This window comes from Hypomesus nipponensis, chromosome 22, assembly GCF_054491055.1.
Source record: "Hypomesus nipponensis isolate SF chromosome 22, ASM5449105v1, whole genome shotgun sequence".
Lineage (NCBI taxonomy): Eukaryota > Metazoa > Chordata > Actinopteri > Osmeriformes > Osmeridae > Hypomesus > Hypomesus nipponensis.
In genome coordinates, this window is record NC_140382.1 from 4,392,588 (window position 1) to 4,453,535 (window position 60,948).

Here is a 60,948-nt window from a genome sequence, read left to right on the forward strand (position 1 = left end):
CTCTCTCTCTTGACTCTCTGATCCAACTGAATAAGTATGGTTCTCCTTTAATAATTGGTGATGCCAGTTGAGCCATCTGATCTGCATTAGGAAGGAAGGAAGGAAGGAAGGAAGGAAGGAAAGAAGGAAGGAAGGAAGGAAGGAAGGGAGGAAGGGAGGAAGGTAAGGCCATTTTGTGTTCCCTCTGTACCATGCATTCCTACTTCCACTGCAAGACTAGCAAAACTGGGTGGTGTTCAGCTACCAGAGGGCTCATTTGGATAACGACTGATAGGTACAGCCCCCAATGGCCCCCACATATTTGTCACATTCTGATGGGCTAAGTGTTGTGGAGAGCTATGAGAAAGGCGCACCGCAATGATTTAGTGCCGTTGGAGTCCATTGCCATTTTAAGAGCTTATTTGTCAGCAGAACAATCAATATTTATTTCATAATGAGAACCATTTATGACGTGGGGGGGGGGGGGGTAAAGTGTTGTAGCCTTTGTCTGATTCTGGAGCTTCGTCAATGTGTTTTACCGAGGTAGATAACTGTAGACATATACACAGTCAAATACTGTACATGTTATAGCTCTACTGGTGATTTTGATCTGTTTCAAATGACCACCATCAATGTAAATACTGTTAAGAGATCATTTATATGAACTTTAATATTATTCTATAAGGAAAAACTTAATTTTGAGTTATGCTGGCCAAGTCAACGGCTGGTTCCACTGTGGGGAATATTAAACAAATCACTGTAGCAATTCAAATAATCGAATGGAACACTGATCTTAGCAAATTAATTTTCCAGTAAAAGTGTTTTGTTGTAAAATAAATATAAAGTGTGCAATTTTTTATTTCTCCATGTCTTGTCATAGTAACAAAGCAAATAAGTAACACAAACTTTGAACGAGGCAGCATGCTTGTGCTATTTAAAACTACATATCCCATGCCACTCTCTGAATCCAGCAAAGCTCCTACTGAGTTTATTGAGGGAATGATGAATTCCAGTGACCCCATGTCATATCCTGCTCTGGATCAGAAAACAGGTCAGTTGAATAAAAGTGCTTCCTTGAAAGGCAAAGTCTACATAATGTACACACACACACACACACACACACACACACACCATGCAACCCTCCCATACAGAGACGGATAGCATCGATGCAGACCGTTTGCTATAACCTTTTGAAATGAAAGAACAAAGGATAAAGACATCTTTCCAAATAGAGCTGCTTTGAAGCCAGACGCTCTTCTCCATACAAGCACTGTGCAGGGCCCGCTCCATCGCTTCATCGGGTCCACTGTCTGCAAAGTTGAAGCGGGAGAGATAAGAGATGATGTGCTTACCCTTCTCTCACTTCCTGCTCTCGGGTGTCCTTATCTCCCTGTCGCAGGGACACAATACGTCCCTAATCTGCACAAGTCCACCTTTAATAGTCAAGTAATACACCTCCGTCCTTTGTTCTTTTGCTCTCTCACGCTCTCTTTCCTTCACTCTCTAACCCACCTTCACCAATACTGATTATTAACCCCTTGAAAACCTGCAGAACTGTACTTTGCTTTCTTTATGACTGGCTTGATTCCAAAATAATAATAATGATGATGATGGCATTTACAATTCTTGCCAATCTTGTTCTGTAGCGAGAGAAACAATATTTCTCTCACCAGACTATTTTGAGCTGCTTTCATTCATGTTTTCCTGACTCTGCAAGTTCTCTGGAAGCGATGTTTCAAAACAAGAGCTGGAGCTAAATTAAAGCAGATCACTCTGCTGATCCTCGTGAGTTTGCTGCTGTGAGAGTGGATGCCTTGTAGACCTTTGGTAGCCTGGGAGGCTTTTATTTTGTAAATCAGAGGAATGCTAAAAGAAGTTACCGTCCTGTGACGGCAACAGAAGCTCAACAAAAACTTGAAATTTAGGCTGACGCAAACCTGTCCGCTTCGCCTTGGAGGTGGGAATGTGACTCAGCATTTTGTGAACGGGAATGAATAGAACGATAAATCTCTCTTCGGCTCACCAATCAAGCCAACGGCGGGAAGACAAACGGCTTGAGCAGAAAAACGTTGTCGCTGTAGTCTTGATGTAGTCTTGATCCATCAAGGTCAAAGTCACTTCACTCCCCTGTCTGGCTTTATTTGTGTGCAAACTTATGTAAACGGTGTTAGCAGTTCCAGAGTCCATGAGTTAAAAGGGATTTAGGTGGCAATCGCCCCCCGGTGACCCCACGTTAGAAACAAGATGAAAATCAAGTGCCCTCTTGGATGCCCCAATGCAAGATTAAACATGATAAAGGGGGCCTCTAAGGTGGCTCAATGTGCAAGACAAAGGGATGCAGTGCCCTCCGGGTGCCCTTATGGGTGAGGAAATGCCCTTTCAGTGGAAAGGGTGCGGTTATGAAATGCCCTTTATGCCTCCACTTGATGACAGTGTCCCGAAGTTTGCCCTTTCCTGTAAGAAAATATGATGCAGTGCTGTATAAGGTACTCCTACTGGTGAGAAAACATGGTGTCAAATGATGTGCGCCACCTGTGAATAAAATGTGATATGGTGCAATATGGGTGCCCTTACAATAGGATCAATTGTATTTAATTGTATTAAATGTATTTTTTTGCTCTCTCTCTTCCAGGACCAGGATAGAGTCGTCCCAGACTCAGGTGTCCTCCTGCTCCCGGTGTCCTCTCTCCTTCACCGCCCAGATCTACCCTCACAAGCACATGAAGAGGTGCCACCATGACCTGTGCGTCTCTCTGCTGGGGAGTGGAGAGATCAGACCAGAGACTCTGTCCTCCTCTCGACCACGCCCCAACACCACTTCCTTCCTTCCTTCCCCCGGTCCCCACCCAGGGAAGCATGGACACGGAAAAGGCCAGACATCACCACTGCGACCAGTGTGGGAAGAGCTTCAGTTATCCAGGAGACTTCAAGAAACACCAGCGTGTTCACTCAGGACAGAAGCCGTACCACTGTGACCAGTGTGGGAAGAGCTTCAGTTGGTCAGGACATTTAAAGACACACTTTTGTTCTGCCAAGACTGGAGATCCTGAACTCTAGAGCTCACTTAAGAAGAATATAACATATATGAACATAGGAAATGTATGTATTTGTATTAGTTATTTAAAGTATAATTGTACATAAGATGTTTGATTTATACAAACAAATTATATTGTGTATAATTGTAAACATAAAATACAGGTTATGTGCGGTCGTTTCATTGTTTATTATATACATTTATATTTAGTCATTTAGCAGATGCTCTTATCCAGAGCGACTTACAGTAAGTACGGGGACATACCCCCGAGGCAAGTTGGGTGAAGTGTCTTGCCCAAGGACATAACGTCATTTCGCTCGACCGGGAATCGAACTGGCGACCTTCAGATTAAAGATCCGAGTCCCTCACCGCTCAGCCACCTGACTCCCTATATATAAAATTGTATAATAATTAATTCTGTATGACTTAAAATGTATTTTAGTATTAAACATTACATGTTATTTAAGTTTATGTTATGTAGACAATAATAAAACATATTGAATGCGACTGTCTGTTTATGTCTGATCTATACCGTGAGCATAATGTTGTTATCGTACGCCTCATTTCCATATTCATGTTGTGTTTATGTGACTGTGTTACATCAGGATGGGAGAAATGAGGATCAGAGAAGCACCATTAAAATATTCATGCTTTTGGGGATGAGGTAATTGGTGCTTTAGGCATGCCCTATGGTCTAGGCTAGAAAACCAAAATGTAAATTGCAACAAGTCCAGTTTATCCTGATGGATATGACAGACTGCAATATGGTGACGTTTTTTGAGTCATTGTAGAGCGGAGCCAAGTCTTGAGTCTGTGGAGGGCACTTAAACTTCTCTCTCAGGAGGAAGAAACAGGGACTACCAAAAGCAACCTGACTAGGGTGTCCACTTGCCCAAATAATCCATGTACCTCTACAGGCAATCCACAAATGATCCCTGCAGCTTCTGCACTGTTACTTAATGATTGGTTCAATCGGAACATAGAAAGCTGCGCTGAAAGTGACTCTCTGTTCAACTCTGAATATTTATCAATGACTAGAGCATCAACCTCTCCACTCAGAAGAGTCTTCCAATTCTTGCAAAGTCAGCAAACCATCCTGGTTAAACCGCACAGTGAACTGTGGATCTACAATGTGTACAATATCTAGGACTTAAAACAATTCCTCTCTGTAGTGTTCCTTTGCAGATTTAGGCTGATGTGCTTCAGCTCCTCCAGTGAAGCATTCTGTGGGTAGTCTACTCTGTGGAGTTGTAATGGGCTTAACACCTAAAGAACCATGGCCATTGCCTCTTCAAACAAAGTTTGGAAGCCTGCATGATTTCTTTTGACCATGAGTGAGGTCCTGACAACTTCAACAGCAGCCTGCATGCCAGCAAGTGTAGCAGTTCTCTTCTGAAAAGAGACGTTCAAGCGCATGAAGCACTGGTGAGGCAAGTTTTAGAACCAACACTGTTTTGCCTTTGCGAAACTGACCTAGCAAGCCATTAGCAGTAGATGCTGTGTTTGAGGCACCAGATGCCATCTCCTTCAACCTAGCGAGTACTGATCCATACTGTGTTAAAACCGCTGTGATGGCTTTGTTGCGAACTGTCCATCTTATAGGACAGAGCGGTTTTATAAGAGAAGATTATCTTTTATTTGTCCCACAGTGGGGAAATTACAGTTTGCAACAGCAGCAGGGTACAGAACAGTACTCAGAGTACAATTAAATATAGAAAATACTAAATACTGGTGGACCCGATCTAAGGATTCTCTGATTAAAACGGAGGCTAAGCAAGCTTTCTGTGCTATTAAATCAGTACAGTGGGCACCACAGTGAACGCAGTGCTAGCGGCTGCTCTTGTGTTATCAGTGCCTGTGCCCCAGAATGCTTCACGGATATATTAGCAACCCCATCATAAGTTTGACCTCGTAAACCATGGATTGGTCAATTTAATCTCAGCAGCACATCCTTAGCAACTTCAGCAATACTCTTTCTTGTTGTATCTGAGACACCGTACAAATCAATGAATTCTTCATGGGGAATCAGGTCTTTGTCAATATAACACAGCCATATGATTTCTTGTTCTTGCCCAGATATGTCTTGTGTTCCATCAATGATAATTGCATACTGACAAATGGATAGATTCCCAATTGTGTCAGCTATTCCACAAACAATGCAAACAAGTGGCTCATTGTGTACAGAGTTTCATTCAGGATCTCTGGACTAATGTTTTCTTTCTGGTGCTTCTGCAACCATTTGAAATTACATTTTTGTCTTTTCCAATTACTAAATGTATTTATAAAGACAGGCTCTGCTTTTGCTGCAAAGGCTGTGGGTTTTTCTTGATACACTTTCTTGTAATAGAAGCACAAAACCCGTTTTTTCCAATGCATCATAATGCAGCCAGGGAAATTCCTTGTACCACCTCTCTTGGAAATGTAAAACGGCATTTTGGGTGTCGCTGATATGGCTTTATCCTCTGACTTGAATCTTGAATGTCACTCAACTCTCTATCCCTGTTTCTTCCTCTGGCGTGCTCTGAACTTAAAGCAAAAAAGTCACAATCTTACTCAAAGCCATGAGACTACACTTACATCAAGCTTATAAAGGGGTAATCTTCTACATCTCTTACCTTTTGCTCCTGTCTCTTTCTTTCTTTGTCTGCCTGTCTCAACCATTTGATGATCCTGCATTATGTACAACACGAGCATTCAGATAACACCATAACCAGTAACTCCAAATAATATAGTTCAATATCAGAACTGGACTTGACAAAATAAAAAGGCAAAACATTTAATAAGGTAAAGTATACATCAACAAATTAAATAGGCCTAATTACTGTGCTCTGGTGATGTGAAACAACAACACCGGTTAATAGTCTTTAGTCTTTCTTAATTACTCAGAAATAAATGAAGCTCTTTCAAATGCAGGCTACTGTCTGGAACTTGTCATTTTTCATCAACGTCAATCTTCTTTCAAACTTATTTCTGATGCTTTATGTCTTTCGACATCGTCTTCGTCTTTTTGTGTACCTGGCAGCTACACAGGATGGAATGAATTGTTTTGTTTTTCAAAAGAGGTCTAACTGAGTGACTGTTTTCTTCATTGGGGGCACTTAAGGGGATTGGAATCAATAATGTATGCCAAAGAACAAGGCACATTGACTAATTTCACTGACACCGGCATCTCTTCCAGCTCCTTCCCCCCTAAACATCCAGAAAATCAGAGGTTTGAACAGATACATACATAAATAAATAGAACATCGCTTTGTCCTACATTGAAAACACTTGAACGATAATGTTTAATATTTCACACTTTGTAAAATGAACTCGCTACCTGCACTACAAACGATTCCCTCCACTGATGATTTTCTCTTTCACTCAGTATTTCTGCTCCTTCATCCCTCCCTCCCTCCTTCCAACCATCCCTCCCTTGACTGCTTGGTCAGCTTCCTGTTTTTCTGTGGAGGCCAAAACTGCCATTTCTCCAAATGAAGAGAACCCAGAAGGGCAGGATGGGAGGAGAAAAGAGCAGAGGAACAAGAGGATTAGGCAACAACAAAAAAACAGCACACCTGCAGAAGTATCGAAGTGTGCAGTTCTAAGAATGCTGATCTGGGCCTTTCTCTCCATTGTTTGTTTGCATTTGGTTTTCTTCTCTCTCTCTCTCTCTCTCTCTCTCTCTCTCTCTCTCTCTCTCTCTCTCTCTCTCTCCCTCTCCTCTCTCTCTCTCTCTCTCTCTCCTCTCCCTCTCCCTCTCTCTCTCTCTCTCTCGCCCTATTTTGCTAACCAGCCAGCCCCAGGTAAACAATTAAGTGTGGTTGAGGAGTAAAGGCGAGCTTCACAATCAGCACTTCCTTGGTGCTGATGCAGGGCTTTTGCAGTCGTCTGTGTGTGAGCATAGCCACAGGGAGGTGATCTACAATGCTGGACCCAAAATAGCCTTTGATCTCAGTACACACAACATCAGCCAATCAACAGCTTTGTGCGGCCAAATCAGCTTTCATACACTACTCCTCTGGGAGAGTATGATGTTGTTGTTTAGCAAGTGTAGCACAACTGATCTGACAAACACGGTCTGTCCTTTGAATCGTTTTCCTGCCTAAATCTAATCTCTGAGGCTTGAGTCTTACGGACGTGGCTCTGAATGTTCATTCGATTAGCATCCACGTTTTGTGAGAGTAGATATAACAAGAGCTGGATTGAGGAGGTATACGCTATGTATTACAGGCGTGTGTCAATGCCCAGGCTGTGCTTGCCCAGGATACATCTCTCTAGGTCTTATCTCTAAAACTGGGGGAAGAGTCATAGACCCGCCCCCTAACCATTTCCCTCATCATCATCCTCAGCCTCGGTTTTCCCATTCCTTGCTCTTCTTCCCTTCCTCCTGGACGACCACCATCCAAATTGCGTTCTTGGTTCCACTGCACCATGTGTCCTGTACTGGTCGATCCTCACCTCCACACTTCATCACATCTGAGTCCCCTCCCGGGAATCCACCTGGGTGCATTCCTCAGCATCCCCGCCCAGTCGCGCACACGCACTCGTGACCCTCGTTGACGATCACAACTGTTTATCACTCTCTGCCCTGGCTCCCCCTCGGCTCCTCATGGATTTTTTATCTGCGTTCATCTATTTGCCGACAGACACTCCCCGCCCCCCCCCCCCCCCCCCACACACACACACACGCGCACCTTCCTGTTACTCTGCATTTGGTGCACGGTGGTGGTGGACGTCAGCCGCCATCCATCGGTCTTGAGGCGCACGCTGTCGACAGGGCGGTAAATCCAGCTCCTACAGGCTGCAATTACAAAACCATGGGCTTGGAACTGCACATGCCGAATACTAACGCGTCTCGGTCGGATCGAGGGAGAGAGAGAGGAAGAGGGAGAAAGAAAAAAAGAGAGAGAGACAGTGAGTGAGAGATCCTGTCCTGAGGCACCTGGTTCAGGGACCTTGTAGAACCTTCTAAAGCACCAGTGTGTGGGGGAGTCTGTGTGCGCGCGTGTGTCGGGGGGACCTTTTGATTCTTAGAAAGCTTTGTGCTGTCAAGGACATCAGGCAAGAAGAGTACAAGACGATGGGTTCAGTATGACTGCTTCCCTATTTGCGTGAAAAAAAACCACACACAGTCCAGCCAAATGCCACGCTCAGTGACGCAGAGTGAGTCTAAATATACACATTTTATTAAGTCATTTCAAATTGTCCATACAAATCTATTGATATTTCTTAAGTAAGCAAAATCCTATTTACCCATTGCACAAGACATCCAACAGATTCACAAAATATACACAAATAGGCCTGTATGGACGGGATATGGTAAACAACATATATCCTTCCCCGTTGGGGAGATTGGATATTAACTGTAAAAACCTGACAAGACAAAAAAGACTGTCACATTATAAACCCATGACTGTTGAAGTCTCGCCGAGTTTGAAGTTCTCGTTCTACAGTATGCTGTCACCCCCTATCCTGAGTGAGGGATGAGAGGAGGAGAAGAAGGAGAGCGGGTCCATCCTTTCTCTACTCTCACCTGGTATCGCACGTCCACCCTTCCTCTCTGCTCTGAAAAAACATGAAGGCTGTTATGTCGTCCCCCGCCCCTCCGAAAAAATTGAATGAGTGAGAGAGAAATGATGAAAGGCCGAGGGGAATGAGAGTAGTTTGGTCCTTAGGCAACATAGTGGAACACTTCTTTTGTCTTACATACAGTATATTATTCTACCAGGTAACAGTCAATGCTAGTGCAAAGTGCAGTATCTCTTGCAAGTTGTCTCCCTGGAAACACCTGCAACCAGCTAGTGGCTCCTTCTTATTTTATCTTGCTGACCGAATAAGCCTTTAAACATTATGTTTACGTCATCTAATAATAGGAGGCCACATGGAAAAAGAACAAAGAAATGGATTAAAGGAAAGAAAAACGGTCCTATTCAATATTGACATTTAAAGTTACATTTAAAGGACATTTAAAGAATTCGTCATCGTCTTCAAGCGGAATTAAAAGCGTACGATTTAAGGAAAAGGAATTGTCCTTGAGGGAACGTTTTGGTCACGGTTTCTCTTCCGCCCGGGTACGTTTCCAGACAGCCCCACCTTAATTGGGTTTGGACTATGGAAAGACAGAAAGGGAAGGTGAACACAAAGTCCGGACGTCTGTTTTTGCGTCCCTTGTCTCCAAGAAACACAGTTGTTCTCACGGACACGGCTCCGGAAGAAAGCTGTGTTATGACGCTGTGTTTCCCTACGGGTGTGTGTATACGGAAAGGACGTGGCTCCTCCTGTGATGACCAGCTGTCGGCCGGCCCCATCTCTCTCTCTCTCTCCTCTGCCCTAGTCCACATTGTCCTCTAGTTAGGGGGAGGAGGAGGAATAGGGTTTGGGGTGGGGAGGGTGGTGGCGGCTGTGGTGGTGGGGGTGGTGAGGGGGGGCCGGGGTAGTCGTTGGGGCCCCTTCACCCCGTAGTCAGGTCCGAGTCGGGGGGGTCGAGGGTCTCGGCGATGTCCTCCAGCTCGTCCAGCAGCTCTGAGAACAAGGGTCTCCGGAAGGCGTCCATCTGGAGAGCAGGGATGGTGGGGAAGGACAGGGGTCGTTAACCGCGGAGAGCGGACAATTGAAACAGAGCACAGTCCGGCTATCATTCCCTGAGACTCTTAACTGTGGCTGCTTGCTTGGCCTCTAGGTTCCGGTACTTGTTATGTTATTTAGCTATTTTCACACACGTTCTCTTTGACACAATGGCGCCTGATACTATTGGCATGTACATCCTCTTTCGTTCTCGTTCTCTTTAGTTCTCTCCCTCCCTCGATCGTTTCTCTTTTTCTCTCACCCTCTTCTGCTCTCTCTCTTTCTTTCTCTTGAATCTCTCTCACAGGCTCCTGCTTTGCTTACCAAACAGCAGCTGGCTGACAGCTCCAGGATGCGTTGTGGACAGCCGTCAACCATCTCACTGAAGGCCTCAACATCCAGACCATAGTCCTGATAAGACACACGCACACGTGCATTCATCAAAAAAAATTGTGCGACAACAACACAGGATAGAGAACCGACCACTGTGTATAGACTGAAGTTAGAATCATGGCCGTCGCACTCAACACTCATTGTTTACTTTACTGTAATCACATCAATCTAGTGCACGTGTCGTTGAATCCTCAACGACCTTCGTCCGTGGAGTCCCCCGCCCCCCCCGCTCTGATGGTGTTCCCAGGGTTGTTGTGGGGGTGGGTGGGGGCTGAACGTCCCTGTCAACGCCGAGCCAATAACAGCAGTGTCAGCAGGTCTATTAGCCCCTCTAATGGACGAATTATGCGGAATTATGGTCAGTGTAACGTCTAAGCTGGGAAGAATGAGAATGAATGAAGTGCTCCACTCTGCTCCTCTCCCTTCGAAGGATAGCGTGGAGCTCACGAGGCAGGCGGCCCGGTGTCTGTGCTCGTTCAGCGAACTTCGAGAAACAGATCTAAGATCAGCTCCCTGTCTGTCGACACAACTGTAGCAAAGGAGGGCAGACTCCAGATCAGCACTTTGTGAGTGAGACTCGGGGCACGCGAGGGCCTTTGAGGCTCTGCTGGATCGATCCATTCTTCGACTGGTTGGTGTGTCTCACCTTTGTTCTGGGAAGAATCTCTGGATCCGCTGGGATTCGGCCCAGGATCTCACACAGCATGATCCCGAAGGAGAAAACATCCACCTGGAGGTGAGAAGCCAATCTTATCAACTTCATGTCAATGACTGTAAGAGTGGTGGATGGAATTACGGGGGGTTCATTCATTTCGATTCAGTAGGCTAATTACATTGACATTTCCACTAAGTTAATGAATAGATTAGATGGAAACTGCCATTGAACATCTTCTAGATGACCTCATGAAATGGATTGATGTTGGGTTAGGGTACCCACTACCTCCCATGACAGAATGTTTTAACTTGGGGGGGTTTCTGTGTTACTAGGGTTACTCCCCGACCCCCACACCCTCACCATCAACTCTGACCTCTGACACAGTTCAAAACACTGGCTGTGGGTTAGGGTCAGGGGTCAGGGCCGTTTACCTTGCGGTCGTACGGTTCACCTCGCAGCATTTCTGGGGCCATCCAAAAAGCAGAGCCAACCAGAGACATCTTCCTTTCAGGACTGTTGGCGGGAAGTTCGGTCACCACCTCTCTGGCGAGACCGAAGTCCGTCACCACCGCTTCCCGGCCTCGTAACGTCACCCGGATCAGGCAGTTCTACAGAGACAGAGAGAGAGAGAGAGAGAGAGAGAGGGAGAGAGAGAGGGACAGAGAGAGACAGAGAGAGACAGAGAGAGAGAGAGAGAGAGGGACAGAGAGAGACAGAGAGACAGAGAGAGAGAGAGAGAGAGAGAGAGAGAGAGAGAGAGAGGGGGGGGGGGAGGGAACAGAAATAGAAGACAGGTCTATTACATATAGTCATTTGTAGCACGGTTTTTATCAACACAGACATGACCGTACCTAACTAATATCCTCTGCTGCTTCGAGGCAGAGCAGCAACTTGTATCAATTGCTTGCAGTGCATCATACTCACCACAAGAGGTCAGTGCAACACATGTTAACTGTACTCGTGCATAAGTGGGTCTACGCATGCCTGTGAGTGTGTGGGCAGCACTATCCTGAAGGCAGCAACATTATTCCACATGGGGGTTCCACATTACTGCATATCCACGATAAATAATGTTGTGGACATGCACCTCTTTATATCTCTTCCAAACGCTGACAGGTGTTAATAGATACCAGGTGCTGCAGTTGAACATCTCAGCAAGGGTTTGAGACTTTCAGAATAACAGCAACTCTTCTAACACTCAATCCAAGAAAAAAACAAAACGTTTGGGATGGGTTTTGTTGACTGTGGTCATAGTGACCACAGTGACAAACAGCATAAACCCCTTCTATTACCAGAAAGTCTCATATAGCAATCGACACTGAAGCCTCCTCTCAGCAATGGGTCCCCCGGTCACTTAACTATTTAAGTGCAACCTTGAGGTTTACTTTTGGAGTGTGGTTCACTTAGTCCTCGTGTTGACTGGCTGTGACAGCAGAGTAGACCTTTGTCATGGATCCTTAAACCAGTTCCTGGAGAACTACCGTCGTCCAACCCTAATCTATGAAGAACTTCTTGTAATAATTGTCTGGTTAAATGAGGTTAGTTAGTCTGTAGCTCTCGGTGTACAGTTTAGGAGAGGCTTGGTTTAAGTTGACGCACGGAACTGGATGTACTGTACTTGTGTCTTGTATTTTGTGTGGTCTGCCTTGCAACCTAATGACACCAAATCACCACATTTTGGTACAGAGATTGGAACTGCAAATCAAAATCGAGTTAACATCCAAGTACAAACAGCCCAACAATAATAAATACACGCAAGTAAAACGGTACAATGTTAACAGACAATACAAACACTATCAGTAACGTTAAAAACATTGAACGGCAGAGCAAGATAAATGAAGACTAGTTTAAATAAGTGTATTTTAAGACATTTCTGCCAGTCTAATACTGCCTGGAAGGGTGTTCTAAAGCCTAGGGCCATATAGAGGTAGACTACTCCTTCACTTACTTTCAGATACTTTCAGAATCACTAAAACAGAGTCAATGGAGGGTTTTACCAGGCACATAAGGGTGTAAAATGCAAAGGTATCCAGCGTAGTGTAAGGAGTGCTGGGGTAACATGGTGTCTCTTTATTGTGCAAGTCAAAACCCTTGGCGACGCATTTGAAACGTCTTGTTGTTTAATACTTATTTTGGGAGAGACCAGGGAGGAGGCTATTGCCGTTGTCAAGTTGACCGCATAAGCTTTTCCTTGCCACTTGTCGGAGGAAAAGTCTGACCTTTTGCTACGTTTCTTAAATGAAAAAAGGCAATAAAAAAGTATTTTGTGGGGTTCAAAAGTCAGGTCATTATCTATGATAAGACCAAGGTTCTTGGCTTCCTTGGCACAGGCCAAGACGCTCAAAGATTTTTGATATTGCATTTCTTTGAGGTCTTGATTCAACCTTGAATTGTCAGTGTCCACATCTAGGCCTTCTCTATCTTGTCATCAGCTTGCTGTGCAACCTCTGTGAGTCAGCTGCACTGCTACAGTCGTGTGCTATCAACACAACTGTGAAAATGGACACTTTGCTTTCCAATGATGTTACGCAGTGGTGGCGTAATTGCACAAAAAGAACAAGAAATGACAAAGAAAAAATCCTTGAGGGAACCCCCACACGATACTGAGGCAGACAGAGAATCTTCTAGTCCAACAACAACATTTTTCCCAGTACGGTAAGATTTAACTCTCTCTAGTACTGTTCCAGAAAGACCCACGTGGTGGTTATGACGTGATGCAGTTATCTTTTCCAGACTCAGGTACACAGCATATGTTAAATACTCGATTGTCACAATCAAATAGTAGATCAACTCAATTGAAACGAGGTCCACTGGCTATCGAGTGGATCAAATCGTTGTTTTCTGCAGATGGATCTGTTCTTGGTCGTTCCTGGTTTGGTTGGGAGCAGGGCGTCTCCTGCTAGCGGCTGTAATGACAGAGTCTGAGAGCAGGCAGAGGATCCCTCCCTACGCTGCTCTGTGTATCCACAACATCATGACTCAGATGAGGCCCCAAACCACAGCGCAAGCTGTAATGGCCCCATGATGAGAGAGGGAGATTGTGTGTGCGTCGGGGTGTGTTTGTGTGCGAGCCAGGTTCTATAAACATTGCCTTGAATTGTCAGTGTGCACATCGAGGCCTTTTCGAAGCTCGTCATCGGCTTGTTGTCGAGCCAACCCGTGAATAACCTGACCAGCAGGTGGTGATCAGCCATAGTGATTCGTCCCTCTCGTGAACTATTAGAGGGACATTCTACACAAAACATCTGAGTTTAATTTGTGTTTTCTCCCCGTAAATGTAGTTGAGCACGTCTAACAGTAAAAGGCGGGTTCTGAAAGGCTCTAGCTGCAAAGAAGCTTCGCTGAGACAAACCCCCCACATTCAGAAAGAGAGAGGCCCCCGCCGTGACCTCAGTCAGTAGTAGTCAGTGGTATCTGAAACATGCTCCCTGGAATCTGCCTTTCTTGGCAAAAGTTTAGCTAAGCTAAGGGAGCGTGAATAAAGAGGCAATTATGTTTCGGAGAAGGTTTATTCTTTCATGAAGCTGTCGAGTTAGACAAACAGAGTCCGTAAAAAATACAAAGCCAGCGGCCTAGCATTTGAGTTGAACCAACAAAGAGAGGCACAGAGCAAGAGAGAGGGAGAGAAAGAAGGGATCTGAGAGGAAAAGAGATAACTTAAGTGATTAAGAGGACCCCTTGTTTTTGGTTGAAACAGTATTCCAGACCAGGTGTACACATTTCTCGGGCAGCTAGCTTTTGGGTCACATGATTTGCTGTTTTTCCAGAAAGTGGTCCAGTGCCATGAGATATCTGAAATATTTCCGAGATATCCGAGATATTTTGAAGGTCATGACTGGTTTCAAATATGAACGTGTTCTTAAAACCCCACACCATAATCTAGAACCCAGCTTCTTTCGAACATGGATATGGGTTCTGTACCTTGGAGTTGAGGTCTCTGTGATAGATGTTCTTGTAGTGGAGGTAGGTCATTCCTCTGCTGATGTCACAGGCCAGATCCACCTTCTCCCTCCAGCATAGAGGCACGTCCTCCTGGGCGAGCAGATCCTCCAAACATCCCCCACTCACATACTGGACACACACACACACACACACACGCATACAGCATGAGCGTTAAAAACACAACTGCAAGGCATCCTCCACACTAAAGAAGAACAAAGCAGAACGATTATCCTCTAGAGTTGTATGCTTATCGACATCATCGTAAACAAATTCACAATCTCACCTCCAGTATGGGATAGAGCTTATCTTCTCTCACACAGATGCCAAGATACCTTCAAGACACAAACAAGAGATAACGGCATTATTTTCTGCCGCTGTGTTGACAGATGATCCTCGACAGCGCTTTCGGCCAATGTCAAGTCTCCACCTGACGATGTTGGGGTGAGAGAGTTTCTGCAGCAGGCTGATCTCTCGGACGATGCTGTCCTGGTCCACGTCGTTCTTGTAGATCTTCACCACCGTCACCTTCCTGGTCGTGCTGTGCATTACCTGTCCGACAGGGAGCAACATTCTTGAGATTTGGATTGACAATGGCTAGACAGTGCTTGGCACAATGTCAGTTCACTTCCACCAGGGGTGTCCAAATCCGGTCCTCGAGGGCCGCTGTCCTGCATGTTTTAGATGTTTCCCTGCTCCAACACACCTGATTCAATGAAATGGGTTGTTATAACTACTATTCTCTAGAATCAGGTGAGCTGGATCAGGGAAACATCTAAAACATGCAGGACAGCGGCCTTCGAAGACCGGATCTGGACACCCCTGACTTACACTGTATCATTCTAGAACCTTCTGTCACAGCCGGTACTTTTCCTACTGTATGTAAACAATGGCATGTAGAAGGGCTCGGGCATGGTAAACTAGTTTGACTTCCTCGTAAAGTGCGTAATTACATATTTTCATACTGTACTGTGCAGCTAAGCTAGCTGTTGGGGAAACACACACGCAGACACAACACACAGACGGGCAGGGTTTTAATACGTTTTAACTAGAGGTGTTGACGACAACCTTCCTTTGGTCTCCGTGGCTCTCCATGGGGCACAACCTGCTCTCTGGTACAACATGTTCTTTCCTCTTCCCATGTGTGACTGGATATGTGTATGCGTGCTTTTGTTTGTTTAGGCATCATTTGGCACAGGGTCTGGGAACAGTCACACTGAATGAACACTATTATACTACAGCCCCAATCAAAGGGACCAGTTCTTCCTTCAATGATGCGTATCTGTATGCAAGCTCTACACTGGCATGCTCAACAATGGCAGGTGATTGCGTGCACAAACTGACACGACCTCAAGGTCAGAACACAGAAAGTAGAGTTGAGTTGGACGTAGAACGTAGTAGAACACGGTACAATGAGGAGAAATTAGGAGAGGAACGGAGAGGATAAGGAAAGGAGAGAGGAGGTCTTCAGTCTTGTCTCACTCATGGAGCATCAGGACAAGACAACCATTGAGCCTCTAACCACCATGTCCTCGGCGCTCTTCATGGACTGTGCGCCTCTAGACTTTGCCTCGTACCTTCCCCTCGTTTCTCAGGGGAACAGAAGCTTGGTCCTATTGTTCTGTAGGCACGCCAGCATGCAGCGGAGCACAGAGGCTAGCTAATTACAAGGGCATGTCTGGTCTGCCTTTAGGGCTGGTTATGTTGCCAGGTTTGACAGTCTGCTGTAAGTGAAACACAGCAGGAGCTGTCTGAGCAAGGTAATGATACTGTATTACCGGAAGGGTTTTGTCTGTCGGGATGTGTGTAAATGTTTAGCCCCGGCATTACAACCATCGGGCAACCCTGCAGTTCGGTTGAGGTGGATGGAACACCATGGTAGGTGTAATATGGTGTTTGAACTATAATCACTCCACAAAACGTAACAAACGTTTCTCTTTCTTTCATGTACACGACAATTACAGGCACAAACACGAGCGTAGACTACAACACACAGGTGAAGGGCCAACCTTGTACACTTTGGAGAAAAATCCACTGCCTATCAGCTCGGCACTGAAGTCTTCCCAGAACTCCAGTTTACGCACAGCGGTGCGTAGGTGCTGCCAGCGGTCCACCTGGCAGTAGGTGTCGGACGACTCCCCCAGGAAGGTGGGGCTGGCCGGCTCGGGGGTCTCCTCGACCTCGCACATCCTGGAGAGCTCGTCTGGAGGGAGGGGGCGGGGGAGGGGGGGGGGGGGCACACAGGGGTTACTGTTGCTGTAAGTCACCTCGCACAGATCCAAGTTAACCCAGTTCAGCGCCATCATCGTTCACCACTGCTTGTGTCAAGGTTTGCTCGACGATACGACGGGATGGATTAGCGTCTGTCATGGCTGCTGCTGCTTCCATCACACCTGCTCATAGCTAAACAACACTCTGTCGGCAAGCCCTCAGAGGGAGGTCATTCACACAGGACTGACTCCGTCATGTCTATCACACTGCTACACAGACAGCTGAGCTAAATATGCACCGAAAATGACTCGATGAAATGGGCAAGGCATGGAACAAGCTTGATAAAAACACTAGTGCAGGTTTAAAAAGACCAGGGAAACACTCAATGATAGCCTAATTAAAACAATCCATATTTTGTCCTCTTTTGATACTAATGTTGTCTTAGTTATTTGGCTAAAGATTAGCAGGACACATTCCTTCCTCTCAAGTTCACAAGTGCCCCTGTGTTTGGCTAAACTCTCTTTAGCAAACAAAGGTATGACAAGAATTTATATTTAGACAGCTTTTCAAAAGGACAGAATTTTTCAACACAGCTTAAATCAAATCTGTCATACATTTCAATTCTTCCACTTTTGTAAAGTATGTGGTAACGCCACATTGACATTGAGCGGAAGCCTTGAAGAACCTCAATTCCCAGAGGACCCCAAACCTGCCTTGAAAACCTGCTGTGCAAATAGTTTGACGAGAGACGTGACAGAGTTCCAGATATCTCTTTCTCTCAGCATAACAAAGACATTCCTGTCAATTCTTGTCAGGGTTGAAAAAAGTCGACTGAGTATTTTTTTTCATGTTCATTTCCTTTTCCAAAATCGCCTCATTTGTGTTGTTTACCTGACGTACAAGAAAAAAAAAAAAGTTTAAAAAAATGTTTTTCAAGCATGGAGCCAGAATGTCACGGTTGGGTTTGAACGTGGAATCTCGACGGTATCTTCGTAATAGGCCGTTGGGGTAAATGTGTTCTCTCGGCTGCCTTGGCTGGGTGTCTGTCTCTGTGTGGGTGACTGAGTGCATCCATGAGAGGTTGAACACAGAGGCACAGTGTGTTCACATAGTTCTCACCAGTCCCTGTATCTCACATCCATGCAATGTACAAAGCCCTGACCCTGGAGTCCTAGCCCGGCCCAAGCCCAGGCTTTGAAGAGAGACTCCAGAAGACACAAGCAAAGAGTGTGGAGATCGAAATCGAATGCGTTTATGTATACACATCTATATAAACTGTTAGTGTATATATATTGCGCTACTGTACAACTACAGATTAGATAGAGATAGAGAGACTGAAAGAGAGAGATAGAGCGAGAGATACATACAGTAGATAGTGTATATTTATAGGTTGTTTATGAGTTTATATATCCTCCTCTTCCCTCCTGTCTGGTCAGTTACACCTGCATTATTCGGGGGTTGACGTCAGGGCCAACGGAGAGCATTACACGCGCAGAATGTTCTATTTGGGTCGTCGATTGGGTTACACACGCGTGCAAAGCTCACCTTTTGCCTGCCAGCATGTAATACACACGCTCTAACATAGAGCACACTCAAACGTACAAACACACACTCAGTGCGGTGAGATCATAATTGTCATATGAGCTGATCATTATGCTCTGGGTCTGTTCGGATTTAGCGATGTGTTTACGTTTTTCCCCTTCTGTGAAGCCTTTTCTCCTGCCTTGATTAGCAAACAACGGCGTTCTCATCTGCTGGAACACTTGCACATTCCAGACTATTCATTTCATCATGGTGTCCACCATGGGAGTCATCTTAGTCTTTCTTGTCTCTCTTTGTGGGCAATGTGTGTGTGTGTTCCTTTCGTCTAGGAACTGTAGGCGTGATTATGCAATGTTTGCTACTCTGTTTGTGACTGTGTGTGTGTGTGTGTGTGTGGGGGGGGTTGTTTATTTGTTCCTCTGTATTACAGTCTGAGTACAAGGGAGAGGTTTCTACAAGTGCAGATTAACAAACCGACGTCACGGTGACATGTTGCATCGCGGCGACATCTCCTTCCCTCTGTCCACCCCACCTCGCCCCTCTCTCTCCGCCGTGGCCTTTTTCCCTGTGGCCATTCCATGTGGTGCCAGTGTTTGCCCAGTGATGGCCAACTGGGTCCTTAACTGGCCCTTTTACTAGCTCCATCCAATCTACCCTCGGCGGTTGTCATGCCACCTCTGTTTGCACATCCATCCATCCATCCATCATTTCGCCCTCTGGCCTCCCCCCCCCCCCCCCCCCCCCCCCCCCCCAACCCTAGACGTCAGCAGACACCCATCCCCTCGCACAGTCTCATTATCACCCCCCCCCACCCTCCTTTACACCAGAACACACACACCGAGACCACACACACACTCCTGTGTGTGGGGTGGAAGGGAGGAGTGCGTGTGGATCGCTTGTGTTGTTGCGGACAAACACAAGGGGAGGACGGAGGGCAGGAGGGGTGGGTGAGCGTTTGATTGCGCGCGTGTGTGCGCGCGTGTGCGTTACGTGATGCGATTGGAGGCAGTCAGGGGATTAAAAGGGGAGGAGTTAGGTAACTTTCATCTGATTCCTGACTAAATGAACACGTGGAGAAGGAACAGACAGGCACAGCTTCAGTAATGTACGTTCTGCAGGGATTGAGAGGAATTACAGAAAGAGAGAGAATGGAGGATGAAAGAGGAAGAGAGGGAGAGAATGACAGACAGATAGATAGACTGAGTGTTTCAAATCTCAATTTATTCTTAATTTAGGATATTCCCCCATTCACATCATCCAGACAGCTTTGTCTCAGTCTGGTTTATTAAAACACCAGCTGTCGTTTCTTGGCAGTCCGGTAAATCTGATTCAGTCCAATATCACTTCCTTAAATCATCTATGTTCTCTCTACCTTGCTGAGGTAATGATGATGGATATAACAACAATATCTAGGGGGTCAGTGAATTTATAAAGGTTATAGAATATGTCATGTACTGTAGATGGGATCATTATTTCTATATACTGTCCATAAAGATAAATATACGTAGGATATCACCTTATGTCACAACATCACTTTAGCTCACTCCATTGCTAAACCATCGCCGACAGGCAGTGCAGTTACGACTTTGGGACTTGAGTAGTTTACATGAGCATTTTGTCATTCACCTGTCATTCACAACTGAGAGACTCTTTGATGAAAAGCTAACCTCAACTCAGATGTTTCGGAGAAAAAAAAGGAGTCTTGCCGCACTTAACTCTGAAAGATTAGAACAGTTTCATGAATCATGGCACCATTTTTCCGTGTAGCTATCTGTATGCGTATGTGAGGCCAACACAAACCCCCTCACCCTTGCGTGGGTCTCAACATTTCACGAATGAAGGTATTGTTGCCATGGCACACACAAAACACAGACGCACACGTGCACGCACACAAACACACGTACGCACAGGCATTCAGATGCCCAAATACAAACACACACCTTTAACACTAGTCCCCATTCGAGGCATTCTCATTCTCTAGTACATGAGAAAAATGTGTGTGTGTGTGTGTGTGTGTGTGGGGGGGGGGGTAGTGTTTGTCAGGGTTGTTTGTGTTTGTCAGGGTTGCTTGTGGCTTCACATTGCGTCTGTTTCCGAGCAGGCAGAGACTGGCAGTGATTCTAGCTTCCTACTCAGATTCTCACCCACAGAGAGCTCCTCGAGCAGATCACCCCCCTCACCACGGCTGGATGGGTGTGGCTCTCGCTTGTGGGCGTGTACAGTGCCAGTCCAAAGGTTCCCATGGGAAAACGTGTGCACACTTTGGACTGGTACTGTACATTATTCGCGTGTGAATATGTGTGCATGTACAATGTTTTCCCAGGCGTGTGTGTGTGTGTGTGTGTGGGCGTGTGTCCGGCCTGCGCTGGCAAGATGCCTCGCCGTGAAAGCCTCGTCAACCGTAGCGGTGTGCAGCACGCAATAAATAAGGGTGTGTGTGTGTTTGATAGAAACATGCTAATTGAGTGTGTCTTACTGAACAGTGGGCTTATCTGTCCATCACTCTGTCAGGGGGGGGTTGCGCGACTTTGTCAAAGTGGAGATGACTGGGACAGGATGAGATGCCAAAGTTATGGGAGGTGGTGAATGGAGAATGTGGTCATAGAACCAGGGGTACGGTATGTACCCTCCACACTGTATCAATATACAGAGAGAGAGTGAGAGAGAGAGTAGATCTGTAGATAGATAAATAGACAGGCAGAGAGAGAGAGAGAGAGAGAGAGAGAGAGAGAGAGAGAGAGAGAGAGAGAGAGAGAGAGAGAGAGAGAGAGAGAGAGAGAGAGAGAGTAGATCTGTAGATAGATAAATAGACAGGCAGAGAGAGAGAGAGAGAGAGAGAGAGAGAGAGAGAGAGAGAGAGAGAGAGAGAGAGAGAGAGAGAGAGAGAGAGAGGGGTGAGGATGTGTATGTGGAGGAGAAAACAAAAGAGCCAGAGAAAAAGAGTTGTCAACACTGGGTACAAGCTGGGCTGAAGCTTTGTGGGTCATACAAAGGGCTGCCCACCCACAGCACAATTGCAGGCCACTCATGCACCAAATGGTCAGTCGATGATTTCATAACACCTCTTTATCCTCTTAGAGCGGACAAAGCGGAGGGTGAGAGGGGTTGGGAGGGGGGCGAGATCAGCCCTCTGTGAGTGATGTAATGATTATGGGGCTGAAGAAATATATGAATAAATCAAACATGAGGTTTCTGGCAGCTTAGCCAGTTTCGAAGCCTTGTCCGTGTCCTTCCATGTTCTGGAACTAAAAGGTCTAGAACCTTCCACATTCTAGAATAAGTGTAGAACCCCTCCATATTGTAGAACTAAGATTAAAACCCTCCATGTCCTAGGGATAAGTCGAGAACCATACATGTTCGACAGTCTGCAGTAGAACCATCTATTTACCAGAAATCAATCTTGAATCCTCCGTCGTCAAAAACTAAGAGGCTTTCCATGATTAAAGGCTTTTACAAACATTGAACGCAATCTTGTGTGTGGTAGCCGCCCTGCTACAGCTCGCCGCTACCACCAGAGTAGGAGGCAAAGCTGCCGTCGAGCGGACGCTGAAAATACCCGAGGTGACAGTGGTTGCTTCTTTTGGTGTGCAAAGCCCTTCAGAACAAAGTAGTCTAAAACCTCAAACAGTCAAGAACTGAGAAGCCTCCAATAGTCTATAACTAAGAAGTCATTCAGAGCCGAGAACTAAGAAGTCTAGAACCTTCCGTGTTGGTCTACAGACAAGAAGCCTCCCATAAAGGAAAGGTCCCAGTCCACCGAAGAACGGGTTCAGCCTGTGACTAAGCCGGCAGTTTTACATGTCAGTATCACTGACCATCAGACACTGCTTTGTCACTGAGAAGTGCAGAGCAGCAAACCAGAGCTCAGCCCGGGCCAGAGAGGAAACTCAGGCTTTCCAGGAAACTCAGGCTTTCCAGGAACGCCGCTCACACGGGTCATCAAGGCTCCCCGTGCCACAGGCCAGGCGGACTGGGATAAGCGGGTCTCCGCTGGCGTTAGCGGAGGTGCGGGTCAGTAAAAGGATCGGTTTCAGGCCATGCCAGGCCGGACCGAGCCAGGTTTTGCTGCAGCTGCTCGGATTCAATTATTCAGAGTGGAACCAGAGAGACCAGGCTCTCAGCAGCACCGGTGACATCGCTGGATCAGGTTGCTTCCTGTTACAAGAGCCCCGGCTTGGCCTCTCCGGGTCATAACCTGTCGCTTCCATGAGGTTTGCGTGCTTTTGTTTGTGTGTGTGTGTGCAGGCGTGGGTGTGCACGTGAGGGGGTGTTTGCATGTGTACGCGTGTGCGCACGCATGTGTGTGCGTGGAAGCGTGTTGGTCCGTATATGTCTTGGCAGGGATTTTGAAGGACTGTGTCTGTGCACATTAGAACAATATAGATCCCTCACAAGTCTCTTCTCCAACGGGAAGCTACAATATCCTAAAAGTCAATCCAAATCTGTATAAGACAAATCAAACAACAAGACTCACAAACAACTTCAAAGTCAGACACTATACCAGAGACACAACGGTAACACAACCCCCTCGCCCACACCCAAAAAGACAAACTCAAAGCATGAACTGGGTCCACTTTCTCGGAATCACCCTTTGCTTTCCTCTTAAACCGAGCAACAGGTTTAACATGACCGCCACGTGCAGCACCTCCTCATTATGCGCCAATCTGAGTTGTGAAGTTCTTTTCCACCTGGAAACTCGATCTGCTCCCGTGGTGGTCATGCACCTGTTTCGCTACAGACAAAGGGCTTACAGAACCAACTCCATGTTACATAATTAACTAACCAAGACTTCAGCCCTTACAGACCGGCAGTCATCGTGGACTGTTCAATGGGCTTCACTGAAAAGGTTTTGACCTACATACGATCTATTTATCTATCTACAGTATCTTATTCATCTACGTTTATTGTCTACTATCTATCTACAAAGTAAGGTGAGAGTATCGACTGCCCAAATCCAGTTGAATTAAAAGAGCTGCTCTCTCTTTGGTTCTCTCTCTCTCTCTCATTCTTGTTTACATTACTGCTCAATTGTCTATGTTCAGTGTTGAGCAGTCCGGTGCTTACCTAAATAACTGAACTTGGCTGATAATTACAGGTTCGGCTTTTGTGCCATGCAAAGGACAACAGAACTCCAAACCGCTTTCCTGCAGCCCCTTGGTCTCCGGTGGACTCCCGCACGGTTCCAAGAAATGTAAATTCCAAACAGTGAGTATCATCGCAAGGATGATGTTTCATTCCCATCCCTAGACCATTCTAAAGGTCGCCACCAGATCAAGATGCAGACATGGCAAACAATTGACCTGAATCCCCTTCCAACAGTCTACTACGTGTTAAGAAAAGGTCACTCTGACATACTGAAACAATTGGGTGCCCTGTAGGCTTCAAGTCATAGAGTATATAGACACCCCCGTGTTATGTTAACACTTGTGACATTTGCAGTGTGGTGTTTCAGATGGAGGAGAGAGGTAAGAGCCAGAGTTTAGGATCTATTGAGAAGTCTGGTGCAACCTTACAACGTGTAGCATGGATTTACTTGATACTTAGACTCTGCTGTGAGGCAAGGAGATCCAAAAAAAAAGACCCTGCTGTTTGAATCCACTTTTCCTGGGGCGAAGTGGTTAAAAACCATGGTAACACAGCAGAGCGTTTTTTCACACTGACCAGAGAAAGATACAGAGAGAGAGAGAGATAAAGAGAGAGAGACAGAAAGACAGAGAAAGAGGGATAGAGGGATGCATATGAAGTAGAAGTAGGTCTGGATTCAGGCACTTTCAGGCCAATGGCGTAGGTGGCAGAGGTTTTAAGTCAAGCATGTGGGCTGCGATCCTGATGACGACTGGTGCTGAGGAGTGAGAGAGAGAGAGAGAGAGAGAGAGAGAGAGAGAGAGAGAGAGAGATGGTGGTGAGAGGTGAGGGTGTGTGTGTGTGAGTGCCTGCAGCCCAGATTTCATCACCAGCTCACCAGGATGTGTGACAAGCAGGGGGTGACTGACAGCTGGAGGAGCAACCATATACCGTTCCACCGCTCCAAGCATGGAGGTGGAAGCCTAGATCCTTCTTCAGTACCTGACCCAGCTTGGAGGTGAGAACTCACCTCACGGATCTCCTGTCCACTCAGGGCCGGCTCAGAAGGCTCAATTTCCCTCACTTGACCTTAAATGGGTGAACGAGCTATGCCATGATGACCTACAGTCCACCTCGAGCACGACACACGAGCAACAGGTTTAACATGACCGCCACGTGCAGCACCTCCTCATTCTGCGTCAATCTGAGTTGTGAAGTTCTTTTCCACCTGGAAACTCGATCTACTCCCGTGGTGGTCATGCAACCCAGACACACGCCACACGCAGCCGCACACACGGTCCGTGACACGGCAGAATATTGTCAATAAACGTATCGAGGCAATGCACGCTACCTCAGGCATGGGGTCACACGAGGCCTGCATGCCAGGCTAGCATCGTGCCACACGGTGAAGGGCTAGCCAACGCAGCTAAGCCCTCCATGAATCAGCCCACTTGTTCTCCTTTTGTTTAGGCCTGACTGCCAACCCCACGCAGATGACCTACGCACATTCATTCAGCTCCACTGGTATAACGCGACGGTCAACCACAAACAAATGGGCAAAACGAGCCCACTTTGGAACATTCATATCGTATAAGAGTGAAACCAAGGTGTAGACAGTGAAAGCAAACACAGAAGGCTTCAGGGTCGTTTCCTGCATTTCTGCGGGTCCGACGGTGACGGACAAACGCGATAACATCTAACGAGGACACGGGGTTGCCGTGGTGACCTTGTCACTCCAGAGCCCAGGGAAATTAATATCGGGTTCCTTTCTCAGGCGGGGCGGGGGGGGGGGGGGGGGGGGGAATGAAAACAGACGAGTTTGCAAGAATCACATCATGTTCGTGTCTCAGGTTGAATGTGTGCTCTGACACTTATTGTGAAATGAGATGACTTGCATATTTCCTGTGATTCATAACGACTGTCAAACCTACTGCACCTGAATCCCCATCACATACATGCAGTACATACCGTTAAATCAAATAGGGTCCGTGTACTTTCCATGTATTTTAATAATGTACGCTCTAAATACATCAAGTCGTTCTACACCCTTTGCTTTTACAGTCGGGCTTTCGTTGTCCCGTGCTGGAAAGACACAACAGCATGTTCATTTGCAAGATAATAAGAACTGATTTACGACTCGTCCTCGCCCGTGTCCTCACTGGGGCGGCATAGTTCCTGTTCCTGGCCGGAGAGAACCAGGGCCGACAACTCACAGCGTTGCGGCAAACCCTCAAGCCTGGCCCTCACCCACCTACTGAGGCTGTTCGTCCACGGGCCTCTCCCGCCGCGCAAACCACAGACGTTTCCTTTCAGGACTGCTGGGTTCTCTGTCCTCCGCTAAGTTTAGCCCTTAGTCATTTGACAACCCCCATTTCTGCAGTCCAACACGGCCTGCCCCTTGAAATGCAAGGCCCCCATAGAAATATTATATAACACAGAAACAACCCTGGACTACTGTGCATGGAGCGGAGATGCAATCAAAGGTCCAGAGCTCTCACAGACGGGAGAGCGGAAAAGTAGGGAGGAAGAGTAGTGTAGGAGGTGGTGGGAGGTGATGTTTGAAGTTAAAGGGGACATGGGGAGAAAGATTTTTTTTTAAGTTATCAGGAGCGTTAAAGTGCAAAGAGTGTGTTACTTACTCCATCGATTCAGTAAGCTATTCATGTGCATCTTGAGGGGGTGGATGGGATGAGGAGGGGAGGAGGAGGGGGGGGCACAGTCCCAAGGTATGAGTGTAAACCTCAAGCAAGACCAGTAGTGGTTAGTATCTTTGTCCCCGAAGCTGGAGACCACACATAAAGAACACAATGATTACAAAGCATGAACACAGAGACGGACAATGAGACAACAATGGTGATTAAACCTGCATAGATGCATAACACCAGTAACATTCGCATACAGATAAACGTTAAACATTCAGTGAAAAGAACGACTAATCGTATTAGGTTCGCATAGCCTATAAAGTAAACCTTGCTTATAACACAAGAACACTGCATAGTATGATCAAAATCTATCCCACAAAATCTTACATGCGTTCTTCTATTTTGGGATGCGGCTCATGTTAAATTTGCCTTTACTAAGCCTAGTTTAGATTAATTAGAAAACAGTGAATAACTGTGAAGTAGCCTACAATTCAGATACCGTTTAAAATAATTCCTGCTGTGTCCTGGCACCGTCATTCGTAACACAGTAGGGTACAATACTCGTGCAAATAATGCCACAAATCCAACATTTACAAAACGATTTACCATTAACCAGTTGCTAGTAAACGTGATGTAGTCTACTTACTGCGTCGAAAAAGAAGAAGACGACAGTGAACTTCGTTGCAACTCCTCTGCTAGTATAAATGACAGGCGATTATGTCCCATTAGGTGTGCGGTGTGGCGGTGTAGACTTGTGAGCACTGAGCAGTGCGTGAACTATACCACATCTCCCGATGCCGATGAATTTGAGCCAGTAAATCAATTAGTCAGTCAGCCCCAACCTGTCACGCTCGGGATTCGTTTATGCGCGAATGTTGAACTAGGCTACTGCAAGTTTATGAGTGCGTGGTTTGTGTTGCCTCGGGAACTCCCAGAAGCGGTGGAAATAAGGATGTGCAGACACTGCTTCACTTTAACTTGTAAAAAAAGTAGGAACGATGACAGTGGCTACTTGTTGTGTGCCACTTATAAACTGAAAATTTTGCAGACAAATTATGATGCATGCTATTTATTTTCCTCTTCTTTTATCGCATTTATGTCTTTAACAAAATTAGAACTTTATATTGTTTTAAATCTTTAGAAAGATGAATCTCTTGACAACTGGCCTACAAACAACGGAAGGAATGGCAAAAAATAACCATGCAATTCGCCTGTCTTGATCATTTAAAGTTTTTTCATTTAGCGTTATGTGCTTTCAGAGTATCTCAGTAAAAGGGAGGTTGGAATCTGGGAGTATGGCGCCATCAGGTGGCTATACAGTGCAATTGTAATTGAACACTAAATAGTTTTGTTGGTCATACTGATATGTCGGTTACCTTACAGGATCATCATATATCCTCACATGCGTGATAAAATTGTCACAAGTCAAACAATCACAAATCCACAGCCGTGGTGCAGGAAGGCAACTGTTATTTATTCAAATAATGAACTGGATACAATATGTATAATAGTTTATCATTGCCTCACGTTGGTGAGTAGCTGTTATCATGCTATGACAATACCATGGTGTGGGTACACAATGTTGGCATGCGTTCATGTCTCAGACAGCCCCAAAGCTCTTACTACTATGGCATAATGCTACAGTACAATGTGTATGATATGATAAACAATAAAGATATTTATATTTATATCGATAATAGCCCTTCTGTTCAGACTGGGCAATTGTGATGAAGCAAAATGCGTAGATGAAATAGCTTTGTACGTAGAAATACAAATACCATGCTATGCAGTTCTGAGGGGTGCAGAACCCAGCAGTCATACAGTCAACAACCTTGGCTATTGTTATTTGAAAGGCAAACAAGCACTTAATAGTAATGTAGCAGAATGATAAGGTGTGAGTGTGTGTGTGTGTGTGTGTGTGTGTGTGTGTTGGTGTATTTGAAAGTGGGGGATACACTACTGCACATTTGTGTTCAGAATATTTTTTTCATTTCAAATGTCCTTTGTTACATGCAGTTACGTCAAACTGCAGAACATGCACATGTAATTTGGATTAGTACACGAACAATGAAAAAATCCTGCTCCAAAAGTTACAACAAAGGATGTCTTTTCTAGCGTGATCTGTCATGGCTGAGTGGGTTAGGTCCGTTTGGATAGAATTTGGTTTGGGCAATTCTACAGTTCCTATCAACAGCGCTTGTACAATATTAAACCAGAATCATTTAAATCCTTCATGTATAAAAGACAGTGAGCCCTTTCCCTGTTCCTACTGCCATCGACTCCGCTTTTCTCTCTCTTTCAATCTTTCATCCTCTCTCTCTGCGCCCCCCCCCCCCATATCTCTCTCAGATGTCAGAGAAACAAACAGCAGACATGACCAGAGACAGGACTAGCTGCACGACAGAGTGAAGTTTCTTATGCATAGTAATAAGTCTTAAAAAACACACAACATACAATTCAGAGAAGAGTCGTTAAAATACAGCAGTGACATGCAAGAACAAGTTTTTTTTTTGTTTTCTTCATCCCTTTATCGTACATTCAACACGTTTGTGTTGAAATACCAGTAAGTGGAAGCATTACTTGTCGAATTAATTCATGTCAGTTCCATCGCAGGTAAACTATACAACCATGTTGAGTGAATATAGCTATCCTTACACCAACAAACTCTAAACACATGCAAAATAAGAGCAAAAGGTTCAATAAAAGGTAGTTGCTGTAATGTGTAGTCTTGCTTAGAATGATCCATAACAACCGAGATTCATAACACATCTGATGAACTTTGTCACTTAATGTTAATAATTCTGTAAGAGACATGTCAAGCATAGACTGGACAAGAGGTCTGCAGCCACACTATGTAAACCTTGTATTAAAATAATTGTACACGTTGATAAGCCAGTGACATTATATTTGTAAACAAATCCTCCTCAAGTTTGAAGGTAAAATGTCAATAACGAAAATGTAAATAGAAGTTTACAAAATCACACACAATCGACCCAACGTTTTTGGTGTCCTGAAAGTGTGATATTTAAAAACAACATCAGGATATCCTGTCGTCGTACCATTTTTTTTTTTTTTTTTATGAAATAAACGCAAAAACGATCATAACCACACCAAAATGATATAAGCATTCTGACCACTCCCACTTTGCATCTGATGTCTGTACTGGCTGTTGCCTTAATCAGCTGTCTCTTCCAACGTCTAATCATGCATTTCCATTGGGTCCCACAACTCACCCAGGACTCCCCTAGTGTGGCTACAGACCTTGAGATCACAACTAAAACCTACAGTTCAATTAATTGACTCAAGTACCTTAAATAAATGAACCCCCCCTTCCCGCTGTCCTTCACTCTTACGCTTAATATTCTATTGACTATTGAAAACCTGTACAGGGGATCTGTAATGCTACTGAACTCTCCTGGCAGCAGTGGTGAAGGTCATATCTAGGATTTAGTGCACACAAGCAAAAACAGAGCAAGGGTCAACATGATCATCATGTACTGTGCTTAGGTCTCATATTTGCTGCTGAAGCTATTAACGGCTTCCGGCAATGGAGAGAGAATTTACAACAAGCCAACGGTTAAAACGGCAAAGTATTAAAAAAAAGTGCATGGAGGCCTGGTCGACGCTGTGAACACGTAAAAGTCCACATAGCTTATACAACGTTGCATTTGCACAGAAAACAACCCAATGCTCTTTGTAGTCGTCACTGTACATGAATCCAACAGCTTCAATATTGAAATGTTTCATAGGATTTCCCTTAGTGAGAGGAATATGTTACAGATCACCAACATGAGACCAGTGGTCTTGACAATCATCGTCATAGTAACAACCTACTCTACAGAAGAGTAGACTTGGGAGGGGGGGGGGGGGGGCAACAAATGTCTGTGGAATGTCTGTGCTCTCTGTGAAATGTCTCGTCAAAGCCGTCCGTGCACAAAAGTGCGCTCTTGCACCGGCCAGCCGCCCTCGCGGCCCCCTGAAGTAAACGCGCCGGAGAACTGTGGAAATGGAGGAGGGTGCGGCGGGCCCGAAGTGTGCGTACTGTGATACTAGACGTGCCTAAGCTAACAACACAACCCCCCTGCAGCGGAAGCCTGAGACACAGCATGCTATGACGAGAAACCCAACGCATGCAACGACATTTGGAGAGAAATCCCAGCTATTGTGCAGGAAGAAGGTCCTAGAAGCTCCCTTTGCCAGGCCCGTGTCAGTCCAGCCCGGACACGGGACCCCCGGGGGGAGCCCAGGGAGAGAAAGGGTGGGTGAGTGGGCTAAAGGGAAAGTTGCAAGACGCTATGAGGACGGCCGTCCGCGCAGCAACACGCGCACCTCCGCGCATCAGGAGAGCGCCTCGTCTTCACCCACGAGGGGCAGGTCCATACCCCTCGTGCCTTCGCCGCTCTCCTGTTTCCTAGGAAACGGAACAGAAACCAGTCATCAGCGCCACACGCCTGTGTGTCCGTCCCGCCGTCACTGCAGAGCTAAGGTTAGCTACGGCCAACCGAACCGGCTACTGAATCGAAACCGTTTGATCCCCAGTAACCGATCCAGGTCAAGCAGAGCAGAGACGGAGGGAGAGAGGGAAGGAGAGAGAGAGAGAGAGAGAGAGAGAGAGAGAGAGAGAGAGAGAGAGAGAGAGAGAGAGAGAGAGAGTCTGGCAGGCTGTTAGTTGAACATTCGGGTTGAAAAGAAACAAAAGGCACAGAAGTAGATCAGCGGTGTGCTCTCAGGAGGGATGGAGCTAGCACGGTGCAGCATGCGTGGGAACGTGTGGCCTACAAAAGGATCAAGGAGAACGACGCTGTGGCTAACAGGAAGTTCCATGCCCCTGTTGCTGTGAGGGGGTCGTTTTCCATAAGGACATGTTTCAGACTGCAACTCTGTTTGACTTGGCCAAGGCTAGGTCTAGCAGGACCAGATTGGATTTAGGCTTGGGTCGAGAGAGCGATATCGAGAGAGAGAGATCGAGAGAGAGATCGAGAGAGAGAGATAGAGATCTTCACGTTTTAGATGCTTCTCTGTAAATGCTTTGGCCAAGACTACTCTGGGTTGCACTCGGTGAAGGATCAGCCCCCTTCACAGTGGTGGATGTGGCGGGGACTAGTGGGGCTGGGGGTCAGGCAGGACACGATTCCCTGACATGGTTCCATCAAGCCTTCCCCACTCCGACATATATTCAGTACAGAAGTCACCCCCCCTCCCCTTCCCAACCCCTTGTCCCTTATTATTGCTTTTTTATTTTTTACAAAAACACAAACAGTAACGTAAAAAAAAAAGAAAAAAAAGACATTTGAGATTCTTGTTCCAATTCTGGGTCATGCCTAAAGTCTTTAAGTCTTTTAAGTCTTTACTTATGCAGTAAGCAGACAGGCAGGCAGGCAGGCAGGCATGGGGGCCCAGCAGCCCTTTACCTTCTTTGGTTACTATGAATGTAGCAGTATCTGACACTGCCCGATCTCCCTTTGCTGGGATGTGGAGGGAGGGAGGGAGGAGGAGGGAGAGGGAGGGGAGAGAGACAGTAAGAGTCTACCAGACAGACTCTACCAGCATAGCCAGCACACGCGAGAAAACATCAAACAAAACTGTTCCGGATTCCCTTGAAATATGAGATCTTTTTTTATAACTGCGTAGACTATAGTACATGCTCTATGCAAGTCTCTCTGCTGTTAAACTGATGACAGCATAGGTGTTATGGTTTCTACTGGCAATCAACAACAGATTTAGTTCAGTTTCTTCTTCTTTGTTGTACTGCTCGGCCTGTCCCCCAGAGAAAGAAGCTGCGTCCTGGGACTTGTAGTCAAGGTGAGCCTACTGATGTCTCCTAAGGGCGTGGAGGGGGGGGCAGGGGGACGAGGGGGGGGGACGAGTGCTTACGTGAGTGTCTGTCCCGGGGCCGACAGGTTCCCTCGCTCCTCCCTGCGGCCCCAGTCGAAAGGGTTCCCGAAAGAGCGTTTCCTCAGCATGGTCCTCACCAGGATCTGCACACGCACACCAAACACACACACGATAGAAGAGGTTCAGTTGCCTCGGAGAATCATTCAAGCCATCTAGATCAAAAGTAAAGTCCCAAATCTTAAAGGTAAAGTAGGCCGAGTGAGCCAAAGCAATGCTAGCCAGGGGCTTCATCCCTCATGCACAGAAAGAGGAGGCTTGGCTGAGTGCGTGCATGTGTGTGTGTGCGGTGTGTGTGTGTGTGGGGTGTGTGAGGGTGCGGGCTCCTCACCACGGTGGCCAGGCTGGGGATGTGTTTGACCGAGTTCTCCACCTCCTCCTCCGTCACCTCGATCAGCATGCAGCAGTTGTCATCCTCTGGGGGGAGGGGCTCCGCACCGTTCCTCGTCACCCAGGGGTGAACCTGGTCACCAGGGGGAGGGAGGGGGAGGGAGGGAGGTCTGAATGAAAAGGTTTGCCCTCCCAGAAACTCAGAGGCACGCATGAAACGACGCACGCACGCAGATAGACCCACCTTGATCTGTGGGATCGAGATCCTGGTCTCTGGGTTCTTGTCCAGCATCTTGAGCAGCAGATCTTTAAGGTCTTCGGAGATGTCGGCCCTGGGGACGGAGGAGCGAGTCATAACATCTCATATGTCTGAGCAAGTCAGAACATCCCACATGTCTGAGCGAGTCATAACATCTCACATGTCTGAGCGAGTCATAACATCTTACACGTCTCAGCGAGTCATAACATCTCACATGTCTGAGCGAGTCAGAGCATCCCACGTCTGAGCGAGTCAGAACATCCCACATGTCTGAGTGAGTCTTAACATCTCACATGTCTGAGCAAGTCAGAGCATCTCACATATCTGAGCGAGTCGAGCATCTCACATGTCTGAGCGAGTCATAACATCTCACATGTCTGAGCGAGTCAGAGCATCTCACATGTCTGAGCGAGTCAGAGCATCTCACATATCTGAGCGAGTCAGAGCATCTCACATGTCTGAGCGAGTCATAACATCTTAAATCTCCGCGAGTCAGAACATCCCACATGTCTGAGCGAGTCAGAACATCCCACATGTCTGAGCGAGTCTTAACATCTCACATGTCTGAGCGAGTCATAACATCTTACACGTCTCAGCGAGTCATAACATCTCATATGTCTGAGCGAGTCAGAGCATCCCACGTCTGAGCGAGTCAGAACATCCCACATGTCTGAGTGAGTCTTAACATCTCACATGTCTGAGCAAGTCAGAGCATCTCACATATCTGAGCGAGTCAGAGCATCTCACATGTCTGAGCGAGTCATAACATCTCACATGTCTGAGCGAGTCAGAGCATCTCACATGTCTGAGTGAGTCAGAGCATCTCACATGTCTGAGCGAGTCAGAGCATCTCACATGTCTGAGCGAGTCATAACATCTCACATGTCTGAGCGAGTCAGAGCATCTCACATGTCTGAGCGAGTCAGAGCATCTCACATGTCTGAGCGAGTCAGAGCATCTCACATGTCTGAGCGAGTCATAACATCTTACATCTGAGCGAGTCAAAGCATCTCACATGTCTGAGCGAGTCATAACATCCCACATGTCTGAGCGAGTCTTAACATCTCACATGTCTGAGCAAGTCAGAGCATCTCACATATCTGAGCGAGTCAGAGCATCTCACATGTCTGAGCGAGTCATAACATCTCACATGTCTGAGCGAGTCAGAGCATCTCACATGTCTGAGCGAGTCAGAGCATCTCACATGTCTGAGCGAGTCATGACATCTTACATCTGAGCGAGTCAGAACATCCCACGTCTGAGCGAGTCAGAACATCCCACATGTCTGAGCCTGCTCTCACCCTGTCTGACAGGCAAACAAACCCTGGGTACTGTTCCCTTAGTTACACAATACCGTATTGTGTTGTATAGTATCTATGTATGTATTTGCATAATGATATTCATATATACATTATATACATATGGCTTTCCCCCCACTTTTTTCATGCAGGTTTTGTTGTTGTTGTGCTATTGTATCTTCTGCCATTGGGATGAGTGAATGTATCTTTTGATCAAATCTAAAAATCTTATCTCTGATCTGCGGCGAGCGTTCTGCTCTCCCTGTCTGTCTATGGTGGATCTACACAGCAGCAGCAGCAGCAGCAGCAGCAGCAGCAGCAGCAGCAGCAGGAGCAGCAGCAGCAGCGCGGTGCTACTCACTGTTCAGGCAGCTCCACAGGCTGGGACTTGATCTTCTGGTGCAGGCTGATGATGCGCTCGTCCATGAACGGACACTGACAAGAGGAAGAGAGAGGAAAAAGAGAGTTAGAGAGAGAGAGAGAGACACAGAGAGACACGGGAGCGGGAAAGAGAGACCTAACCCTGACCCAGAAAAGGTGTCGCTCCGAACTTTCTCTCCCTGTGACCGGTGATAGCTACATTTTGTTCTGACCCTGCTGGACTCGGGGATGTATCTCTGGAGGGATAAATGAATTAGACTTACCACTCCAAAGACGAAACAATAAAGAGTCACTCCCATGGCCCACACATCCAATGCCTACAAGCCAAGAAAGACAAAGTCATATATTTGTAATTACATATACTTTTCTCCATGAATTCATTAAATGACACTTTCCAGAACATCCTCTAGAGGGCAGTGGCTGCCAGCTCACTCACTTTGCCAGAGAAGTTCTTCCTGGTTTCGGAGAGGGTTTCAGGGGCAAGGAAGGCGGGTGTGCCCACCGTGCTGGTCAGCAGGGCGTCGGCACCCTCAAACTGATTGCTGACCCCAAAGTCGGCGATCTTGATGTGGCCGTCTTCGCCGACCAGCAGGTTGGAGGGTTTGATGTCCCTGTGGATGATCTTCTGGTAATGCACTGGAAGCGATGGAGAGACAATTTAGAAGGATACAGCATTGAGTGCAATGGAATTTTCCCCTTAAACCTTTCTGTGGTGGGATTTTCTAGGAAACCTAATTCTGTATCTATGTTGACTCGCATGTATATGAAAATGGGTTTGGTAGGGACATGGGCCTGTGTGACAATGCGCTGTGCTGCGACCAAGATGGAGGACGTGGTCTTGTAGCGCGGACAAAGCCAACAGCCAGAAGAGTAGGAGTCAGTAGGAGTACTGTTCTCTTAGTCCATGAAGGAGAGAGAAAATAGGAGAACTAACAGAGCAATGGACTGAAGCTGTACAAAAGAAGGAAGGAGAAAGAAAGAAAGAAAGAAAGAGGTTGAGCGCTCCTTATGCAGGGTCCTTTTGTGCGTCTGTCCGTCTCTCGTCATTTCCTCCCTCCCTCGATGTTTCTGGATCTCTTTTGCTCTGTCTCGCGATCCCGCTCTCTTTTATGTGTCTCCCCATCTCTCTCTCTCTCTCTCTCTCTCTCTCTCTCTCTCTCTCTCTCTCTCTCTCTCTCTCTCTCTCTCTCTCTCTCTCTCTCTCTCTTTCTGCCTCCGTTCCGCTCTTCAGTGCTCCCTCTTTCTCTCTCCGTTTGTTTGTGCCTCGCAATCTCTCTCTCTCTCTCTTCATGGGTTTGTCTCCGTCTCCCTCTTTCTGCTTCCCCTCCTCTTTATGAGAACCCCCCCCCTCTCCCCCCTCCCCGTGATCCGCTGTGTGCTGGTGGATGACAGGCTGTGTGGTAAGGCTGGTCTTGAGCACTAAAAGCCCCTGTGATTATGTGCGTGGGGGAAATGAGGCTGTGCCTGCAGGAAGGACAGCAGGAAGGAAGGAGGAGGACAGGCGGCGCCTGTGCGCGTGTGTGTGCGTGTGTGTGTGTGTGCACTCACAGAACTCAATTCCCCTGAGCAGGTCTTGGAAGTAGAAGCGAGCCTGGTTCTCATTGAGAGGCTTATCTGTGGGCACCTCCATCACAGCCCTGCATGGATGGACACGCACACACAGGGATGTAAGCACGAGCGACAACAGACGGGCGCGTGTGCAAACACACACACACGCTCACACACACAGAGTGAACAGTCAGTCTTTAATGAGATTGGTCTGACTCCAGCTTATCATGATCAAGGTAAGGAGCAGCTTAACTCACCCCTGTTTGACGAGTTCAAACACTGAGGGAGGAAGGGAGGAACCTCGTTAGTTATCTTCATCTGCTGCCTTGCAATGGAAAGTAGACCACGGCATCGAGTGCCGGGACCTTTTTATGTCATCCTATGAGTGTGTGTTCTTAACTAACCAGCGTGTGAGTGTGTGTGTATGAGCGTGTGCGTACGTGTGTATGTGTGCGAGTGCATGCGTGCGTGCAAGTGTGTTGGCGTGTGTGCTCGGCCTCTCGTACCCATGTACAGATGGTCCTCGCTGGGGTCGTCCAGCACCTAGCAGCGGGGCCGAGAAAGAGACAGATGAGACCAACACAGTCCAACACTGGCACCGCCCAGCCCTGTCGCTGCACTTCAGTACCTTGAAACATGCCAAAACGCCTGTCGTTCTCTACCTCTGGTATAACGACAGTCTATCTGCCGGAAGGCATAAAACCCTGGACAAACAGTGCCGAAAATCGAGGAGCCGTGGACCGGCGAAGAGTACACGAACCCACCTCTACTAGTTTGACTACATTGGGATGGTCCAGCTTTTTCAGGATGGCAATCTCCTGGTAGACCCGTTCCAGGGGTCCTTTGGGCTGAGCGGGGCCTTCTGAGGGGGGAGCTTCTCGGGCGCCACGCGGCGGAGGCCTCCCTAGGGGAGCAGGAAGGAGAAGAGAGGGGGAAAGGAGAGGAGCTGGTTGAGTGTGCATGGGTCTTGTGACACACACGCCCGCACCCGCACCGCCCCGATCCCCGCCGGAGAGGCCATCTGCCCGAGGAGCTGTGCTTTACTGACGAGGGAAACCTGTGCTTTACTGACGAGGGAAACCTGTGCTTTACTGACGAGGGAAACCTGTGGTTTACTGACGAGGGAAACCTGTGCTTTACTGACGAGGGAAACCTGTGGTTTACTGACGAGGGAAACCTGTGCTTTACTGACGAGGGAAACCTGTGCTTTACTTACGAGGGAAACCTGCCTGCCTCATCAGACGCTTCTTGGACAGGACTTTCATGGCCTGCAGGGGGGAGGGAGGGAGAAAGAGACAGGACAGGGGGACAGGAAGCGTGGTTGTGTTTCAGGGGAGAAAGAGAGAGAAAAGGGCGAGAGAGAAACGGGGAACAGAAAAAAAGAGAAAGAGACAGAGTGAAAGAAAAAGAGGGGAGAAGAAAGAGAAGAAAGGGAGAGTAAGTACAGGTGACTGCAGGCACAGCAAGTAACTGAGTTCCAAATAATTCCCGCCCCCAAACAATCAGTTGGACTGACATCCAAAACAATGATCAAATTGCCAAACTGGAAACACGTAACAGATCTCTGTGATGTAATTAAATGTGAAACCCAATGCCTTACTCCATTCCCCGACCCCTTCCCCACACTGTGACTTCAACTATGACGTCACAGTTCATAGTTGTGAGGCTCGGCGTGTTGTGAGCGTGTGACACTACAGAGTCGGAATACGGGGAGAGGAGGGAGCGCAGAGAGACTTGCATAGTAGGTGTTGTCGTCCTCGTTGTACGCCAGCTTCACAACACCGTAGGAGCCCTGGGAAGACATACGGGAGAGAGGGAGGGAGGAGAGAGGGAAAGCCCGAGAGAAGAGAGTCAGCGCACGGAAGACCGACTGTGTTGGGAGACTTGAACAGAACACACATTAGAGGCATCCTGTATGAACTCGGATCAACACACTCTGGCAGACACACACAGACACACAAAACCTATCCTAAGCTGGCCCAAAGGGAGGTGTGTGGGCTGTGTAGAGCGCACTCAAGGAGGACCAGCTGCTTCCAACCAAGCATGATGACATCCAAATCAGCAGCGCACACACACACACACACAGACACATGCAACACAGTACACAAAGTGTTGCCTAATTAGTGAAACAGCAACTTCATGCAAGCGAGCATCCTCTTGTGCTGGGGCCAGATGAGAGGGATCGTCAACGCAGGACGCGCGCTCACTGCACACACAATGTCAGTGCACGCAGGCATATGTAAGTGCATAACCCACACACAAACACAGAGGAGGGAAGGCCCAGCTGGGAAGACAGATTGGGAGAGTAGCAGGGAGCCAAGTGCCACAGACCCAGAGGTCAGGAGTCACGCATACAATTCTGCCCCCCCCCCCCCCCCCCCCACACACACCATGTCTGTTCATCCTCATATGCACTTTGCCACTCTCCTCTCTTACTATTCCAGCTCATTTGCAAAAGACAGACCCTCCCTCCCTTTCTCTCTCCCTTTCTCTCTCCCTCTCCCCCTCCCCCCTCCCTCCCTCCCTCCCTCCCTCCCTCCCTCCCTCCCTCCCTCTCTCTCTCTCTCTCTCTCTCTCTCTCTCTCTCTCTCTCTCTCTCTCTCTCTCTCTCTGATCCCCTCTCTCTGTCCTGTGTTCCCTTAGATCCACTCCCATCTCTCTCCCCCGTCCCCTCTGCAATCCCCTTCGTCCTTTCACATCTCCGACCGCCCTTCTCCTCTCCTCTCACTGAGCCCAGGCTCCATACTAGCCCAACTACCCTTTGAGAGGGGTTATTTATACCAGCATCTTTTTATCCTCTTCTAGCTCCAACTCTCCCATGGCCTGCCTGCCTCCCTCCCTCCCTCCCTGCCTCCCTCCCTGCCTGCCTGCCTGCCTCCCTCCCTCCCTCCCTCCCTCCCTCCCTCCCTCCCTCCCTCCCTCCCTCCCTCCCTCCCTCCCTCCCTCCCTCCCTCCCTCCCTCCCTCCCTGCCTCCCTCCCTCCCTCCCTCCCTCCCTCCCTCCCTCCCTCCCTGCCTACCTCCCTCCCTGCCTGCCTGCCTGCCTGCCTGCCTGCCTGCCTGCCTGCCTCCCTCCCTGCCTCCCTCCCTGCCTGCCTCCCTGCCAGTCTCCCTCCCTCCCTGCCTACCTGCCCGTCTGCTAAATTAGGCCAGCCAGCGGGGATGATGGCGGAGTTTGTTAAGTCCGGGGGTGTGGCGGGGGTTGAGGAGGGGTGTGAGGACGGGATGGGAGAGGAAGACGGCGAGGACAGAGCAGTGGGGAGAGAGAGAGAGAGAGAGAGAAAGGGGGGGGGGGGGGGGGGGTGGGGGGGGAGGGAGGAGTGACGATACCTTTCCGATCTCATCCTTCAGCTTGTACTGGTTCAGCTGGACGCAGTCCTTTGAGGGAAAGAAGAGGGGGAGAGGGGCGGTTATGCAATAGTGCCTTTCGTGGCAGTCCATCTGTAGGCCTAAATGTTACGTTTAGACTGGAGTGAGTCTTTCCAGTGACCTTTATCCACATTTCTTTGGCCTTCTATTAATGAGCGATGTCATTTCTTGTCCGCTGCGACACCTGCGTTTGAAGAACCAATTTGACCCTGTCGCTGCGTTATTGCTGCATGATTTCCAACTCAAACGCACGTTCACAAAAGCCTGGTGGTGACTCATCTTTTTGATATCAGTTGTCAGAAACTGTCACAACGTTCAAAATAAATCAACACACCATCCTTGAATGCTTTTGTGTTGAACGGACCAGAAACCCCCCCCCCCCCCCAAGCAAAATAATTTACAAGACCATGTTCTACAATAATGAACAAACACAAAATACAGAAGAGAGAGAGAGATAGAGAGGAGAGAGAGACGGAGTGAAAGAGAGAGAGACAGAGTGAGAGAGAGAGAGAGAGAGAGAGAGAGAGAGAGAGAGAGAGAGAGAGAGAGAGAGAGAGAGGAGAGAGACAGAGTGAGAGAAAGACGGAGTGAGAGAGAGAGAGAGAGAGAGAGAGAGAGAGAGAGAGAGAGAGAGAGAGAGAGAGAGAGAGACTGAGTGAGAGAGAGAGAGAAAAGCTTTTCAGAGGCTCGTCTCCAAGCAGTAGAAGCTGCTGCGGTGTCATGTGAGAGGTGTGCTGGTAATAGATGCTGCATCTCTACAGGAAACAAGTTAACTTTACACACCGGAGAATTCAGAGCTGTCGCGGGTCCACGTGTGTGTATAGGGGTGAACAGAAGTTGAGTGGCGCTCTAGAGGGGAGCGGGGTTACTCTGGGGCTCTATGGGTGTGCCCGGTGTCTACATGTGTGGGCAGGCAGTAAGGCCAAATGACCAGACAGAGACCAAAGCCTGTGTGTAGCAACAAGGTCAGTGAAGATTTTCCATCTTCATCTTCTTGGTCCTGGCATTCATCAGTTGTTTGGCTAACCCTGCCAAGCGTGTGTGTTGTGGGCGAGCTCGAGTCGTGTCTGCGGTGTTGGCCTGGCGAGGGGTGGGCCTACCTGTAGATCAGTGATGGAGACACGGTAGGACTCCACGGTAGGCCTGCGGGGCAAGCGGGGGGAGGAGTGGGGCGAGGTGATGGGCGAGTACGGCAGCGAGGGGTAGATGTAGCGCCCGTTGAGCCCCGGCGAGCCGCAGGGCGAGGTGGCGGTCTGCGAGCGCTCCTGCAGCGACAGCTTCCTGTCCGACAGGCTGAGTCTCCCCCGGTGCTCCTGAGGCTCGGGGAACAGGGCCACGGGGCGCCCCACCGTGTGGGAGAGCAGGTCGCACGACGGGCCGCGGAAGGGGGGCATCGAGGCCGGCTCGGGGCTCGCGGAGCTGTCCATGTCCTCCACCTCGTCCTCCCCCGGCGGCTCGCTGGGCTCGTACTCCGTCACCACGATGAGCGACTCCATGGGGCGCGGCGGCGGGAAGTGGGCGTGGGGGTGCGCGGCCGGGTTCAGGGGCCCGGGATGGGCGGGGCAGCTGCAGAGCAGGTCCGGCAGGGGCTGAGCGGGCGGGGGGGCATGGCCACAGGGGGCGGGGGGCTCAGCAGGGGGCCAGGGGGAAACGCAGGGAAACATGGCGACTGTCCCGACAACCTGGTAACCGCTGCTCCATCAGGGGGAGGGGTTACAAGAGAGCAGGCTACTGGGAAAGTAAGGGGGAGGGGATAGGGAGGGAGGGAGGGAGGGAGGGAGGGAGGGAGGGAGGGAGGGAGGGAGGGAGGGAGGGAGGGAGGGAGGGAGGGAGGGAGGGAGGGAGGGAGGGAGGGAGGGAGGGAGGGAGGGAGGGAGGGAGGGAGGGAGGGAGGGAGGGAGGGAGGGAGGGAGAGTTAGAAAGAGGGGCAGAGACAGAAATTGCAATACAAATGTGTGACGATTCAAATTGGTGACATTGAAAGATTTTGAGACATCCTTAGCCGTAACAAGGCGCTAACCAGGCAGTCACATATGCACCGGCGCATGGATTCCACGCTCTACAACATTTGTTCAGGCACACAATTCAACTCTGTGGTGAAGCTGGACGCGACGTGCAGCTAGCTAGCGAGTCATATTTGTCAGCTAGGAGCATCCTTCTTTGCATAGTCTGTTTGCGATGTCTGTCACAATAAACACAAGAAAGGGTGGTAATGGTTATCATGGCACTTACACCCCTACGATTTTGTTATAATTCCAATGAATAGATGTGTTAATTTAATCAATAAAACTGTATTTTGAATCTGAGAAATAATTAAAGGACTTTTTTCTGTCAAATTTTTTCTGCAATCTTTTATTGTTCAAAGATTCATAATAAAATCGTATTGTGAACCCAGTATTGTGATTTGTGTTGAATTGCGAGTTGACTGTATTGTTACATCCCTGTGAGAGGCACAGTCACTGCAATGTTGTACTTTCACTGTGCTTAGAGAACTTTCTCTTTTCCTACTGGCAAAAAAGCTGGAATATCTTCCTTAAAGATTAAATGAGTCAGATCAAATGAGCCAGCCAAGTCTGCAACATCACAACTACTTCAACTCAATTGTGGCATTCCTTGTTTAAAAAAAAAAGTAAAATAAAAAAAAAGTTCCTGTCAGAACTAGGTGACATGGCAAGATGGGAGAAGAAAAAGGGAAGAAAAAAGACAAAAAGCCTGTTTGTTAAATCTCACCATATCAACCACAGTTCACACTCTTAAGGACACAAGATAACCTGGACTCTTAATGAGTGGCTGACTGCACCCTCAGCAACTGACGTCAAGATACATAATCATGTATGTACGTAATGCACTTAATGCACTTAATTATGAAATTAAGAGTCATTACAAGATGTCATTACTCATTTCACCCTTGCTTCAGCTCTTGCTCCTGGGAGAGAAGTGGGAGAGTGTTTGATATGCTGCAGGTTGATAGCTGTCACAGAGCCGGTAGGATTGACCGAGGATTGATCCCCAGTGTGTGGGAGCTAAGAGAACCTCACACACACACACACACACACATACGCAGCAGCAGACTAAAAGCAACCATATAAGACAGTGGTCCCCTAGCTAAATTCAGAGTGAGTGTGTGTGGGAGACCACCCCCTCCAGATGGCCTTGATTCCAGCCTCCTTCACAAACAGTGGCTCTGCATTGCCCTTGTTCATACCTTTATTTTTTTTATCATCCCTTAAGAGAGCAAATTGCTTTGCGTTCTCCTTGGTTCTAACCTCCCCCTCACTCTCTTTCTTTCTCTCTTTCGTAACATCTCTGCCCACCTTTTTCAGAATAGTCTCTCATCCTCTCTCTGCCTACCTCCGTTCCTGTCTCTGCTCCACTTATCAGTTTACAGTAAGGGAGGGAATCACTATTTGGGAGTGTCGTGGATGTTTCGGACGGCCCGCAACTTTCCTCCTCCTTTTGTGAGGCTGTACCTGAAATCCTAACAGTTAGACTTCAAAGACAGCCTCCAGTCTTTTCCACAGAAGAGTCGTTTTTTTTTACTACAGCATTCTGTCGAAACTGCAAAAGCCTCTGCACTTCAATCCAACAACCTTCAGGAAGCCCTTATTTAGGCCTTCATAGTTATGTATATCCTAATATATACCAAAGGCTGTATTTTCAGCATGTAGACTTCATGTACACAGGCTATAGGTTGTGTTGACTAGGCTGAACAGAGGAAAACAGAGTGGACAGGCAAGAGGGCAGTTTTACATCGCAGGCCAAAGTCCATATTTACCTCCTTCCCTCCTCCTCATTTTCCTTCTGCTCCTTTTCCACAAAGATAACCCTGCAAATCTAACCTAGTCTGGCCAGAGCAGTGCACCCCCTACATGCACATGCTTTTGCGTGGCCTCGTAAGACAAGTAGGAAGAGGGCATAGAAGAGTGGTGAGACCCGACCAGGGTCGTAGCCTAGCCTCCTCAACCATGGAGCACAAGCCGCATTGAGCTTTTAATGTCCGGGGGGGAAGGGGGGCGCTGTGTGAGCATGACCTACTTTGATACGACTTGCCCATGAGAGATGATGGCCAGTCACAGAAATGGCCGCCACACATGCAGCATGACAACACTGTAACGTGCTGTTGCCTTGAAGCTAGTCGTACTGAAGAGGAAATCCATGGCAAGACATGGATGGACAAGACTCCGGCCATCTCATGCTAAAGGGATCAACTTTGATCCTTCTCTTTTTCCTGAAAGGAGCTAGGAACAAACAGCTGCTGTCTTGGGTCCAGATGTGTGGCACGGATATTACTCATGTCACATGTCTGACCTGTGTCCTTCGTGTTGGTGGTCTGGGGGACGGAAGAGGGAGAAAAGGGGGCGAGAGAGAGTGACATGGGGAGGTTTAACAAGATATGGGGGTGAGGCTTCACCAGATGACAGCAACACTAACATGCTGCATGCATGGACCATCTGGAGCAGAGGAGTATCCTCAGCGTCATTAAAAGATCAACAGAACATCTCTGTCACTGATCTGTGGACTGAGAACAGATAAGCTTCTGCCTCTGTGACTGACAAGATGAGTGTTCCTCTCACACTCAGCAGACTAGAGAGCGGGGTTCAAAGAGCTTGGGGGCGGTCAAAAAACAAGCGAGTTTGCAGGCCATCATGATACCTAAATAGAATTTATCATTGGCTGGATGGGCACACTCCATTTTCAAATCATTCATCATCGATGCTCAATGAATCAATCCTGACATTTTCCTCTGTACTTGAAGGCCTACCGTGCAATTGTTAAATAAGGAAGTGTTTAAGTTCAAAGACTAAAGACCTGATCTTTCTGTCACTGTTCAACTCAAGATTAAAAAAAACACATGGCACCGTGGGATATGAAATGCGGAGACACTACGGGCGCAGACTTTAAAAGTAGGTTGGGATAGCTAGCAAGCTAGATACATCCTGATATATATTTTCTCTTTCACTACTGTCTGTTCTCAACGAACATATTGCGAGAGAATTCCTTTCTCGGTGAGAGCCAAAACATATGAATAATTCAGAAGCATAAACATTCAAGCAGGACAAAAAAACGATCAATGCAAGGTTCATAACAGCCAACAGCTTGCAACATGCAAAATTCCCAGATCCAAGAATAAATATGGGCACGACGAAGCAGCTTAATAAAAAATACAGCTTTAAACTGTAACGCAACATAGCAATGTTACACCTATAATTCGTATAATAATTAGTTGAGCGTACAAAGGCCACAATTGCAAGACTATAATGGACGGATAATTTATGGTCATCGTTAATACACATATGAAATAGTCTATTATAAACAGCTAGCTTGCTAGGAAGCTAGTCATTTTGCAAGTATGTAATTGCTAGCTAGCTAGCTGTCACTTGCTAGCTAGCCCGTCTGTCACGAGACAGATGTTGGAGAAGAGATGCCCGCGCATATAGCCAAAACACCTATTGACAAAAGTCACGTTTGTGGGCGTGTAAACAACGTTCATGAACTTACCTTTTCTTAAAGATAAATGAATGTTATAGTCCAATTTTCGTCATACAGTTATATTTTTGCCTTTGGACTGAGTGCTTCTGCGTTAATGTTGTAGGATTCTAAATGAGAACAGTGCGAGACACAGCGATAGGCAGTGAACACTTTATGAGGGACCAATGGGACTGCGCGGCACAAAATAGACCGCGTGTGGAGGAAGCTTGTGGGTGGCAACCAGCAAAATGCTGTTCAGAAAAATGTACTACTTTATTACGTTTTTTTGACAATCACACATTTGAATTGACTTACAAATGTTCAACATCTTCATGCGTTTTGGTAAAGCGCACAGTGCATGAAAAAATGTTTGGCCCTCTGGCTCCACCATGTGATAAACAAAGTGTAACAACTTAAGACTGGAAATAGCTTTGCATATAACTGACGATTACAAACATAATGTTGAACAGACAAGTCAGAAATATCAATAAGAGAAGACTTGTAATCAATTAAAACAACATGTATTTAACTTCAAAATGAACAGGAGCATGGCTCAATGGTTTAGACAGATAGCTAGAAGTACTTGTAAAAAATTAAATAAAAAAACCTTCAAACTGTCAGATAAGCCTATTATCGCCTTTTTTGGAAAATGTTTCCTCTTCCCATTCCTCCACGACCTCGCCCTCTCGCAGCCACTGCACAAAGAACACACATTTTAATGCTGGCGACTGAAAGGAGGCCATTGAAGTAGCCAACAAGCACTATTGTGTTGTCAATTGTGTAAAATATCAACATTATTTAGGCAATTAACCAACAGAGTGAAGATTTTAAAAATCTGCATTACTTTTAAGATACTTCAAAAATGGGCATATCGACATAGATAAGTAACTTATCCTAGGCCAGGAGAGATTACCCAAAAGGCTGTGAATAAGACAACCAGCAAAATGAAGGAGTGTCTTCTTACACTGACCGACACTCACCCTGGGCTTTAAGAATGGCCGCCTTCCCTCTCCCAGCACCAGCGGCCTGGTTCTTGTTCTTCATGCTCTTTAACATGGGGGCATTCTTTAGCATGTCCGGTAGGATCAGGAAGCGGATTTTGCTGCCTCTAATGTAGACCAGCTCCAGTTGGGCAACACGTCCATCTCTGTGTGTAACTGTAATGTTTGACATCTGGGAGAAGGTTAGTTCTCAACATCTGAAAGTCCAGTGTTAGTTCACAACCACCAAGATGGATGTCACTAAAACAATCATCCTTCAAAACATTCACTTTATGGCATGCTATACAATGACTAATAAGCGCCACCTAAAACAAAGCAGATGGGGATACAGACAGTGGTCACATAAATAACAGTGAGACGGACCCAGTCAGGCATTGAGGAGTAGTCTAAGACAACTTGGCACAACTTACCTGGCAATTCATGTTGTCCTCAGCTTCAATGAGTTTACCCCTGTACACCTCGCCAGTAATGGTCTCACAGGTAACTATGTGCCCCTCTGCTTCATGAAGAACTTTGATGGGAACACCAATAGACATGTTTGCTCTTTTCCAATCTGTAAAATACAGACACAGACAAACACGTAGCCTAATTAATTCATTAAGGCCTAGCTTCCAAATAGCTTAAGCAATCAGTCCTAATCAAAGAGCAAGCTTGATGAGTAAAGCATCACTGAATGTGTACCCTATTGTCTCAACGAGATGGGCATATATTTTGTAAGATAACGCTGAAGGAATGAGCAGCTATCCCTAATGCGTTGTCAAACTGTTTAGTCGCACGAACTAAAAATACATTACATGAAAGTTGTTCGACAACGACAATAATCAAATCAAGTTGTTAGTTAACCAATTCGATTTGTCAGAGAGTTGTGCACAGATAAATTAAATAACGTTACTTTAATTTGATGTGTAAAGATAAATGCTTTGTCTTTTACCGCGGTCTTCCAAACTGCAACATGCGTTGAACAAGACAAGAGGGAGATTTAAAGAGCGTTGCCTACATTACCCACAATGCAACAGGGTACATTTCCCATTCAAGTCAACTTTCTTTCCAAAAAACGTCAGATTGAAGCGAGGGCCGAGAATGTCTAATAAAATACTTTAACAGGCTCTGGCGAGGTTGTGTAGGCCTACTCGTTTCCAGAAATCTTTTTTGTTTACTGTTTGAAAATCTTTTCACACCTAACAGTAATCAATAATGGAAGTGGTCTAAATGTAAAACAAAATATATGAAGATATAAATATATTTTCTGTGGAAGTGATACATATTTGCACAACACTGGGCAACTTCTCACACACAATCACACATCATTATAGGGTTCCTTGTCCCTGTGCAGAGTTAGCATGAGAAAGTAAGGCAAACTGCAGCTACCTTATGTTCCTCCTGAACCACCAGTAAAAGAAAACTGAAAATGAAAGACCATATCAGAAACTTCTACTATGAAAAAACATCTGGATCAAGAACATGCTAAAAGCAGAATTAAGATAAGCTTTGATTTAGTGTTCATGTGTGATAGATGAGGCGTGGCTTTGGAGACACCTCTGAAGCGAGGGCAGGCTCCATGCTTTCAAAGCTACCTTGCTAGCTAGCCTCTCTGGATTACACATCCTATCTTTAAGTTAGCTACCCAAATAGAAATGAAAATCAATTACATTTTTATAGTAAAAAGTGATGCAGTTTGAGACATTCATTGTCTACATGCGAATGGGATGCCTTTCACCACAGCTTCCAGCAAGGATGTAAAGCTTAGGTCTGTCTGGACCTTCAGTGAGCTGAGAGGCTTAGAAAACACAAGTTCTTGTGCCCCCTCAACATAGTGGTGAAATATTGGAAAACATTTAAAAACAATTAATCTCAGTCCATGTTATTGTTCTAAAAGTTTGTTAACAAATTTGGAAATTAAAAATGATCAAGGCACTCCGATTAAGTCGAATGTAACATGAAAATATACTTCAGGTTTTCTTCTAAAGGTTTGTAGTTAAGAAAATAATGTATCGTGGAGCTCAGAAGGAATTGACCCCAGGCACCACAACCTTATGAACTATGGAGAATAGGAATGTTGATTAACTTTTCTTTTGCTGGCATAAACAATTTGTGTGATTCAAAAAAAATTGCAGCTTACCGTTGGACACCAATGATAGGATAATACAACAGTAATATTATATTGAACACTGGCAGCAGAGTGCAGCAGAGGGTCAAGTTTACTTCATATTCCGGTCCTTAGATATAGGGAATACTGACTTTAAATCAATCACATTTTATTTGTATTGCCGTTTTTTACAAGTTTCACGGAGGGCTTCACATACGGCCATAGAACTGTACCGTAACCAACCTAAACGAAAAGGAAACTCGGAAAAATAGACTTGATTGACAGTAAAATTACTTATCAACGGTCCACCCACCTTTAAAATCATGAAGGTTTTGGTTATGTTTGTGTTGGGGGGTAAATATTGTCCAAACAACCCAAACTAATTCCCCTATGGTTTAAAGGAAGATGGGAAACTGAACAGTGTATTAGCATGAACCAAATAATGCCAATACCAATAGAATTCCAGGTATTTGACTCTATGGGTTAAATCAGAGCAAGAATGGTCAAAGTACGATTAAATGAAATACCCCTTTAATAACTTTGCAAATGAATGAAATCAATTACAAGGCAAACATGTTACAATATGAAAGCTTTCAATCTTACCTACTCTACCATGATCATTGTAAATCAGAGAGAAAGCAAGAGGTGAGCAAGGAGTAGGACAGTAGGACAAGGGAGAACTGAGGAGAAGGTCTCAGGAGACGAAGAATCCAAAGAACAATGCATTACAATTACCTTTATACACAAGAACAACCAATCAGACTACATCTTGAATGGGGTGTGAGAGCCATCAAGTTGAGACCGTCCAGAAACTCCAGACTTTAGCATATGAGAGGTGGGGGCAGGTTTGACACCCAGCCTTACATTAATTTTTACGTTTTCGATTCTTGATGTTGAGGAAAGTGTCTCGGAAAAAAATCTTGTCCCTGTTTTTCCAGTGGCCACAAGCAGAGGAGAAAGGAACAAACACTTTTTGTTAAGAATGTGGAGAGTGCTGTCCATACTGCACGTACAGGAAGCCCCTAAACAACGTCAGAAGTCTCAGGACCAGACAGAGATGATTACTGCCTCTGTGACTCCAACCTATCATTACTGCCATTGGCTATGAGGTGAAATGGTGAAGATAAGGGGAATACAGGAGGTCATACTGATAACCGCTGTCCTATGGGTGTGGGACTTTTGGCTCAGACAAATTACCTCATGAATACGACCCCGGACACACGCATACACACAAACAGAATGGATTACGCACAAGAAGGAAGATTAATGAAAAGTTTCAACAACTCATTAGGCCATCTCTCAGGTTGACTCAACTCCAAAACCCATTTCAGCTTTCAGATAAATGTGCCAGGAAACCTGATTTGCACAATATCCAGGCTTCTTATTTAGGTACTACACTCTTAGCCAGCATGCTCTCATTTAAGCAGAGCCGACACCATGGAGAGGGAGCCTCACAAACATACGTCAGGATAGTACTATTTAGCATCACTGTCGCAATACTATCAATGACAAGCCTTGGTTTGTGTTGCTAAGATTATATTCTAGATGATTAATTTCCATCATATTTCCAAAGGAAACCCCAGCTGTATTAGCCGTCAACCACTCGTTCTCTCACTCAACCCGCTCAACCGGGCGAGGTGGTGGAACAGGTTTGCTCCTTTTTCCACATCTTAAATACATGTCTACCCCACTCTCTGTCACAGCCAAATCATTTGAACATCATTATGTGAGGCTAACTGATCCTGTCAAAGCATTCTTAGTTGTCCTCTATCGCCCACCAGGTCCGCTAGCCGACTTTGTGGAGGAGCTGGACATGATCCTCAGCTAGGGTGACTGGAAGCATGACCCTGAAAAGGAGGACAAAGGGTCAAAAAGGAAGACAATCCCAAAAATATTTGACCAGGGGCGATGGGGGCCATGAGTATGAAATTAAGACAATAACGTTAGTCATTTTAATAAGTCAACGGTCTAAACGGCAGTCTAAATTCCTGTAAGAGTGGTGATGTTTTGCAGCATAAAATAATTTGTCAGCTTAGCAGCGGTTGTTTTTTCTTAATATCATTTTTTGAGCCAAAAATGATATTAAGGAAGAGTGCCCGGCAGAACTAGCATTGTCCTTGCACCGTTTCTGTAGCGGCATGCCACTCTAAAGCCCCTTTCCCCCTACTACTCGCGTCTATATCAATGCGACAGAGCTTACAGGACGCATGATATTGATTTTTGCTGCTCTTAGTGGCAAAGTGGAGTTCTGAATTCCACAAAGGTTTAAAGGAGGTCTTTCTTTTTGGCACTGAAGCCCACGTGAGTGGGAAATTGCGATTGTGGGCACGAAGAGTCAAAAAGGATGACAAAAGGGCAAAAAGGAAGACACGCAACAGCGGTCCAGACAATTGGCTGGAAAACCGGACTGTCCGGACGAAATCTGGTCACCCTATCCTCAGCGTCCTCCTGGATGATGGAACATTCACCTCTAAGGAACCCTGGCCGTCGACTTCATGTCTCTCCTGACCTCCTTTGACCTGACGCTGCTGAACACACCGTTCTTTGTGAAGAACGATTCACCTGGCACTGCACTTCAGTGGATCACATCCTACCTGTCGGGAAGATCCTTCCAGGTCTCCTTGGTGTCAGCCCTTCGCCAGTTCTCCACTGGTGTCCCACAGGGCTCTGTCCTTGGACCCCTCCTCTTCTCTCTGTACACCCCCTCACTTGGACCGATCATCAACTGCCATGGCTTCTTCTACCACTGCTAGCCTGACGACACGCAGCTGTACCTGTCGTTCCCCCGACTGATCCGGGGATCTCAGCCAGAATCGAGGCCTGCCTTACAGACATCTCCGCCTGGATGACCAAGCACCACCTCCAGCTGAACCTCACCAAAACAAAACTCCTCCTCATCCCGGCCAAACCCTCCATCTCCCACGATCTCTCAATCACCCTGAGGTCTGTGACGGTGACCCCCTCATCCTCTGCCAGGAACCTTGGGGTTACCATGGATGAGAAACTCTCCCTCACGGCCCACATTTCTGCAGTCTCCCGGTCGTGTAGATTCACCCTCTACAACATCAGAAAGATCAGAAGATACCTGTCTGAGCATTCCACCCAGCTGCTAGTCCAAGCACTTGTCCTCTCCAAGTTGGACTACTGCAACTCGCTTCTTGCCGGTCTCCCTGCATGTGCAACTCGCCTTCTCCAGAGGATTCAGAACGCAGCGCCCTGCCTGGTCTTCAACCTTCCCATGTTACCCCGCTCCTCATCTTCCTCCACTGGCTACCCATCACGGCCCGTATCAGATTCAAGACCCCGGTACTGACCTTCCGAGCGGTGAACGGGATAGCACCTGCCTACATCAAGTCTCTCCTGTCTGGTGGTCCCATCTCTCAAGAGCTCCTAACCCAAGCTCTTCTCCTGTCTGGCCCCCCAATAGTGAAATCATCTCCCCACCTCCATCAGAGACACTGACTGTCTCCCCGCCTCCAAGAAAAGGCTAAGGATACACCTTTTCCGGGAGTACAACGGTACTTGTGTTCCTCCAGGAACACAATGACAATCATTGAGGGACTGGTTACACTTGTTGGTTATTTTTAACTGATTTTATTTCTTGTACTCGCTGTCAATTATATTATTGTTGCTTGTTTTCCTACAGGCACACTCTTGCACTTTTGAGGTTCATGCTGTTTAATTGTAACTTGTTTAACTACATGCTCTTATGTTTCTTCCTATTGGCACTTATTTGCTTTTCACAATGTATGCTTCATGTTTTGACTACGAGCAATGTTTTGGGGGCTATCTCGTTGTTTATGACCATTGACCAATGCATTGTAAAGCTCTCTCTTGGAAGTCGCTTTCGATTAAAGCGTCTGCTAAATGAATACATGTAAAAATGTAAATGTAAATTAGGTGATTGGGTAGTTTACTGTCTGCAATAAGATGGCACTCACACAATGTAGCAGACCATATCCACTGCTCATTCAGGCACTGGGTTTATGACTATATTACTGCCTGTAAAAGCAACCAACATAAAAAAGGCATTGTTTTCTTGCAGGACACTGAGTCACCAGAGGGTCTGTCATTTACTGTCAGTCACTGTGCCTCCCCGACATCTCATTATACCGTTTTCGAGACATAAATCTACCACAACATTTGGTGAGAGGTTGAATGATTGTCTAGAATTACCGTAGATATAGTAAGCCTCATTTTCATATTTCCCATCATACTGCATTGATTATTTTTTGTAACGCAAATCAAAACGTCATGAGGAGTCTCCGGGAGCCTGCACTGCATTTGCATACATTGTTAACAAATTGGCTTCTGTGATAAATTGGTCAGTATATTACCATAATGTTTCTGTACTGAAACCCTCCGACACACAAACACGCACACACACACGCACACACATGCACAGGTGTGCACACACGCGGACACAAACACACGACCACATAATCAATGCTTTGAGCACTTAAGCTGGCCCCCCTTCCCTCCATCAAGAGATTGCTCCTGGGAAGCAGCCTCTACTTAGCGCAGGCCTTTCCCACGGTGAAGGCGCTTTCTAATGAGGAAAGGGAAAGTGTAATGGCATAATAAAAGACATCATCAGATGCACCTTCATTTGATTTCCATTGCATTAGGCCCGGTGACTGGCGTCAGCAGCTTGTCCGTAAACAGTCACACCAGTCGGTCAGTGTGTGTGCTTGCGTGTGTGCGTGTTTACCCCTTGAAGGGGAACAAGGGCACACTCACTGTCATATGAATAGACCAAGCGATATAGAACACTTCCGGATTTCTTTGTTTGGGGCCGTTGGAAAGCCTTACAGTGAAGCTGCCTTTTGAGATTGTGTGTTGAATCAGATGAGGTTTGAAGCTGGGTAGTCTGCAGCCTGTCAAGCTGCCACCGGAACAAACTGGCAATCCTCTGGGATCTGTAGCTACAGTCAGACTCCTAAACTATCATTGAAAAGTTGCCCGGGGTTATATGACAAAAATGGATCCTGCCCCTCAGAGTAATGTGATTGTTTTTTACTACAGCTGTGATTCACTGTTCAATCAAATCCCCTTTTACAGCCCATAACAATCCCAAATTCAATTGAAACATGCTTCACATCTGTCTTATCAGGAAGTTAGGATGAGGCCTTGAGGGAGTGTTGAACAACATATTCAGCCAATGTCTTTTCCTGTCAGTGACAGGACACACTAATAGGTGTGATCAATAATCAATTCACCATTGACAATGGCCATCAATCAACAATCCAAGATCGTTTTTTCAAAGACGTTTAATCATGGTAACAGTACAGTACATACACCATCATTTGACAATACACTTTGGTTGATCTGATCAATCTGACAATGACTTCAACATGTGTATTGCAACTGTGAGCTTGGGTCACATTCACAATGCAGTGGCGCTCACTTAGTAGGACCGCTGATTTTCAGGCCTTAAATAGGGTTACATGGTTTACCACCAAGGAGAAGACAGGCATTCACTGATCTTGATCATGTTCTCTTACTGGAATAATAACCGTTGTTAAACTGTCTACTTGTTTCTCACAAGCTAACAAAGAATTTGAGAGGCTCTCTCTACACCATAACTAGAGCTGTTTTGGGTGCAAAAAAAATGATTTAAACTCATGCCCAAATGTTTTGGAATCATACAGTGCAGTCTTGTATTTGGTCATGGTCTTATACAACATAGAGTAGTACAAGATGGCAATGTGAAATTAGTACAGAACATCATTTTTTGTGGAAAGATAAATTGTGTAAAAACATGTTTCCATGTCAACAACCTAAACAAGGTGTCAACTGGAATCTAGTATAATCCATCAAGAGAAATCAGAAAAGTTCTAGTTCATGCAGAATTCTTTAACAGGTCAAATTCCTGTAACAGTTCATTGCAGCTTTTCCAGCATGGGCGGCGCTAAGGAGGGGCTAGCAGGTGCTTCAGCTCCCCCAAGAAAGACCAAAGCACCCCGATAGCACCCCAAAATTCTTTTCTGGAAAATCGATTGGAGAATCGGATGTCAATTGTACAGAGTCTGACACGGAGCAGTCCACTGGTGCGTTTGCCGCGGATGCAGAGACGGCAGGTAGCACAACTGCAGTTCCATTCAAATTAGCATCACGAGTAGCCAAGTTTTGCTCATTTATTAATAGTATTTATATATATATATATATATATATAAAATCTCCCCCTGTCAGTGATCTAGCACCCCCTCAGCACCTGCATTAAAAATTGTCTGGCACCGCCCCTGTTTTCCAGACACCAGTTTCTTCCCCCTCTTCAGATTAAAAAGATACTGACACATTATCTTTGGTAACTCTCTTCGTCTCCATCTCTTAATTCAAGGCAAGTGACTCGTCCACAATGAAGCCATGCTCCAACATGAGGATTCCTGTCTTGAAAGGTCATGTGATCTAATAACCTTGAGATAATAATGTAGAAAATACAAACAGCTGTCATGCCACTTCAGTCAGCTCAACGGAGCGTGTTGGGCTGGTCTGTTTGGGGGACAAGGGTCTTGGATTAACAAAGAAAATGTGTCCTCCATCCTTCACCTCCATCAGTAGAGTTGTAGTTCCCCCACAGTATGCAGCCTCAGTCCCACCTTGTACTACATGTCCCAAAATGCCAGTCGGGCCTATTTCCGATAGGGAGTTCTCCAATTTATGGTGTCCATTGCTGATGGCGCTGATTGGTGCAGGGTCTGAGTGGGGCGGCGGTGTCCAAGGACAGGGGGTGGAGGAGACGTCTCTCCCAACCCTGTGGGCCTCCTGGGTCATAGGGGGGCTGTGTTTGGGAGTGTGGTTAGTGCTGGGGGGGTCCCGAGCATAGCTGTTCACCACCGTCACGCTGGAGCCATCCACCATGCTGATACGGCTGGACGTGCACACGGCGCTGCTGCCCCCAATGCCCCTGCCGCCCGCCCGGCCGTGCCCGTCCCTCTGCCTCAGCACATGCTGCTGCAGAATCCTCCGGAAAGTCAGCCGGAACTCGCGTATGCGGTAGGCGTAGATGAAGGGGTTGACCACCGAGTTGGCATGGGAGAGGAGGATGGCAATGTTCATCAGCCAAATGTGCAGCCGTCCACACTCCTGGCACAGCAAGTTGAAGCAGTTGACGAGGTGGACAGGCAGCCAGCAGAAGGCAAACAGCCCCACGATGATGGCCAGGGACTTGGCGGCGTGCACCTCCTTCTGCAGAGTGGACCGGGACGCCGACGAGCCGGCGGGCGCCGCGCCCGCCCCATGAGCGGGGCCGTGCACCACCTTGAGCTCCATGAGCCTGAGCTGGCGTCGGGCGGCCATGAAGATGCTGGCGTAGATGGCCAGCATGGCCGCGAGAGGCACCACCACGCAGCCGAAAAAGTTAAAGTAGACCATGTACTGCAAGGTGACCACGCCCTCAAACAGGCACTCCGTCAGGCTGTCGGGGCACAAGCCGCTGCTGTTGGTGGTCAGGCCCTTGTTCCAGCCCATCATGGGCGTGAGGCCGATGCCCGCGGAGAGGATCCAACACACGGCGATGATGGCCTTCGCCCTCTTGCCCGTCACCAAGCTGTTGTACCTGGAAGACAGAGAACAAACAACCATGGACGTAAAGCATCTTCGACCTGTCAATCTACCGTCAGTTGAAGCCAATGGATTTACGTGAGGGGCTCAAATCACACACAGTCAAGGATGGTTTGTTGATGACCGTGTAGAAGGCAGGCCAACATAAATACACCAGCATTTAAAAGCACAATGATAGCATTTGATAATACATTAAACTGCAAAGTTTAATGTCCATCACCTTTGACGGAGAAAAAACACTGTACGTGATTGAACGTTCTGACATTTGGGAAGATTCCGTCTTTCAACCCTACACGTTAAATTCAAAGCACACCCCTGATTGTCTAACAAAGGCGGTTTCCATCTTCTGGTCTAAACTTGTGACTTTTGCTTTTCAGCAAACATACCAGTGAGTTCAAAGAATTTCTGGACAACCATCAGACTGCAAAGAAAACGGCATGTGGCTGGTCTCTGCATGTAGCAGCAACAGCTGGGGAAATGACTCTATTGTGGAACAGACCTGCACATCGCAATAACAGACGGAACAGCGGAAATCAGCTCTTGGTCTGTATGTGGATTTAAGATGAGCATTTCCCAACCTGTATTGTGATGTGGCGAGAGTGACTATGGCCCACTCTTATCTACGGCTTCTTTTTTGTCGGGTTAATCAGAAATCGTGGTGAGAACTACGGTGGAACTAAAAACAACGGTCTCCACCTTCAGCCTTGTCATTTCAAAACACATGTCCGTGACGAGCTCTTTGGAATGATTACAAATGGTTTATTATTATTCTTACTCTCTTACTATATTATACGGCACTTAGGAATGCTTGCTTGATTGGACCTGATGTTAGTTTCCTCTAGGATCACAATGACTCTTATTGAGAGACTTGTTGCTCTTGTAGGTTAGTTATAACCAAGTTAACTCTTGAACTCTTGTACTCGCTGTGAAATATTTTACTGTTGATTATTCTTCTACAGGTACAGTCTTGCACTTTTTGGGGTTCATGTTGTTTAATTTGTAACTTGTATAACTGCATGCTCTTATGGGTCTTCCCTTGGCACTTGTTTAGTTTTTCACAATGTATGCTTCATGTTTTGGCTGCTTGCAGTGTTCGGGACTACCTCGTTGTTATGATCAGTGACCTATGCTCTTTTGTAAAGCTCTCTCTTGAAAGTCGCTTTGAATAAAAGCGTCTGCTAAATGCATAAATGTAAATGTAAAAGTATCTGTCTATGGGAGAGTACACAAACACATAACCTTTTCTTTTTTTAGATGTGTGCATATATGTGTGTGTCTGAATTTGTTTCATTCTTGTGGGGACCAGAAGTCCCATCAGGAATAATAAACTAATTTTTAAATGACCCGTGGGGACATTTTGTAGGTCCTCACAAATTCAAGTGCTGTTTCCAGGAGGTTTAAGGGGGTTTTTATGGTTAAAATAACTATGGGTTGGGGTTGGGAGTTCAGGATAGTTTTTTGGGTTAAGGTTAGGTTAATAAAAAACTGAAATGAGACGTAATTAGGATTCCTACAAGAATAGCAATACAAACGTGTGTGTGTTTTTGTGTGTGTGTGTGGAACAAAGGGCGGCAAGATTATAAAACCCCTTGGATTATCGGTTATTGGCACCAAAGCTCAGGCACCAACCAAAGCTCATTTACTTACAACTAACCCGTAACACACACATACACACACACTGTTGGACCTTATGCAATCGTCACCTGCTACAGCTTTTTCCGCCAGGGTGACGATGCCCCCCCGCAGAGACAGGGACACAGCTTTTGTGACTCTGCATGGACAGCGTAAACACAGACCGGGTCTGGCAAAGCACACGGTGTTAAAATAGTTGCGGCAAACTGAATGAGTTACTGACTGGTTTTAAAGCTGAACCCTCTGTTATTTCCTCTTTTGTGGCAGCGCATGGGTTAACATCTAATGGCCCTTGTGCCTCATTAGTTGCCCAGAAGTCGCATTGCCGCCATGCAGAACTGAGTACAGCACTAACCGCGGCTCACAAATAAACAGACTTTCGAGCCATTTATTGGGGGCAATTTATCCCTATTAACGGTCAACGTAACAAGTGTCGAGTGGATAAGAGCAAGCTGTTGATGTAGCTGTTCACTGCCACCCCGTCATCCCACCTCTGACCCTAGAACTGGACCTGGATCTGGAGATCTGAAGGTCAGCTGATTCTCATACCGTAAACAAATGAATAAAGCTTTGCAGGTTCGCAGACCACACCAGCCACTGTTACCGACCAACAGGTGTGTGATGTGGTAATACAGTATGTAACTCTATTTATAGTGTGTTTCTGTTTTGTCCCAGTTCTGTGTCAACATTGCAGGCAGCTCTTCTTGTGGTAATATATGACAGGAAATAAAGGAACCAACTGCAACAAATAGAATACACATAACCTGTGTGATTAAATAACGGGTAAAAAAGAAATAAATAAAAAACTCTTTATGGACTCATAAATCTACATTACAACCTCTTTCTTCTTCTTATCGGTCGCATCTTGCCGTTGAAACAAGTTCTTTCAACAGGAAGTCAAAGCTACGGAAATGCTGCCTTTTGTGATGGTATACCTTGGGGACATTCGACACTATAAAATCTAGTGTGGATATGAAAATGCTTTCTGGGTGTTTGTGTGCTGACATGGCATGCTGCCGACCCCTACTTACTTGACTGTGTCCATCTCATAATGCACCCGATCAGAGGCCACTTTAAGTGTCCTCTTCTATCCTGTCGTCTCCACTCTTCCCCTCCCTTCCCCTCTAGCCCTTCCTCTTCTCTCCCCCCTCCCCTCTCCTGTCCTCTCCTCACCTCTTCTCCCCCCGCCCCTCATCTTCCCTCTCCACTCGGTGTTGATTTTGCGAGATGATAATGATCAAAGCCTTCAGCAGATGTAATCCTTGAACCAGCGCAGCAACACTAACCCACTCAAGCTGTCTAGGCTGATTGGTGGTGGTGTGTGTCGTGGGGTGGGGTGGGGTTTGCCGCAATTGGATAACCCTTTGTCTGTAAGTCAATGTGTTTCTCCATACACAAATGCATTATGCTTGGCACATTAGTTAGTCAAGAAGCAGAGCACTCCTGGTGTCCTCCGGGGCATACGTCCCAAATGACATGGAACCTCCACGTTTATGTCCATCTGTGGAGGCTAAACACGCACGCCCCCCTCTCTGTGTATGTTTTCCCTCCCTCTCTCGATCTGTCTGTCTCTCCATCTCCTTGCTTTCGATGAAACCTCCGTGAAACCTCTGCGTCCGTCTCCACCGCTTACTTTCCCCCAACTTCAAACGTCGACTGATGTCCGTGGACCACTCGAGCCACCCCCCACCACCCCCCCCCCCCCCCCCCACCCCCCGAAAAAGGCCTCACCTGAGCGGGCTCTTGATGGCGATGTAGCGGTCGACGGCGATGGCCAGCAGGCTGAAGATGGAGCTTTGGGTGAGCACCAGCACGAAGCAGGCGATGAACAGGCACCCGTGGAAGTTGGCGCAGAAGCCCGTGCTGATGGCTATGGCGAAGGGGATGGCGAGGAGGCCCACGGCGATGTCGGCCACCGCCAGCGACACCACGAAGAAGTTGGTGATGCTCTGCAGCGTGCTGTTGAGGCACACGGCCCAGCAGACCAGCACGTTGCCGACCACTGCGAGGACGGCAATGATCACCTCCAGGCCCATGTACACCAGAGACTCGGCCGTCAACATAGCAGAGCGCGGGGGGAGGCAGCCGCGGGGTGAGATCGGCAGGAGATGGGTAGGAGACTGTCACTCTCCGCAAGCATCGCTCCACTCGCCCGTGCGAAACGTCATCGGGCTACGCGCTCACATACTCGCTCCTCGTCCTCTCGGCCTCTCTCTCTGTCTCTGCCTGTCTATCGGTTTTTCCATTTGCCTATCGTTCTGTCGCCTCACCGTCTACTTCCTGTTGACGTCAGCGGTGTTGATGAGGTGGTGTCGACAGCCACAAACGCCAGGTTTTCGTCGTGATTTGTGTGTTAATCACCCTTGTCTCTCTATCTATCTCGTTCTCTCTCTCTCTCTTTCTCTCTATCTTGGTCTCCGAGTTCAGCCGGTTCAGATCAGGCTAGTGCCTGAGGAGGCCGGAGGAGTGATGCATCCCCCTTGTCACTTGCAACCCTAGGAAGAGAGAGAAAGACACGTTGTTATTGTGACATTCATGCCGATAAAGCAACGTTATTATTTGAATTTGAGAAGGCTGCAGGTCAGTCACTGACAAACCTTCCGCACACTCCTCACACACACTCACTGTGCACAGAGCAGGTCAGGAAGACAGTAGATCTTGCCAGAATCGAGAGGTCAATTTCTCACAGAAAAGAGGTCAACAATTCAGCTATATTTTAAGTTTTCTCTAAAGCCTCTCCCTCGCACATAGATCACGCTCAGACATTTTCCTCCCTGATTACTGACAATTACGTGCAAGAGAGTTCTTTTGAATTATTGCTAGTTTTACATTCACGTTGTTATTCTTGGAACAGACATTTTTGACTTTTGTTTGTTCTGTTCAAGGTGTGGTTTTCACCAATCCATTGAGTAGTCAGGGACTCCTATTCTAAAAACAGCCAACGATATATTGTTGAGATTGTTGGCATGTTTCCCTCCGGTTACCTTTAACAAAGAGAGTTTGAAAAGTGGGCTAGTCTGCTCAGTTTATTGGGCTGGTCGGCCCAGGGGACTGGGAGGAAAGGAGAGGGAGAGAGAACATTTTGAAAATGTGTCTGTGTTTTTCGAGAGAGAGAAAAAGACCTTCCAACTTGGTAAAGAGATCAATCAGTCCAGGTTGTGTGTACGTGTGTGTACGTAATAGAGGAGTACTTTGAAGTAGTCAGGACTGAAGGACACCGAGCGTAATGTTATCAGATCAGACAGCAGCCGTGGGTGAGGACATAGGCTAATTACCTATCTCTGAAAATCTGACTGCTCTCTCTATCCTCATTGGCCCTAAAGGCCCCTGTGTGGGGGTTTTGTGTAGCACACACGAGCCCATTGGCCCACACACAACCCGTAAGGGACCAATAGTGTGAGATAAGGACGTTGAATAGGGTGCTGGCAAAGGACAGTGATCCTATTGTAATCTGCACATGCAAACATGACCTAGTTTTTTCTCAGAAACTGCCCGTGTGTCATAAACCAGGAATACCCCATACTTGCTTCTCTTACTCCACTGTCTCATCATCAACACACATCTCTGTTCCTTCATTCTGACATCGAGCCACGCAAATGTTGCTACAGGCCACAACCACCAACGCTGCTGATGCATTTACGGTGTAGTAATGTTGAGAGCTGAGACCTGTCTTTCCCCAACAGAGACTCATCATAAATGTGTCTGTTCCTGCACTTGTAGACAGAAGGCTTCGTAAGCCGGGCACGAGTCAGCATAAAGAGAAATGGAGGGAGAGAGAGATTTCATAGAAAGCCTCATGTCTCTGGCGCTACCCCAATTCCATGAAAGTCTATAGACAACAGCTGTCCTCAGTGCTTTGAAACGGTTTGGAATTCCAGCTCAGACAGGCTAGTCACACCAGAGCCCAACCTAATGGCAAGACGAGACAGATGGCTAACACAGGAGAGAAAGTTTGGTTCTTTTTTCTACCCCGGCTAACTAGTCTACTTCCCCTGTCCTTGCCTAACCCCTGACAGAGCCAGGGTCTGTTTGTGTGTCCTTTTTTCATGCAATGGTAGGTCATGTGTTGATAAAGGTAGTGCAGGAGTTGCTTATCAGTCTGTGTGTATTTGTACA

At 46.9% G+C, this 60,948-nt stretch overlaps 4 protein-coding genes across 8 annotated transcripts; all 4 read right to left on the reverse strand.

The window, feature by feature from the left end:
* Positions 1–8,159: 8,159 nt before the first annotated feature.
* On the reverse strand, positions 8,160–26,943 carry LOC146236044 (dual specificity testis-specific protein kinase 2). 2 transcript variants are annotated; one of them, XM_084687147.1, is made up of 10 exons: positions 26,652–26,943; positions 26,003–26,145; positions 16,556–16,749; positions 14,977–15,098; positions 14,833–14,881; positions 14,529–14,678; positions 11,039–11,215; positions 10,599–10,682; positions 9,884–9,970; positions 8,160–9,548 (listed from the first exon to the last, which is right to left on the reverse strand). In XM_084687147.1, the coding sequence occupies exons 1-10, from the start codon at positions 26,729–26,731 to the stop codon at positions 9,447–9,449; spliced, it is 1,188 nt and encodes a 395-aa protein (XP_084543273.1). In that variant the 5' UTR covers positions 26,732–26,943; the 3' UTR covers positions 8,160–9,446. The 2 variants fall into 2 exon arrangements, with proteins under 2 accessions (XP_084543273.1, XP_084543274.1); XM_084687148.1 differs by lacking the exon at positions 26,003–26,145 and having other exon boundaries at positions 26,652–26,941.
* Positions 26,944–28,395: 1,452 nt separating this feature from the next.
* On the reverse strand, positions 28,396–44,695 carry camkk2 (calcium/calmodulin-dependent protein kinase kinase 2). Of its 3 annotated transcripts, XM_084686826.1 has the most exons (17): positions 44,581–44,695; positions 40,182–40,812; positions 39,043–39,090; positions 37,452–37,505; positions 36,930–36,981; positions 36,478–36,617; positions 36,220–36,256; positions 35,971–35,992; positions 35,714–35,802; positions 34,602–34,801; positions 34,429–34,482; positions 34,146–34,219; positions 32,472–32,559; positions 32,229–32,360; positions 31,880–31,983; positions 31,417–31,470; positions 28,396–30,416 (listed from the first exon to the last, which is right to left on the reverse strand). In XM_084686826.1, exons 2-17 carry the CDS (start codon positions 40,743–40,745, stop codon positions 30,344–30,346), a joined length of 1,785 nt encoding a protein of 594 aa, XP_084542952.1. In that variant the 5' UTR covers positions 40,746–40,812; positions 44,581–44,695; the 3' UTR covers positions 28,396–30,343. The 3 variants fall into 3 exon arrangements, with proteins under 3 accessions (XP_084542952.1, XP_084542950.1, XP_084542951.1); XM_084686824.1 differs by lacking the exon at positions 31,417–31,470; XM_084686825.1 differs by lacking the exon at positions 31,417–31,470 and having other exon boundaries at positions 40,182–40,809; positions 44,581–44,683.
* A 104-nt stretch (positions 44,696–44,799) lies between these two features.
* snrpd3l (small nuclear ribonucleoprotein D3 polypeptide, like) lies at positions 44,800–46,594 on the reverse strand. Of its 2 annotated transcripts, none has more exons than XM_084686827.1 (4): positions 46,483–46,594; positions 45,962–46,104; positions 45,531–45,723; positions 44,800–45,245 (listed from the first exon to the last, which is right to left on the reverse strand). In XM_084686827.1, exons 2-4 carry the CDS (start codon positions 46,085–46,087, stop codon positions 45,181–45,183), a joined length of 384 nt encoding a protein of 127 aa, XP_084542953.1. In that variant the 5' UTR covers positions 46,088–46,104; positions 46,483–46,594; the 3' UTR covers positions 44,800–45,180. The 2 variants fall into 2 exon arrangements, with proteins under 2 accessions (XP_084542953.1, XP_084542954.1); XM_084686828.1 differs by having other exon boundaries at positions 46,444–46,546.
* Positions 46,595–52,908: 6,314 nt separating this feature from the next.
* adora2ab (adenosine A2a receptor b) lies at positions 52,909–59,314 on the reverse strand. The gene is made up of 2 exons (XM_084687028.1): positions 58,564–59,314; positions 52,909–55,195 (listed from the first exon to the last, which is right to left on the reverse strand). Exons 1-2 carry the CDS (start codon positions 58,893–58,895, stop codon positions 54,088–54,090), a joined length of 1,440 nt encoding a protein of 479 aa, XP_084543154.1. The 5' UTR covers positions 58,896–59,314; the 3' UTR covers positions 52,909–54,087.
* Between the last annotated feature and the right edge of the window lie 1,634 nt (positions 59,315–60,948).

Excerpts from the sequence above, each read along its gene's own strand:
- LOC146236044 (XM_084687147.1), bottom strand. The coding sequence starts at position 26,731 with ATGGGACATAATCGCCTGTCATTTATACTAGCAGAGGAGTTGCAACGA. Across the intron at positions 14,882-14,976 it reads TCTCACCCCAACATCGTCAG|GTATCTTGGCATCTGTGTGA; the intron begins GTGGAGACTTGA and ends TGTGTCTTGAAG. Across the intron at positions 14,679-14,832 it reads AGCTCTATCCCATACTGGAG|TATGTGAGTGGGGGATGTTT; the intron begins GTGAGATTGTGA and ends GTGTGTGTCCAG.
- camkk2 (XM_084686826.1), bottom strand. The coding sequence starts at position 40,745 with ATGTTTCCCTGCGTTTCCCCCTGGCCCCCTGCTGAGCCCCCCGCCCCC. Across the intron at positions 35,993-36,219 it reads CGAGGACCATCTGTACATGG|TGTTTGAACTCGTCAAACAG; the intron begins GTACGAGAGGCC and ends TTCCTCCCTCAG. Across the intron at positions 31,471-31,879 it reads GCCCCGGGACAGACACTCAC|CAAAGGGAGATCGGGCAGTG; the intron begins GTAAGCACTCGT and ends TCCACATCCCAG.
- snrpd3l (XM_084686827.1), bottom strand. The coding sequence starts at position 46,087 with ATGTCTATTGGTGTTCCCATCAAAGTTCTTCATGAAGCAGAGGGGCAC. Across the intron at positions 45,724-45,961 it reads AGGACAACATGAATTGCCAG|ATGTCAAACATTACAGTTAC; the intron begins GTAAGTTGTGCC and ends ACCTTCTCCCAG. Across the intron at positions 45,246-45,530 it reads GGCCATTCTTAAAGCCCAGG|TGGCTGCGAGAGGGCGAGGT; the intron begins GTGAGTGTCGGT and ends TTCTTTGTGCAG.
- adora2ab (XM_084687028.1), bottom strand. The coding sequence starts at position 58,895 with ATGTTGACGGCCGAGTCTCTGGTGTACATGGGCCTGGAGGTGATCATT. Across the intron at positions 55,196-58,563 it reads GCCATCAAGAGCCCGCTCAG|GTACAACAGCTTGGTGACGG; the intron begins GTGAGGCCTTTT and ends TCTGTCTTCCAG.